Source organism: Netta rufina (genome assembly GCF_964035555.1).
Source record: "Netta rufina genome assembly, chromosome: 5".
Taxonomy (NCBI): domain Eukaryota; kingdom Metazoa; phylum Chordata; class Aves; order Anseriformes; family Anatidae; genus Netta; species Netta rufina.
In genome coordinates, this window is record NC_140128.1 from 19773245 (window position 1) to 19844498 (window position 71254).

A 71254-nucleotide genomic window follows, 5' to 3' on the forward strand; every position below is an offset into this window, starting at 1 on the left:
TGAAACAGCCAGCAGCAAGCACTTCTGTGCCAGCAGGGAGGAGCATGGGGCAAAAGTAGGGCAAGAAGTGGAGTTGGGAGAGATTGATCTGATCGGGGCATGTCAAAAGATTTGTATCATGGATAAGATTGCTGCTTAGCAGTTTTGGTATCATGTTGTACAGAATAACTTCAGGGCCACAGTACTACTGCTGTATTGGCCTATGCTGCTCCTTAGTCTCCAGGCCACCAAAAAAGGACCAAACTGCTTCCAGAGCCACGCTGGAAAGCCATATAGCCATTTATTTATTCATTTTATTTGTACATGCTTTTTATTTTATTTGTACATGCTTTTGAGATGGTCATGCTACTGGGTTCATGCCAGTCAGCTGGACTCCTCAGCAGTCTGAAAAAGGGAGTTCTCTTTTTTATTATTTGTGAAGCCTTTTCAAAGCTCTTTGGCCCTACAATAACATATTAACAATTAAGAAAAGAAATCAACCTAAGGTAATTCAGGTAGTTCTGTCAGTGATCTTAATTTTTCCATGAAATTAAGATTTTGGGTGGAGTGGCAGCACGGCACTGAGCCCAGACTATGCACAGAACAGGATGCTGGTACACGCAGGTATATAACAGAAATGCCACAGGTATACCACAGAAAACAGTTTCCTGCACGGCTTTGTCTTTGCCTCTCCAGCGTGGCAAGATTGTTATTGAAACAGAGGCCACCTCCTCTTTCTCAGTATCCCGTAAAATATTTTTAATTCTCTAGACCTGAGGAGCAAATCAGTACTGTGTAAAATTGCACATGCCTGGATCAGCGCAGAAACTGACTGTGTACATGAAAATTGCTGGAAGAACAGCCTATTAAATTACACAGAAAAAGCGTGTTCAAAGGCCTTTTTTCCACAGCCATGCTAAGGGCAATTTTCAAGACAATTTTTGTTATCGGACTCCCAGGTGTGTTTTGAAGCATGACGGAGCTCAGGAAGCTTTCTCTTCGCCCACCCCGCAGCTGCAGGAAGGGGGTTCTCCACGGTGTCACTTCCTTGTCCGCTTAGGCCCAGCTTCCCCTGGTGCTGCTGCTGGGAGCGGTGGTCCTGACCCATTAGTGCTTGTGTAAACGTCTTTTTGGCTGTGTGGCAGCATTGGCTCAGATGGAAACCAGTTCACTTTCTGTGGGAGTAATCTGCAGCGGGACCAACTCCCTCACCTCCCTGCACACCCCTTGGGGTGCTGATACCCACACCCGCCACCACCTCTCCCCCTCCCCTCGCAGCCCAGCGCCACGGGGCTGCCTCACGCCCCGTCCCCTCAGGCGGGGAGGCTGCGACCCGCCCGCTCCCTCGCGAGAGGCGCCGCCGCCGCCGCCGCCACAGCCCCGCCCCGCCCCGCCCCGCCCTGCGCGCCGCAGCCCCGCCCCGCCGCTGGGCTGCGGGCGGCCTGGCGGGGGGAGAGCGGGCGCGGAGCGGAGCGGCGCGGAGCCGGGCAGCCATGATGGTGGGGGTCCGGGCGGCCCGCGGCCGGGGCGGGGCGGGCGGGCAGGGAGAGGGAGGGGGAGGGCGCGGCCGGTCGCTAACCTGTGCGCTTTGTCTCCCCCCTCCTCTCCCCTCACGCCCGCCCGCCGCGTCCCCCCGGCCGGCCGCCAGCAGGAAGGCTCGGACGACGGCCCGGATTTCCTCTCGGAGGAGGACCGAGGGGTGAGTGGAGCCCGGCGGCGCTCGGGGGGGACAGGGCCGGGCAGGGCCGGGCCGGGGCAAGGCGCTCGGCGCCCCGCTGCGGGGGGCTGCGGGCTGCGGGCGGCCCCCCCCTTGCACGGCTCCGGCCGGCGGCGGGGCGCTGGGTGCCCCCCGGAGCCGTGGGGCCGCCTCCGGCGGGGGGCCGGGGCCTAGGAGGCGGCCCCGGGTGTGCTCGGTAGGCCCCGGAGGTGCCCCGGAGGTAACAATGGGACGGGTGCGCCGCGGGCATGCGCTGCCCGGGGAGCGCCGCGGGGAGAAGTTGGGGGGACGGGGCCGGGGCCGGGGCTGGGGGCTGCCCGGCCTGCACGGCGCTTCAGCGGCTGCATCCATCCGTCTGTCCGGCTGCGCCTTCCCGTCTCACCGAGCAGCAGGTCAGGCAGGGAGCGGAGCTCATCCAGAGCCAAGGCAGCGAGCTGTCGGTGTGGTGTGAGGGGCTCGGCACAGCCGGGCACGGAGGGCACGGCCTGGCCTTGCGGCTGCTGGGAGATGCCATAGCCGCAGCTGTGTCCTGCTACAGATACAGGATCTGCAAAACACGGTGTTGCCATGCTCGGTGTCCAGTGTAACGTGAAGTACAAAGAGATTTTTGGCTGTGTGCATGTGGTAGGATTTTGTGCATTTTCCGTTCCAGTTCCTCGAACCAGGGCTGAAGAACACCAGCGGAGTTGTATTTTGCATGTCCTGTCCCTATTACATAGGAACAGACACTAAAACACACGGTTCAGTGGTTTTTACCTGACCACGTAGGAGGAATACAAGAATGCAGGTCTGATCCTGTGTGAAGCTTTGCTGTTTGCTTTTTAATTTTCTCTCTAAGGCCACAAGTAGTCAGAGCTCACAATGTAATTTTAAAGCCTTCAGAAATCTCTTAACAGTCTTGTTTGTGCTGCTGGACAACTTGCATCATCTCAGTTGGCCAAATGCACTCCTCTATCTTTCTTTTTTTCTTCCCCTTGCTTCCACTTGCATCCAGCACTGAGGAAATAAACACTATCCTTCTCCTTTTCCTAATTTTGCTTTTAGGTTTCTTATTTTCAGTTGTTTTTTGCCACCCTACTGCTGCGTAAATCCCTGGGGTTAAAATACAGTCCATCATCTGCACGATTTTGATTGTGACACAGAAAGCCTAATCAGAAGCAACACTGGCAGCCTCTTCATGAATGGGTTCTCTGTGCTATTATCTTCAAAACCTTAACTTCTTTTTTCTTGGTAGCAGTAGTATAAACAAACAGCTTTACTCAGATTGTTTCCCTTGTTCTGATTTGTCACCTTCTTTCACTTGTGATTAAAAAGTGGATAGGTGAAGCCTTTATTTGAAAGTGCGTATGGCAATTTCTGGTTTAGAGTAATTCACATTTAGTTTTGAAAATCAGTACTCTTTTCTTTGGAGTTTGGAGATCGTTATGACAACCGCAGTCGTAGCTCTTAGAATCGTGTTGGTCAGCTGCAGTTGTGTTAAGTCCCATGTGGGGATGATGGGATGAAAAGAGGGCTGGAAATAATGCTGATGCCACATAAAATGGGAATTCTCCAACAATTGCTTTATACCATATGGAATCTTTTTCGGAGGATTGTAAAGCAGAGGACTGAGAATCATCTTGGAGGAAGTAGCAGTGGGTGGTCTGTAGAAGGAACCTATTATGAGTAGTCTGCATAAAATGAACTTGCAGGAATTGCGTTTCTGAATCTCACTTAGGAAGATACTATTGAGTCCCCTTAGAGTAACTCAGTTCCTGTTTTTGTGTGTGTGTGATCTCTAATGTAAGCAAAGAGTGCTTTAAAAGGTGGTATAGTATTGCCCTGCTAGTACTGTCTTGTATATTTTGTGTCTATATATACTTCAGCTGACTTGGCTAATGGTCCCGTGTGCTCATTTAGGGGAAGTGCGCTATCCCTTAGAACAGGTCTGCTAGAAACTTGATGCTGTGCTGAGGCTTGGTATTCTTTTGTTGCGAAAGTGTTGTTTGTTTTCCTTGCTCTGAGTATTTAAATGCCTGTAAAGAACCTGTTGAAAAAACGGGTCCTTCTTCTCTAACTCTTTTGAAAGAGTTTAGAGTATAGCAGTTACTGCTGTTAAAGGATGACATTGCCTAGGAATGTAAGGTTTGCTTGTTCCCCTTGTCTCTTCCAGCTTCCTTTCATTATCATTTGAAGTATGTTTGGCCCTTGAACAAGGGTCGAGGTGCTAAATCCTCTCCATTTGCATTGTGTTTTCTTTTAGTACTGTAACATCAATTAGTCCTGTTTTGGCTTCTGGCATTTTTTTTTTTAAGATCCTTTGAATAAAAAAGGGCCTCTGCTAGTATAGCTTAGGAAACTATAAAGCAGCTAAATTAACTTAGCTTTTGTTTTGCAAGTTATTCAGCATAAGTGTAGAGCATGTATGTAAGCATAAAGTTACTGTGCAATTTTATGCCTATTAGATTAGGGTGGGTGGTGGAGCCAAGAGGCAGAGGGATTTATCCCATCTCTGTTTTTTCCGGAGTTTAAAGTAGTTTCATTTCAGTTTTTGTCCAAGTCAGACTTTGGAAAGTTTTGTAGTGTGTTATGTTTTCATTTTCTGTTCTTTGTGACTAGAAAACCATGCACTGCTGCCAGTTTCCTTTTGAAGCAGTGAAGAGATCGCTTAAGTTTGTTGTGTGATGATGCTGTTTGTGAATTTAATTCCCAGTAATACAACGTGAGCCATTGTGTCATATGAATAAATTTATGGTCCTTCAACTTTCTGGTTGTCTTTGACACCTTTCATTGAATGCTTCATTACCATTGCAGATGAAGATGTTCCCCGTTGGCAGTCAAGCTATGTAGCATAATTTAACATACGATTAAACTCTTCAGGATTGTTACAAGTGTAACTTGGTATAAATCAAACAAGTAGTCCTTTACAGTTGTGTGTCTTGAGTGAAGTTGTCGGGGTTCGTGTTGCTCTTCCTTTTCTCAGTACAGATAAGCATTTTGCTTCTGAGGTTGTGAAGGGTGTGTATGGCCCCGGAGGGTGTGATGCACTAGATGCTGGGTAAGTACCAGTGACAAATCTGAACAGTGGTTTTTCTGAATCTTAAGGTTTCTAATTGTACGGCTTTTTAAAAAAAAGGAAAACAAAGTATGTTAGTAAAATCGTTAAGATCTGTGAAAGACTACCAAAAAAAAAAAAGTCTGGATAATTCAGATTATTTGCCGAGAGCTTTCTGCTGTGTTCGTTGATGTGTTCTGGGGGACTGGAGAAGAACGGGCAGTACCTCAAACAATGTAACCACTAAAAACTTTTTTCCAGGCTGGAAAAATGTGGTGTCATGACATAAGGCTGACACTGGTATGTCAGATTATATTTTTCTTTCCTAAATTAGATGTTAAGCACGTTGGAAACTCAGTAGGAGCTGGGACATTCTGCTTTGGCAAAGTGATCTGCAGCGGATCGTTGCATGTTATTATCACGTCTTTGTGTGAGGCAGTGACCCACTTGGAGGAAACAAAACACCCCCAAAATACTACTATTCGTGTAGTAGCTGTTGAACGTTATTGTAGCCTAGCATAATGCTCCAGGCCGTCTGATTTGGTTTAGCTTAATACAGTAATTGTAAGCTCGAGCAGCCTGGTCTCTGCCGCATAAGCAGTGGAGTTGCTGGTGTCTTAAGTGTAACAAGAAAAGTAAACAGTGGGTGCTGACCACTAAAATTTAAGATCAGGGTTAAGATAACTAGCGGAAAACAAGATGTGGCAGTTGATGCTTCTCTCCTAGTGCCGTTTCAGTGCTTTTCAGTGTTCCTTTCAGAATCTGCTCATGCGTAGCCTTTGTGCTGTATGTTGCTGATACTCAGTGTGTTTTTGGACTTGAGTGCAGACTTCAGAAATGCATTCCTGAAAAATCTTGCAGGAAAAAGTCAGATCTCTGTATGGCAAAGCACTTTTATAGAGTACAATGTGTTATTTCTAGAAATAAATGCAACATCAAAGACAACAAAATGCTTCAGTAAAAAGTGACTCTCACAAGCATGACAAATGAAACAACTTCTGACAGTGTGACTGTAGAAGATTAGGTAGCCTCAGTACTTGTAAAAGTATTCTGAAGGTAGTTTGATCGTGATTATGAGATGGTCATGGAACAAATTGTTCTAGAACAGCAAGGGTGAGGGGAAGTGAACTTCTCCTTGAGGTCTAGGTGAGGTTAGTTTCACTGGGTAGTGGTGAAGCCTTTGATCCAGCTAATGCCAAACACAGACACATAATTGCAGTGCTCAGATAATCTGATTGTTCTGTATTTGATCATCGTCTCATTTTCTTTTTGATTTGATTTGCATTAGACTGATAGTTAAGACTTCACATGCGATATGGAAGAAAAAATGTATGTTGCTAGCACTGTTGCCATTTCTCATGCTGTTTTTGAAGGGATTGGCATCGTGTTTTTTCAGAAAAAATGTTTCAAAGGAAACTTATCTCTGTAGTTCAGAGAATTATTATTATTATTTTTTTTAGCATTTTCAGTCTATTATAGGAAATCTTAAGAATAGTGTAAGACAATGCAAGTAATCTAGGTCCCTAACAGATCTTGCTTTGAAATACAGGACCACTTTTCTTCTCAAAAACACCTTGACATCTATCAGTCACTTTTAAATTACCTTACATGCTGCAGGTTGTTGGTTGAGTGTAGGTATGTGGAAGAATGGGGATGGAGTAGAGAAGAGAAACCTATAGAACTGGCTGCTATCTGTAAATGTACTTTGTTTGACCATCTCAATTGCTAACAAGTCAACAATACACAGAAATGAGGCTGGTGCACATATAGGGAATGCAATAAGGGATATCATTTGTATGATCATGTGTGCCATAAGGAGTACTAATAGATCCCCTCCCACCCCCCAAAATATTATTTTATTTTATTTTGTAATTTATCTTTAGTCATTTAAGAATGTTCATTGTTGCAGGAAAGATCAGGGTTTTTCTCAAGGGAAGTATAATGCGATTAACTTTTTTTTTTTTTAATTTGAGCTAAATAGATTTTTTCTTTGTTTAGCTTAGAGCAATAAATGTAGATCTCCAGACTGATGCTGCTCTGCAAGTGGATATCTCAGATGCACTCAGTGAGAGGGATAAAGTGAAATTCACTGTCCACACAAAGGTAAAAGACTGCGTTTGTGCACTGACTGTTTTCTTAATTATAGAAAAGAAAGTTTGCTTAGGTTGTATTTTTGAAGCAAGTGTAATATATATATTTCAAAGGAAATGAGAAAATAGCACTGTCTCATGTTTAAGAGACTGTGGAGCTGCAGTGCTCAACAAAATGCATGTATTCAATGACAAAAAATTGAGCTTTAAAAAGAGCCTAGGAAAGTGTTCTTTTTTTGTGCCAATGTGATATCATGTGACTCCTAGTCTTATTAATTAGTCTGTTTGCAGGTAGAATTTTTAATACACCTCAATAATCTTTAGTGTGGTTTTTACTAGGCTAGCCATCGTTTCAGTCTAAAAATACATTTCATAACAAATTATATTCAAGAATCACTTTTAGTTACTGTTTATATCTGGCTTCTTTTTGTAAATTTAATGGTTTATTGATTGCAGAATCACAGAATGGTTGAGGTGAAAGAATTGCTGGAGATCGTTTAGTCCCATGTCCTCCCTCCATTTCTACCATAAAACCGGGGTGAATGTGAGCAGGTTGTTCAGGGTTTTTGCCCAGTTGGGTTTTGAATATCTGCAAGGGTGGAGACTGCACAGCCCCCCTAGGCAACCCATACCAATTTATCGATGCACTAATTGAGATGAGGGTAATTATTGCTTTATAAACTTTTTTTTTGACCAAATCCTAATCTGGATGCTTGGATTTTTTTTTTTTTTAACAGGGTTATACTTTGATATTCCTCCAAGGCTCTTTTCATATACTAATGAAAAACACTGACTTTTGTTTTTGTTTTTCTAAATTGTAGTTCTTCCTTTTCCCTTTCCAGAGTTCCTTACCAAATTTCAAACAAAATGAATTTTCTGTTGTCCGGCAACATGAAGAGTTTATTTGGCTTCATGATTCCTTTGTCGAGAACGAAGACTATGCTGGCTATATCGTAAGTATTACAGTTCTTTGATGTCTGTGGAAAACAGGGCGTGTAAAAAGCACTCCTGGCTTTTAAGTCCAGTGGAAATGGCAGCTGTTCATTCCTTCTAAAGGGAGATCTAATGCTTTACTGTCATTTTACACAGTTATACAAAGTTAATGTTTGAGGAAAGTCACTGTAGTTGTTATACTTCTTGCCTTTTAGTGCTAAGGAGTGAGTGCTTTAATCAGTATCCAGCGTATTTTTAGTCCGCAGTGTTGAAGTGTGGTGGATAGGTGAACTGTATAACTTGGTGGTATTTTTTTGTTCTTTTTTTCTCTCTCAAATTAAGCCAATGTTTAACTTAGTTACAGGTTTCATGCAGCCTTTGTTTTAGCTGGAATGGCAGAGGGTAGTAACTGAGCTCTAGTAATTAGGCTTTTTCAGTTTGGAAGATCAGAATCATAAATCAGTTGGGGGGGGGAAGAAAGCAAATACTATCTGTAACTACAGAAAACCTTAATGCATAACTTAGCATTTTGTGGTTTATTTCAGGCATTCAGGGAAGAGGTGTCCCAAAAATAGTCACCTTATGACTATTAAAAATGGGTGCTACTGTTCATACTTTAATTACAAATAGGAATACTTGTCATTTTGGTATGAAAGCTTTGTGTTTGGGTGAGGGGATCTGCTGATTCAGTAGGTAAATGTGTTAAATTTCTAATTGACTCCATTTGATGGATACATTATGATGAATATTACCTGTGATGTGTCATACCATTCTTGAGCTAGTCTTTTTTAGTAAGAAGAGCTATTTGGAGTGACTAGACCTTTGGAGTGGTAGTAACTAGCTTCAGACACTTGACTGAGTAGATTCTGGCTTTTATTTTTTTTTGTAATGCATTAATGTAATGGGCAAATATCAGTGAACTTAAATTTTATTTGTTCTGTTTGTCTTTGTTCATAGCATTTCAGGATTAGTTTGACAACAGTCTTTTCTCTTTCAGTGTTAATATACTACGTTACAATATTAGCCTAGAGACTTGTTTATTGTGTGCTTTGGTATTTCAGCAGATATATCTGTAATGTCAGCAGTGCTGCAAGAAAGAACTGGTGCCTTCAAACAACATAGAATGTGGGTTTTTTGGTTTAGTATTTTGGGGCATTATAAATGGATGGTTTGAAAGGAATTGTAGAATTCTTTCTTTAAACGAGAAACAATCTATACCAAATAAGTGAAACCACCATTTTATAATCAATTCTGGTTTAAATTTGTAATTCCTTGTACTGGTAAAGCTAGGTAAGGTTTGATTTCTGTTGTAATTAACCTACTGAAGACATTTAGTTAGTTCTTTAGTAATCTTCAAAAACATCTGGCCAAAATTGTCATAGTAATGCTGGATGTCTAACTCATTCAGGACAGAATTTACCCATAAATACCATAATGAATGACAACGTATGAAAAAGCTGCAGGCAAATTTCAGTTTTTTTACTGAATGGATGTTGTTTGACTGAGAAGTTGAGCAATTAAAAATTTTTGATTCAATTCCAGATTCCGCCAGCACCACCCAGGCCTGACTTCGATGCCTCAAGGGAGAAATTGCAGAAACTTGGAGAAGGGGAAGGATCAATGACTAAAGAAGAATTCACCAAGATGAAACAAGAACTGGAGGCGTATGTAGACTTGATTACTACTTTTTTTTTTTTTTTTAAATCAAATTTTAATGCTGTTTTGTTATCCTGTATTTCTGATTTCACTGCAAAAGTTCTCTGAGATAAAGGCTTGAGAATCAAGTTGCTACATAACCAGCATTATCTTAGTGATCATGATCAGAGCCATTAGGAAAATTGTAGAAATAATTGCTTAGAAATTATAAAAAAAAAAAAAAAAATTCATGGACAATCTTAGGAAAAGGAGGAAAATCAGCTTGTTCTTGAGAATTTTTTATAAGGGAAAAAAACCTAGTTAGGTCCTTTTCCTTACAGAACACTTGCCAAGGGAGGAGGTAGCCTCAGTCTCTATATTTTTTTTTTTCCTTGGTGTTCCCAGTTTTATAAGCACAATGAAAATTTAAGGTTTATAAATCTAGTGAATGAACTAGGGATTTTTGCATGTGGTTGGTATTGTAAGCATAGATGCCATCCTTCTGTTCTGCAAGAATATGGAGATTACTAGAAAATACTTTTTTTTTCCTGAGACTTCTGGGTTTTTGCCCAGGGAGAACATATCTCCTGAAAATAGTATCTTTCCATACTACAGATTTAGTATGTGTTGAAACATTCGCAACAAGTCTTTTCCATACCAAGTTACACAGCGAAGTTTCTCCTGGCTCCATCCACTTTCCTTGTCATGTGCTCACTTCTTTGATCTTTTTCCTGTCATTGGTTTCATTTTTTAAGTGTATATTTACACTGCTTCTAGACTGCTTCTGTCAAGAGCTCTGAATTGGCAAGAAAAGTACATAGAACTCTTAGTAATGCTGCTTTCTCTCCAAATTCTGGCTGCTGTGAGCAAATATCTTAAAGCTCTGTATTAGTGTTACATGCAACATAATTTATTGCGGAGTAGATATACACTTCATATGCAGAGAACTGGAAATTAGCAAAACACTATAGATTTTAAAGAATCTGTGGTTTTCCAGCGGCCCTGATCATGATTCTCTTGTGGTCTGGTTAGGGGTTGGATAACACAGAAAACTTTGGGTTTCTTCTACTGCCACCTCCATCCTCTGCATCCTCCTTTTTTGTCTTCACTGAATGACTACTACTCTCACTGAGATCAAACATCTCCCAACACTGGCCCTGCTGGTTTGCTGGTATGTAAATCTTAACCTCTTGGACATAGCGGAAGCAGAAGTGTTGATTATCATTTCAACTTTGACCTCAGAATGGGGAAAAAAGCCTCTTCCTCGTTTCTAGAGAGGTTACAGCTTATTCTTTGAATTTGCAGAGCAAAACGTTCTAGCAAACTTGTATTGATAAGAATGCCTTCCTCTTAATTAAATCACAAATGAATAATTGCGTTAAAGTTGAGTCAGTTCACTTGGGCAACTGTGCAATTTTCATGGTAAAATGTGATTATTTTTTTTGGTTGTACCTACCAAACACAATTTCACTTTTAGAGCCACTATGAAGCATAACATCTGTGTGTAAGCTTCAGCCAAAAAAGGCTCAGTGCTTTAACGTGGAGTAAGAGGCAGCTATTTAAAGAGCTAACAAAACGATATGAGCATTTAAGTAAGGAAGGAGGGTGCAAACAGGCAAGGGGATGGAGATGGGGAGGAAAGAAATTGCACGTCAGTTAGTGTTGTTTGTGTCTCAATTTCCTGACTTTTGTGGATGCAGGGAAAGGACACCTGAATGAGGTTACACTTACAGCAAACCAGTCAGTGTTAGCTAGTCTTAAAAATTTGATTGTATTTGTTAAGTCTTCTTTAAAAGTATCTGTAATATGTTAAGGCTTCAAATCTCCCCCCGCCCCCCAGTATTAACGTTGTGCTATTTGTTCATGTATACATAAAATATCAATGATAACCTTAACTATGTGAGCTTAAAATTTTGTATGCTTACTGAGGATCTCTTTAAGCTTCTCAGTAGGCTTTTCTCAGACTTTATTGCTTCAAGTGAAATTCTTATGTCTGTCTTGTTTCTTGTTTTCAGTGAATATTTGGCAATATTCAAGAAGACAGTTGCGATGCATGAAGTATTTTTGTGTCGTGTGGCAGCACATCCTATTTTGAGGAAGGATTTAAATTTCCATGTCTTCTTGGAATACAATCAGGATGTGAGTATTGAAAACTGAATTGCTGGAAGAGAAATTAAGATGGACTTCTGTGGTAGCACGGAAAATTGATTAAGAGGGCTTTACCTCCTGGAGCAAATTGCATCAGTTACTTCATACCAGACATATTTGTATTTTAAAAGTTAGAAATTAATTTAGGTCTGGCGAGTTCATTCTGCTGCCACCTGGGGAACCAAATGCTCCGTGTACTCTAGCCTCAGCATCAAAAGTATTAATGGAAATCAAATATGTTTTGGATTAAAAAGATTAGCTTTTGATAGAGATTTCATTTGGTGTTGTCCCCTCCTTGGCTGGAACTTGGAGTGTGGAGTGAGGGTGGGGGAGTTGAAGCAACAAAGATAGAACACAGATTTTTCAGGATTTGGAACCGTGGTTTAAATTTTGTTGCTCACAAAACCAGGGTGAATTTGTCATGAAATTTTATGATAAAGTTTGTTTTTTTTTTTTTTTTTAAATGTAGGTGACATTTCAATTGTTTTTTGTTTTCTGCTAGATGCTTAGCTACTGTGGCTATTGAAATACTAAGTGCTCATGTTCTACAAATGCAGTAAAGGCAGAAAAATTGCAGAAATAAGCATTGAATGTTGAAGTAGAAAGCACTGATTCAATTGAGTGCATGCTTATTTTCACAATATATTACAGAGGATCCTTGTTGCTTGATGTAGATATGCCAGCTCTAATTTCCTAAAGCAGGCAGACTCAAATGGACAGGAAGTGTGTGAGCAGACTGAAACCAATGTTATCCTTAGTCTAGTAAGGGATGTAAGGCTTCTGCACTTTCTGAAAGTTAAAGATCTGTGATTCTACACTTAAAAGAGCAAAGCCTAGTAATTATTAAGTTAACTCATAAGCTATACTATGCATGATAAATACTGTATTATTGATAACTCAAAGGTAAACGTCATGTGTTTAATATTATCCATATCTGTTCGATTAATGCTGATTTTTTTTTTTTTTCTGGAAGAGTATTTTACGTATAAGGACAGTCTAGTAAATGAGAGTAGTATGATCTGGGTTGCATGGTCCTCTGTCCCCATTGATGTAGGGTTTGACTAAGCAGACAGCAGGAAAACTGGTTTAGGAGTAGCAGGTTTTGGTATGTCAATCTATATTTACAAGAAGAAAAAGGTTCTGTTGCCTTCAGGAAATGAACTAACATGATATATGAATTTGTTTTTCAGTTGAGTGTTCGTGGGAAAAATAAGAAAGAGAAACTTGAAGACTTCTTTAAAAATATGGTTAAATCAGCAGATGGTGTCATTGTTTCAGGAGTAAAGGTGATTGAAGCTTAACCTATCAAGATTTAAAAAAAAAAAAAAAAAGTATTAATGTTGTTCTTTTTTTCAATTGAGCTGGAATTTTACATAGCTACAATAAGGACTTTTTAGCCACGTCTTTCAAAAATTAGAGGCAGAGCATGGGAAGGGACCTGTGCCTCTGAATGCAAGATCTCTGAGAACTATCTAATTGCTTTTGTGAAAGGGGACTTCCAATATACTTTCCCCTATTTTACAGAATTAAGTGTTGTTTTTTTTTCCACCTATAGGTAATTGATTATCTTTTTGTTTTGGTCTGTCTTTTTTTTATGGCAAGCAGGTGTGATGATAGCTACTCAGAATTGTCCCTGCCTTGTAACATTCTTCTACCTTTTCAAAACTATGCACAGCAGAGGTGATACTATGATTTCCCTCAGAGAAGACTCAAGAAGATAGCTGAAATGATGAAAATTCAATTTTATTTCAACTTTTCCTAAAGTTGAAAGAATGGTTTTATAACAAACAAATTCTGCAGAAGCTGATGATGATCTTTCTTTCTAGTGATTACTTTCCATTTGCAAGCAAGTTAGCGGAGCTAAAATTCCTAGTTGTAAAATCTTGAATTTCAGCTGTGCTGGACAGTGGGTATAAGAAAAAAACATAGGTTAAATGTGACTCAGAGAAAAATACAGAATTCAAAATAACCAGCAGCTACTATTCAAAAAGTTCAAAATTGTTCAAAGCCTGTGCTGTAGCCTGTTATGTGTTTTTGAGCATCTGTTCTGTTTTTGTTTTAATTTAAGTAAATGTAAACCAAATACCTTAAATGGCAATGCAATGACTATTTACACTTACATATATTTACCAACTTGAAAGAAATCCGTCATCAAGATAAGTGTTCCTGAGCTATAAGTTCGTATGGCTGCAACCATACCATTTGCACAACTGGGTATCTTTCTGCCTTTTTCTAGGTTGGTGTCTTATATTAAGCACTTGACATTTATCCTATTTTTCTATCAACAAAGTGATAGTAGAGAACTTATTTTCTTCGTTTCAGGTTTAGTTACTTAGACCTTTAAAATGCTTGCTACAAATTCATAATAAAACTTTAGAACAGGATAAAATAAGTGGAAAATAAGAGGAAATTGATTTACATAAGTGGTGATTTAGACAATAAAAATAGATTTCATTTCCTGTCACAGCAATATGTGCAAATCTTCTCTGTATAAATTACACTACACAGAGTGAGTGAAATCTGAGGATTTTGAGCTTGTCCTTGTTTTTCTGCAGGATGTGGATGATTTCTTTGAACATGAAAGAACATTCCTTGTAGAATACCACAACCGAGTCAAAGATGCCTCTGCCAAATCTGATAAAATGACAAGATCCCACAAAAGTGAGTTCTCCTTCCAGAAGGAAAAGAGTACTAGCTAAAGTGCACAGAAATGACTTGTGAGGAGCAGTAGTTTTTAGTTTTCTTTTTACATGCAAAAAGTGATCAGTTTTCTCCAAGTGTAGTTTTCAGGTAGTGAAACGAAGTTTAATCTCATTTTCAAGGTTTAGCCTTTGCTGTAATAGACTGGATGGAGTACGAACAGTGTGCTGCAACATTGAAGATATCCTCAGTCTTCATGCTGTCCCTTTGAAGAGAAACACAAAACTTTATGTAGGCATATGTATTTTTTGAAGTCTGATTCTTCTTAGTTGTTAATATTATATTCCCCACTTTATATTTTATTTGTGATTTTAATCCTAATGAAGTTAGTCTTTATTAGATGAGCTAGCATTCATCAGGGTGCAAATTCTTCCATACTATGCGTTGCATTGACTTGCTGAGCAGCATACTCATGTTTGGGCTGTTAGTTTTAGACCAGGAGGTCCAGTTTCCATTTTTTTTCAGCCTTCTAGAATGGAGACTGGAGTGTGTATTCAGTAGTGTGGTTTGCAGGACACCTCCTGTTGCTGAGGTGAGATTCTTCACTTAGCTATTGATTCCTCTTCCTGAGATGAATGCAAGCTAATGGTCATTTCTTGAAGCTCTAGGTAGTGCTCTCAATTGCAGAGAAAATCGAAACCTTTGGTTTAGGAATATATATATATATATACACTTAAATCCTATAAGTTTACTGGCAATTTTTATTAAACTGAGAAGTGAGACAAATGGTACCTTTTGAAAATCTGGCTAGAAGATTAGAGCTATAACCTCAGAAGCTCATTTTGAAAATGGGCAATCGGTAGGTTACGAATAACTTGCTTGTGATCTGCAGAGAGCTGCAGTGCTTATGGAGTTACTGACTTCCTATTTCCAGCAGAAAATGTATTTTATGTTTAAATATGAGAAGTAGATGTGGAGGTTAATGACTACCTAATACCATTCTTCACTGTAACCAACTGCACTAATTCCCTTGGGATGTATGGAGTAATGAATTATTGGACTGATGATGACACACTCAATCTGTTAAAACAAGGTTGTCTTACTTAATAATGAGAATTCCTTCTGATGGCACTTTGATACAATATAACTGGTTCTAACTTCCAGTTGAAGCTTGAAGTTGTCATTCATAATATATGTTCTATATGGAATTTCATTTCTGTTTTTGTATCAAAGCATGTTCCTTTTAGAAAAACGCCCACTCTTGAAGAAATAAAGGAACTAACTTTCCAGAAAGGAGAGGTATTCAATGGTAAAAACAAGTGCTTCCTTTTTTTTCTCTAGATGTTGCAGATGACTATAATAGAATTGGTTCTTCATTATATGCATTAGGAACACAGGATTCCACAGATATATGCAAGTAAGATTTTGTTAATAACTTATGGGGGGGGCTTTCCAAGTAGCAGTCTTCATGGTGATCTGCTGAAGTTGGTAGCACACTTGCTATGAGAACAGAATTTATTGTGGTTGTATCCCATTAAGAGATTTTTCCTTAGCATTCAAGGTAATGTCTGTCTTCTCTCAACATGAAATTACTTGATTGTAATTCAGTCTGCTGTTATGCTGAACCCCTTGTTTTGCTTCCTCTGATGCAGATGCGCAACGCTGTTCAGCCTCCTTGCATCTCAAGTAGGGCATGGGGTGTTTACTGTTTGGAGAAAAGCACATTCAGATTTGAGTGAAGGACACTTGATAATAGCATAAGACTGGTAACCAGTGTGGTGGTATTTGGAGTTTAATTTAAAGCATAAAGAATCCTTGAGGAGCAGTTCGGTGATTCTTTAGAAAAATCCGTTATGCTTTGCCTCTTACCTTTTAAGAAGTTGTACAATTCCCAAACGTATGAAGTACTACAATTTAAAAACCTTATTTTCTCTGGTTTCCGTAAATTACAATTATAAGCAGCACCTTTACAGCTTTTATTGCCATACACAAACTATATTTTGAGTTACAGAAAATTGATTAGACTGTTAATTTTGTTATAATACCAACTGTTTCCTTCCTGCAGGTTTTTCCTGAAGGTGTCAGAGTTATTTGACAAAACAAGGGTATGTATTTTGAAATCTTTGCATATATATTCTTTGTGTGTATGTTTGAAGTGCCAGGATGCTTTCTGTCACTTAAACATGAGCATGTGGATGTTTTAGGGATGGTGCTACATGAAATATTTAAGAAACGTGTACTAGGGAGTGAAAAAATGTAAGATTTCAGTCATCTGTTTTGTAAAATGATTGATCCTTATGAGTATTCAGTCTACTAAACTTTTCTTGTCAGTCTTTCTGTCTTCTGTGTAATAAGCTACTAAAGCTGCTGTATATCTTAAATGCTTAGACTACCTTCCATACTTGAAATTGGTTATCACAGAACTTGTTAAGGGAAAAAGAAATTTAATCCTTAATCCAAAAAAATGGAGGACATGTTGCTTTTTTCTGAAGCCAAGGCCTGTTTCTGTAGAGGCATGCCACATACTAGGAAACCTTTTGAGTGGAGCGTGTGCATTTCCTAAACAGTTGTATCCACGTAAATGGGTACTTTAAAGAAAATGAAATTTGTGAAATTACTTGCTTTGACCTCAAATGTTGCCTTTAGAATTTGTTTTAAAATTAAGATACTTAAAGTGCACCTACAGACTCTGTTTCTAAATTCATAGAAATTTATTTTAGATACGAGCAAGTAATCTTATTGGGAAGTAGTATTTTGAACCATTTAATGCAGTGTAGTTACACAGCTATTCTGCAAGGGTACTTTAAATGTTTTCCTTCGATCTCAAAAATTACACCACTTCTTGTGGAACTCTTTATACTACAGAAACTGTTTTTCTGCTGTTTCTCTAGTATATTATATATATGTGTATATATGTATGTATACTAGAAGTTGGAAAGAAAGTTTTGTTTAAAATAGCCAGTTGTCAATTACTGCTCGCACAGTAGGTTATTGCTTATATTTTAATACAAAAGACTAATTCTGATTCTTGTGATGCACATTTAAGTATTCCGTCACAAATGCATGATCTTAGCTTTTGAGAAAGACTTGAAAAATCTATCATGCACTATTGTGTATTTTATATTGTATTTACATCATACGAATGAATGCCTGATGTCTAGATGTTTTTAAATTGATGCTTTTACTTACTGTTTTTCCAGAAAATAGAGGCCCGGGTATCTGCTGATGAAGATCTTAAACTTTCTGATCTTCTGAAATATTACTTAAGGGAATCTCAAGCTGCTAAGGTGAATTTGTTGCGTGTTCAATGAAGTAGTGTTTCTTTTTTTTTTTTTTTTAAAAAAAAAAAAAAGGGAAACAAAATTGCCTTGAGAAATACACAGTATGTTTTGTTTTTTTTTAAAGTGGGTATGTTATAAATACTACCACCTCCAACCTTCTATTTCTACCTCAACTGTAAAAATTGGATTTTAACTGCATTGCTGTTCCATATATACAGTAATTTGGGATTGTGATCCACTTATCAAAGCTAAATTGTACAGTATAATTAAAAACAGTGGAGGAGCATTTGATGAATTTTTCAAGTTGCTTGTAGACTGCAAGCAGTCCTACTCTTTTTTTTTTTGTAATATTAAAAAATGGATATTCTGGATGCTCTGCAAGTGCTGATGCAAAAACATGTGGGCCAGATTTGATATTCTGTACCTACTGAGACTCATTCTTAGTGTTGCTTGATACAAGATGATTAAGTAATATGACAGACTAAGGAAATGCCTGTATTTAAATCACAGCGATAACTGTTGCACAAAAAAAAAGAATACTGCTGCCTCTTAGGCCCTGTGTGTATTTCTAATCCATAATCTAAATATAGTTTGTTTCTAATCTCAGAAGCTGTGAAATTTCCAATGATTGCCTCTTCTTAGACTTTTTGCAGTATCATCTAAGCCATCTGGTGCTAGCTTCTGTCAGATAAGATGCAGACCAAACAATATTAAATTGCACGTCTGATCCAGTATGGACGTTTTTGTGATTTGCAAAATGAAGTGAATGAAAATTATCTAGTTATAACTGAAATGCAGGAAGACTAAAATTTATCTGACCTTTTTTTTTTCCTTGGTATATGCTAATAAAATCCTAGGGTAGATTCTTGTAAACTTTATACATCCTTCATTTATACATCCTCCTTTTTTTTTTTTTTTTTTTTTTTTATTATTATAGGATCTCCTATATAGAAGATCTAGGTCACTAGTGGATTATGAAAATGCTAACAAGGCATTGGATAAAGCAAGAGCAAAAAATAAAGATGTGTTGCAAGCTGAAACTACTCAACAGATATGCTGTCAGAAATTTGAGAAAATATCTGAATCTGCAAAACAAGGTATTTGGGTGGTGTTTGATCCTATGTTACTACTTGAAAATTAACAGATTTTAAGATGCTGTTACTGCGAAGAATTTTTTGTTCTGTGTTCCCTAAGCAAAGTATTATCTCTTAATCAGTACTTATTTTGGAAAGTTCAAATGGTATTTTCATTTGGCTCTGATAGTTACGTTAGTCAATAATATCAGTGTCATAATTGCTTGGCAGAGCAAAGTTTAGGTACAGATTATTTTTTACCTATCTCTTATATGCATAGAATAGTACATGAAAGGATAATTGCTAGCAGTAATGGCAAACCTGACTTTTTTTTTTTTTTTTTTCAAGTACTGTTGAAATTGCCATTTTGGTTTTATGCATTCTTCTGTGAAGGCAGCAGTTGGTGGCAGCAATGATACTAGAAAAGGGAGTGATCGTGGAGAACAGAGTTACAGTAACTTTAGAGAAAATCAATATTATTTACATGTTGCCTCTTTCCTGGAAACTTACTTTATTTTTGTCTAAGACTGTTGTGAGTAAGTAGTCGTCTGACTCATTTGGGGCAGATTTGTACAATGTTTAAACACCATGCTCTTCCGACTTTATAAGTTAAGAATTGTTTGTTCATGTAAATTTGGCTAATGATTCCTTTAGATAAGACAGTGGAGGATGTGTGAACCCATCAGCCACAAAGTTATATGCATAAAGCATACTTGTTTCTTTTGTTCTTCATGCTAGTTTTTGTCAGGCATCTTCTGTAGAGACTTTAACATATCAGCTTTCAAAGAATAGTGCACATAGAACACAAGAATGAAATGTTTAAAACCATCCACATTGCAGTCTTTTCAAAACAAGCTTGGTGTCAACAAAAAGTTCGCTAGACATGGAGAACTGCAATGATGGTTTGCTTCCTTATTATAAGGATGTAGCAGTATCTTTGAGTCTGGGATTTGCTGAGATTAAACTTGATTTTTTTTTTCCTGTTGCGCTCTCTCTTACTCTTTCCCTATTCCATTTTGAAGGAAAATCAGTTAACAGTTAAGGGCACTAGCATTAATACTGTTAATGAATCCATTTTTATTTTATACAGAACTGATAGACTTTAAGACAAGAAGAGTTGCAGCATTCAGAAAAAATTTAGTGGAACTAGCAGAACTGGAATTAAAGCATGCTAAGGTAACTGTGATCCCTTTTGGCCTTTATTTCAAATGGTTTTATATAATATTTGCTTGAATAACCAAAACAGCTGCGTGAGTTTTGTGTGATGCATGTTCTGCATCCAAGAAAGGGGAGTTTGGTAAGCATTCTCCAGGAAGGTGAACTTTCTACAACTTTCTTTAATATTTAAAGAATGAGTATAGGTGAAATAGCTCTAGGGGACTGGTGTGCTTTGAGGTGCCTTTGGAAAATTCATCTTCTGGAAGACAGTTTTGGCTGCAGTTTTATGGTTCTCTGGGTCTTTGATATTTATTGCTGCAGTTTGAATACCTGCCTCTTTTTAAAACCTCATTTCATCATTTACAGTGAGATAGGAAGTGGTTTCTCCTGTTGTCCAGATGCTGAAGGCTTGATGTATACAGACAGATATTAAGAATGAGATCACACAGAAGGCCTGACAGAAGTTAGGGATTAAAGGCAGATCAGTTCTGTATGTGTGCTTTTTGAGTGTACTTTTTTGAATTTAAACAACGCTAGCAAAAGGGAAATGATGTAGATAGCCTTTATAGAAATAAGGGGTGTGTACTGTCCTTAAATTTCACAGTGTATTTGATTCTTTTAATCAATATGAAATTATTTTTTAATTAAATCGGACTAGCTGCTCTGATTTGCTAGACAAGTATAACTGCTTTACTTTAGTCCAATAGCAGAAAACATCTTTCTTTAAAAAGTCAACTCTTTGTTCATTTTCATTTTTCATTTACCTGAAAATGTCCTAAACACCAAGATTTGAATCACCTCAGAATATAGGTGTTAAATGGAGTAGTTAAGAGATTTGTAATATTGGTGAGTTAACTTGTTCCCATCTTTTGGGCAGCTTTACGCTCTTTTCAGTAGTATTGATGGTGTCATTCTTCATTTTGCCAAACCCATTGATTGTAATACTAACATACTGTGAAAAGCTTTTTGGGACTCGGTGGGATTTTTTTCCCCTAATCTGTGTAGGTTCAGTTTGATGGGATATTTTCCTGGCAAATTAATCAGTAAAGTTGGAGTGCTCAATTCCTTTTTCAGATGAGCAGTGCTTGCTTTAATCAGAAATTTGGCAATTTTTCCCCTCATTCTTAGAACTTCTTGTAAAAACTTTATTGACTCTTCCAGATCTGTTGTATCTGACTTCTTGCTGAATTTCTTGCTTGCCTTGGAGTAAAATGCTTGCAGAATGTCTGTTTTCTAAATTACTGTCAAAGAATCATTTGTATTAGCTCTTTGCAAATCAAAATCTTGTAGTGATGTTCTCTTGAATTTTACTAACTAATAACTGGAAAGGGTGGGGGAATGTCATTTATTTCTGTAGCTTTCAACTTACTTGATACGTGCTTCTTGAGGTCCTCAATTTACCTGGAAGGGCTTGAAACTTTTGAGCAAGTTCTTCATTTGTCACCAGTCTGTGTTTAGGACATGTACCTTCAGATAGTATGTCTCACCTTGTCTTAATAAATTTACTAACAAGATGAGGCTGTAAGAAGCTTTGAACTCTAGCCCTCTTTTTAAAATTTTCTTGTTTGTTGAACCTCTTTTACCTATTTTATCATGGAGCACTGAGATTTGCTAAACAGTCTTGAATATTTAAATATTTTCAGTTGAAGGGGACATTTTGACAAATGATGACTGTTCTTGGAATGTTAATAAACATTATGACTTGTTTGAGCAAAAGGATATTTTGTTTCTCATTAGGTTTGAAAGTTCTGTTTTTTTCAAAGCCTATGTCTTGTGTTTATTCAACACGTGCAACCACTGATGGATTAGTTTGGTTGCTATGCTTTTATTTTTATAGATTCTCAGTTGTATTACTACAGAATTTACAAGTACAATAGATCTTTTTCCTGTCTTGTATAATGGGAGATTGTCTTACGCATTTGAGGATAGCCTTATGGATAGTTTTCTAATTAGTCTGTACAGGGTATTGAAGAACTGAATTGTTTGGCTGAGACTGTCTTTCTGAGGTACCTCCATAAAATGAAGAAAGAAGATATGAAAAGACCTGGATTTTTTTTTCTGATAGCATAGTCCCCTGATGTATGAAGAACAAAGTCAGGGGAATATGGGAATATAAAGGTTTTTCCTTGTGCTGGAGAAGATTTTTTTTTTTGTACTTGTTACAATGCAAAATAAATAGTCCTGGTTTTGAGTGGGCTAAGCTGGGATATTAATAGACACCTAATTCTTCTTGCAGTGGAGCCAAAAGAGGGCTGGTAGAAACAAAAAGAAAGCTACTTTTTCCTGCAGGCAGTAAGTTCATCAGGTCAGACCAGAAGATCCCCTTTAAGTTTCTGGACAGAGTAGAGTGCTTTGCCTCATGCTGCAGCAGTCCTTGTCTTCATGCTTTTGTGGCTTTTGAAGGCAGGTGAAGGGTTAGGTGCTCCAAGCTTGGCAAGGGGATCTGGAGCACAGCACTTCCAGGCTTGGCAATGTGTGCTGTTGTTCAAGTCTGTGTGCTCTTTCCAGCAAAAAGCTAATGCTGGGGAAGAAAAGAGGGTGGAGAGGGCTGGGAGCAACAGATAGCAAAAGCGAGCAGCAGTGTATAGTTCTTTTAATGTTGTTGGTTTTTTTTTTTTTTTTTTTTCTGGAATGAGTATCTCTGGACTAGATGTCATGCAAATGCTTCTGGCTCTGAATCATTCTAGCTGTATAGCTTCTAGACCTGGAGTTGCCTGGCATAGAAAGCACAGAGGTGAAACCTGCTCACCTGAGAGGTTGTCTGCTGAGACAAAAGGTGAAACCTGCTCAACCTGAGATGTTGTCTTCTGCGAGGAATTCAGCCACACTGAACACAGCTGCATAACTTACTGTTACAAGTTTTGCTCAAAGTTGAAATAAAACACAAATCCTAAAACACAGCTGTGCTAAAAGAAGAGTGATCCAAGTATTAAGAGAAGGCTTTGAAAATTGGTTCCCATTTCCTGAGCTATATTGGGCTGTGTGGCTATATAAACCTGGAGGGTGAAGAAGTCAGACCTCTAGCAGATCAAGGGCACTGTATGCACCAATATGAAGTATACCAGCTGTGCCCAGTTTTTACTACTACTGAAATACTTGTTATAATCTGCTACTATGCTCTTAGGCTCTCCTGGTTGCAGTTTAGTCCTTTCGGGAAAGCTAAAAATCAGACTGTTGAGGATTGCTTTAAGTTGATGCAAGTGCACAGGCTACTGTCAAGATGGATGATGACAACTCTGGTCCTCTAGCTCATCTTGGCACTAATATGTGTGCAGCTGTGTAGTAAGATGGAGCTAAAATATGCTTTTTTAAAGCTTTATTCTGTCTTGTTTTCACAGCGTTCCTTTTGTCAAAACACACAGTTTTAGCTGGGAGGGTCTAGGAATAAAGGGGAGTTTCCTTCTTTTCAGCAGAATGGACTCTAGATTCACTTAAAATAGCTGTCAAATTGAAACTTTAGATTGGGTTGGTCTCTGGCGTATGGTAAGTGGACTACTGTTTCTTTATCTGCAGCCAGTCTTTGTGATTGTCTCTCTAGGTAGGGTCTGTTTTCTAGTTTGCTGGTTATGTTACAGCATGAATTATAGTTGTATTTTGTTTGCAGATCAGAATTTTTAGTATTGGAATAAGGAAATGTTGAATGCAAAAATAACTTGTGTTAATTTTTTTATGATTAGTAATTGATATGTACTGTGATTTTAGGCTAGCTCTGTTTATGACTTAAGGCATCAGTAGCTTACATGAAGCCTTATGCATTCAAGCATGTTGTGCAAAAGCTGCGTTTAAACGTATTCTCTATTTTAACCATTGAATTTTGAGGTGTTCTTGAGTTGGGCTTCATGTTTAAGAAGGAAGGATTGACAGTCTGAAACTTGGTGGAACTGTGGAAGTTATAGTCATACACTCACAGCATTTAGAGCCTTGGCTACGCTTCGTGTTATGACGCATGAGTTTTAACTAAGCCACCTCCCTAAGAGAAAAAAAAAAAAGACATCTTTTTCCACAAATACTGGTATATACAGTCTTGCCTCTGGACTCTGGTGAGAAAAGAATTTGTTGCCATACTAACAACAGATGTCTGTTTGGAATCGACAGAAGGGAATAATCTAAACACAAAGCTAAGGGATTTGGTTAAATGCTTGCGAAGTAGTTTTTTCTTCCTGATTCTGTCACTACAGCCTACCAGTAACAGTAATTCCTAGAGCTCAGGAGTCTGAGTTGGCAATAAATGCTTTCCCAAGTTTGAAATTACAGGACTTGCTTGAGCTGTGCTGGTGCAAGTCAAGTCTGTCAAATGTTGCAGCCAGAAGGAGGAATAGCTCACAGCCTCTACTGGCCTTGATTTATTATAATTTAAATAAGCTTCTTCTGAACTTTGCAAAATTAATGAAAATGAATGATGTGTCTATTTGTAAAATGTCAGTAGACTGGCTGACTGAAACAGTGCTACAGAATGGCCTGCAAACTGCAGATATTTCCTGCTGCTACTGAACTGTAAAGGGATGGGCGAAAGATGACTAGTCAGACCTTCATTGTAGGCAGCAGGCGTGCAGTCCACAGACATTCTTCAGGCTGAAGAAATACTTCATTCCTATCATGACTTCATTACTAGCTAATAATCAATGGTTACAATAATAGAGACCTTGGATTTATGAGTTCTTCTATACACAACGACGGGCCATCAAGTCCCTGTGCATCTCCTGTATATTGAGCTTGTTCATATCCCAGAACTGCAGGCCTAGTAAGGTAGCTTGTGACTGTCCTCTGCCAGTGTAGACATAAAAGGATAAAAAACTGTTGAAGCCTTAACTGAAATAGTTGTCTTCTGAATAAGACTTAAAATGGGTCAATAGACATAAACGGGAATCTTCTGTTTTAATGTAGTTAATTATTTAATCTGGATTGTAGAAACCTTAACAGGGGATAGAGCTCTGATTTCTGACCTTTTTAGGGTGAGGGACAAGCGTCCTTTTGCATATCTACTACAGGTCACTTGGAATGCTTTCAACTGAAAAAGTAGGAGTGACAAATCGTTCAGTAGCTGTGTGGACATAAGTCAGTCTGTGGAAAGGCTGCTTTCCACAAACACGGCCTATCCTTGAATAGAGCTTGGAGCTTAAATGGCTGCTCTAGTGAGAAGATGCTGCGTGCTGAGCACTGGTTAACACTTCTTGATGCATTTGAAGAATGCTGAATTCATGAGAGCTTCTGTTTTGGGAATAATAATGCAGTGACAGAATAATAGCGATAGTATTTTTCTAAAAAAAAAAAAAAAAAAGCACAACGTTTAGATCTTTTTGCAAGAAATTTGTGAAGTTTCTTTTGTAAGAAACTTGTGAAGTACGTGGAAAGGGTAGCAAATGCTTATTTTTGAGTCTCAAGTTCTATGTAACAATGTTCTTATAATCAAAATGTGATCTGACGTGAATGTCTCTACATACACTTAATACCTATCTGCTCTCCATTAATGATGAGTGTCATTGCTGTTTAAAAAAACATATGTTTGCCATAAGCTTAAAAAGAAAATAAAGAAATGTATTTTTTTCTTATTTTTGCAGGGTAACTTACAGCTGCTGCAGAGCTGCCTGGCAGTGTTAAATGGTGACACATAAGCTACGCTCCGTCCTCCCACTAACAAGGGCTGCCCTTCTCTGGATTTTGTTTTCATGACTTTAAATAGGCATTTACAGTTCCCTGGAGAAATCATTTGACCAAGTGCACATAAGCAAGCTCCTCCTTTCAAAAGAGTTAAAACAGACACCTGAAAGTAGCTCCAGACTATATGAAGCAACAGCATACTTGTTATTCATACATACTCATGTTTATTTAATCATTATATGCTTTCATTGTTCAGAAACCAAATGCTCTGTTTTTGTGAAGCTAGCCAATATGTTCATGTTATGAATACTATGATACAGCTGCCAATCTTATTTACCTTTGTAAGTAATTTCTGAAGTTCACCATTTGAAGTACATTGTTCAAATGGCTTAAATATTACCATTAGATATTTGAATATTGTTACTATAATGCATTGTATACACTGTCTTAGTTTTTTTTCCATGTACTGATATCAAGAAATTTAATCATTTTTTTTTCAATTGTGAACATTTCTTAGAAGTTTTGGAGAACTTTGTGTAACCTTTATAACTATGATTTAAAAGGAAAAGCAAATACATTAGTATGTTTGCCTTAACTTGTAGACTAATCCAATTATTGTAAAATAAACCATGAAATCAATGATTTTTCTAAAATTATGCAGACACTGTATCATCTATAAGCTTAATATTTTCTAGTAAATCAGATTAGACTTCTCTCTATTCATCCTGTAAAACCATTGAGTAAGTACAAGATTGGTCTGACACTTAAGTACTCACCTGGTGCAATTTTTCACTTGCATTCTCAGGTTTATCTGTTTGCCTGTTTGTCTGTGACTTTCCTATCCATTGTACTTATGTCTTTTTTTTTTTTTTTTTTGAGTTTGTTGGCTAACTGCATTTTCTTTGGCAGAAGTGCTTTTTAAGGGAACTTGCTGTTTTCTTTCCAGAAGGGGGACATAAAGTAGCAGGAGCACATTCAGCAAGTGCATAAATTATTAAGGAAAGGTAACACAGCCCCACTTTGATACAGATAAGAAGCTTCACTTCAGAAAATACAAAGTGGAGGTATAGCCAATGGAGGAATGTCTGAAAAGGATCTCAATCTGTTAACTGGACTTAGAGCTCTGAACACTTTATGTTGCTTGAATCCTTGGTCTCTCATTTGTTGTATTGCTTTCTCTCACTTGAACCATGAGTCTCTTCCACGAGCTGCTGTTCTTCTGTATAATTCCAGGATGTCATGAAATTAGGCTTTACTTGATGAGTTGTTCTTTGCAGGGGGATTGCTGCTTTATAAGAGTTTGCAGACCTTCAGTGGAGCAGCAGAGTTCTGGTGAACAGGATTTCATGTTTGGAGATGCAGATCAATGTAAGCTGATGTCTCTGTAATTACAGCCTCTCCTGTACTGCAGCACAGAGGTTTGTTAGCTTTGTGGGGCGTCTTTTTGTTTTTGTGTTTCTTTTCCAAGTAGGGTGAATTGCACAGTGTAGTATACTTCTCCTACAGCCTTGCACATGGAACATTTCTAAGGCAGAGAAGTTTTTGGCTTCACATGCTGCTTGCATTGTGCATTGGGTTGCGTACGCATAGCCTCAGACTTTGAGTTACCAGTGCCCAGTGGCTATTAGCAACTCATGTCGTGTATATAATGTTTTCTATCAATGGCTACTACGATACTACTGTGCTGTTCATCTTCCAACTATTAAAGGTATAATTCCTAAGGAACTCATCTATAAATAACAGACTACAAGGGACAGAGACTAAAATGTACATACCGTTAACAACCCTGTAAATATTTTAAGGAGGATCGTGGGAACGGTTTTTAGATTAGTCCTCGTTGTTCCGTGTTACTAGCTCATTAAACCTTTTTCAAGCCTCTTGGTATCGGCTGTGTCTCTCCCACTGGGGCGGGCCCCGAAGCTCCCGGGGGCCCTCGGCTGAGGCGGCGCCGCCTCCCCGGGCCCAGCGAGGGGCGGAGGCGGGCGGCGGGGCGGGCCCGGAGCCGCCGGCAGCGGGCGGAAGAGGCGGCGGCCGCCATGAGCCGGCTGCGGGAGGAGGACGACCCCTACGTGGTGGAGGAGCCCAGCGACGAGGAGCGGGCGCTCAGCAGGTGCCTCACGGAGGGCAGGAGGGCGGCCGGGGGCTGCCGCTGCCCTCCGCTAACCGCGGGGGCGCGGAGGGGGGTGGCCGCCGTGGAAAACCGGGGGGGTGCCTCCCGGTGTGTCCCCACAGTCTGTGTGTTCGTTGCCCGAATTAGCCGTTTCGTTAAGCTGGTGGTGGTGGTGAGGTAACGCTTCCATCCCCGCAGCTCGGAGGATGAGGTGGACGTGCTGCTGCACGGCACTCCCGACCAGAAGCGGAAGCTGCTGCGCGAGTGCCTGACCGGGGAGAGCGAGTCCTCCAGCGACGATGAGTTCCAGAAGGAGATGGAGGCCGAGCTCAACACCACCCTGAGAACCATAGAAGGCAGATGGAAGTCACCAGAAACGGGTAAATCGCGCCTAACGCCTGCCTGTGCGTGAAACCGGGTGAGGGGGTGTCTGGTTAAGGAGCTGATGCCCTCTCACAGCGGGAGAGGGGCTTTGTTGGTGCCAGCAGAGCGCTGTTTGGAGCCTGGGGAAAAATCTTAAAATGGCTGATGGCTGCAGAAACGGTCACTAGGTGCCACTTGCACGAATGCATTTGTTTTCATCCTTTTCTAAGACTTTTGTTGTTTCTGAACTTGTGATTTCCCGTTTTACTGTGAATTCTCTTTGTTTGATCTGTTCCATCATCCCCTGGTGTCTCTTTAACTTTGCACATGTATTTGGAAGTCTCAGGAGCAGGTTGCAGCCTCTAGTGGCTCCAGATGCTATCAAGATTTGGTGTCCTTTCTTGCACAAAAGAAAAGCATATGTTGGATTGAGATCCCAAATCAGATGGGGAAAAGAATCAAGAAAAATACTCATCTCTTCCTCCCTTCAGTGCTTAAAATTACAAGTTACTTCAAATAGTAAAAGTGTGTTAAAGAGTTAACTGTTCTGGAGTTTGTGTACTATTTTGGGTGCAATAGATTGATTACTTTGGTATTGGAAGAATGCATGTTCTAGTTTTGTACCTAGTACAAATGGCTAGTGAGGTGTTTTAATTTCTGTGGGAATACATGTAGTATTTATTTTAATGTAGGAACTTTATTCTGCATCCAGCAGGTTTAATAGTTTTTCTGTTTTAGTAGGCAAATCTGATCCTTAGGTTTTGGTTTTGCAATTAAGAGATGTAGAAATGTTTATACTGTTACATGCAGTATAAACATAGGGTTTTTGGTGTGGACCAACATGTGATAGCCAATCAATCTAGGTCTTTTATGAACTTCTGTGGTCCTGAAATGTAGCAAATTGTTTTGTTTTGTTTTTTTGTGAATTTTACTTGTATCAAAGTTTATGACAATGTGCCACATCTGTATTCCTTCTGCATGACTGAATAGAAGAAACCTTCATTTGAACTGTACCAGGGGTTCGTCTCAGAGAAAGCGAGCAGTTTACTCTGAGAGAGCACCTATAAATGAAATAGCACAAGTAGTGTGGATGATTGGGATATGAGAGTAAATTGGGAGAGCTGTTACTTAACACACCCAGAATGCTTCTGAGTAAACTAACTTGGAAATGGAGGTTTGTTCTGGTCTATATATTAGTTATCCTTTTGGTGAGATGTACTTACCACTTGTCTCTCCCATCACGCATATAGGTACTTCCTCAAGTACTGGGCAGACTGGACATGCCTCCACTTCGAAATACTACGATGACATTTACTTTGATTCTGATTCAGAAGAGGAAGATAAAATGGGTAAGTGACTGAGGAGAGGAGAAAGGAGGGTGTTTTAAGAGGACTACTATCTCAGGTCTAGTAGAATCCTCACAGAGGGGTCAGGGACTCTGAAGAGAGCTCTTTGGGGACAATTACCAGCCTATATTATCTCAACAAAGTTCCTGCAAATTTATGATGTGTGTCAATCTATGTAAGATGTCTTCGTCCTTTGGGGGTGGTGCATTTGGAGTAGAGATGAGCTAAATCTTTGATTTAATTTAGAGTTATTGCAGATGTTTTAAAGGAAAATGAAAAAAATTACATTTTGATTTAAGTAGAGAATCATCTCATGTCCAACTGATGTAACGTGTACTTGCACAAATCTTTACAGTTACACAGGATGTCCAGAAAAAGAGAAAACATCAACAACGTCGGATTCTTTCCAATGATGAGCTGTTATATGACCCAGAAGAAGACAATCGAGACCAAGCGTGGGTTGACTTACAGAGGAGGAGGTATGAGATTGTAAATAATTGAATTGTCGGAGGCTTACCTGTAGTGGTTTAGCCCTGCAGGCAACTCAGCACCACATAGCCATTTGCTCACTTCCCTATCCGCAGTGGGACGTAGGAGTGAACTGGGGGGGAACAATAAAAAAAAAACAAACAAACACTTGTGGACTGAGTTAAAGACAGTTTAATAGAACAGAAAAGGAAGGGAAAATAGTGGTGATGATGATGATAAAAGAATATAGAAAGTAAGTGATACACAATGCAATTGCTCATCACCTGCCAAACAATGCCCAGCCGCTCCCCAAGCAGCAGCAACCTCCCCACTCTGCGCACCTCCCCGGCCAACTCCCCCAGTTCTATTGCTCATTGTGAAGCTGTAAGGTATGGGACATCCCTGCAGCCGCTCTTTGTCAGCTGTCCTGGCTCTGTCCCCTCCCAGCTCCTGGTGCACCTGATGCTGGCAGGGTGGTACTGGTGAGAGGCTGGAAAGTCCTTGGCTCTGTGTGAGCACTGCTCTGCAACAACTAAACTATCCGTGTGTTATCAGCATTATTCTCATCCCAAACACAAAACACAGCACCATACTAGCTACTAGGAGGAAAATTATCGCAGCCAAAAGAGGGCATTACCATAAACTGAAAAATTTCATTGAACGTGGTGACTATACAGAAAAACGCTGTGAAGTCCACACCGTGAGAATATTTTTGCCTTAAAATTTACAGTGTATGAAATCTAAAGGCTGTAAAACTTCCATGTGTATATAATGAAAATTGACTCAAAATGACACAATTCTGAAACTTCAAGTTTTTCAAAAATCATCCTAGTTGAGTAAGCCAGTTTTGTGTATAGATCTTATCGAAATAACCACAATGTTAATGAAAAACTTGTAATACAAACAGAACAAAGCTGCTTTACTTGAGGGTTTTTTTGAAAGGATGAATTAGAAAAATGCTTGTTGAAGCAGAAGGGAAAAGTAAATCTTGAAAAACACAACATTTAATGTATGTTACCTGCAGAGATTTTACTTAAGATACCTGCACTCTCAAGGCAGATCATTATTGGGCAGAAGTCCCCATTAGATGTACGTATGTCACCAAATGAGAATCCTCTGAACAAAATAAATGAAAAGATACTGCTGTGTGTTTTTTCAATGCAGTGCTTATGTTTATGTGCTTTGAGTTAATGAAAAAGGTCTTGAGAAAGAGCCAGGTACATACTGATGTATCTTAATACAAAAAGGTTTTTAAGGTTGAATTGATGTGTGTGACAGCAAGGACACATAATTTCACTTTTTCTTTCTTTCCTCCCTTCTCCAATTTGTAGTTATCGTAATCAAAGAAAAGGGCTGCGGCAACAACAGACAAAACCTTCAGCTGTTCCAAATAGCGATGCTGTTTTGAATTGCCCTGCCTGCATGACAACGTTATGCCTGGACTGTCAGAGGTAACTATTGAACAATAAGGGGTGTTCTTGCAATGCCTCTCTTCTGGTCCAGTTGCATTTTTAGTGTATTCAATGGTTTGATAAATTGAGCCTTGCAAGGTGGAGCTAACAACAAGATGAATCAGATGTAGGGGTGAATTCTAGTTTAAAAGAATGATAACGATCAGTTTAACATGCAGCATGGAGATGAGGAAGAACAGGGAAGAACTTTAGTATAGTGGAGAAGGTAAACTGTTAAAAAAAAAAATAAAAATCATGGAGACTAAACAGGAAGTTCATGCTGATTTTTGCTTTTTAGAAAAATGTTAGTTTGATGTTTAAAGGTATCAAATTATTCCAGGTTAACTATTACTTTCATGTTTAAGTGTAATTTTTAGTGTAGGATTAGGCAAAATCAGCATATAATAAATAAATAAAAAGCATATTTTTACTTGCTTTGAGTGTTAGCAGTTGCAGTTTTGAGTACAGGTAAGTAGTACCTGGAAAGCACGTTTTGCAGCTCTCCAGTGTTTGCACTGCAAACCTAATTACTATTGTTAACTTGTGTGAAGGAGAAGACTTTTGCACTGAGAGTAATGGAGAAAGAGATGCTGTGAAATGAGGAATAAGCTATCACAAATTTACTCAGTACTTTTGGTAGCTGAAGGTGAAATTCCACAGCAGCCTAAAATCATCTGTATGCTGGGTGCTATTTCCCAGTCTCTTCCGTTTGCTGGTTCTGGCATTCCTTGACTGTTATGTAGTTAAGCATTTCAGTTTGCAAAGGTGACGGAAAACTGTTTTTACTGTCAGAGTGGTCTTTTGTGAGTTTGATGAACTAAGATAGCTCAGCACAGCATTGCACAAGCAGTAAAGCCCCAGAAGTCAAGATAGGACTTCTGCAGCCACCTGTTATATTGGTTTAGGCTGCTCTAAAACTGCAGCCTGAGAGACTGTGTTGATGCAGCCCCGAATTTGCTATGTGCTCCAGATACACAGTTGTTATGTAGATGACAGCTGAAAATCCATTTTATTATAGACAGGCTTTTTCAAGGGTGATGTGTCTATGTTTGTTATTTATAGATAGAGAATTTCAGGCTTGCAACTCTAGTTTTGTGATTCTGGTAGTTGTGACTTCTCTTTATAAACTTCATATTTATTTGGCTTTCAGCCCCTTGACATGGTACTTGCTATGTTTAATCCTGTTTCTAGTGATGATAACCAATTTCTTGGAAGCAGAGTTTTATCAGTGGTATGACTTGCATTTTCTCCCCTTCTCCGTAGACATGAATCTTACAAAACGCAATACAGAGCAATGTTTGTAATGAACTGCTTTGTTAACAAAGAGGAAATCCTAAAATACAGAAAGAAGCTAAATAAAAGAAGCAAGAAAATGAAGCACAGCAAAGAAACTACCTCTGTACAGTCCAATCAAGAAGAGGAGGAAGTGTATCATCCAGTGTTATGCACTGAATGTTCAACTGAGGTGGCAGTGATGGATAAAGACGAAGTTTTTCACTTCTTCAATGTTCTAGCCAGCCACAGCTAATATGTAAAAGCAGCAAAAAAATCCTGCACTGTTTAAGACAGTGTGAAGTACCAGAAATGCAGGCATGTTAGCATTTTTAAAATACGTTCTTTTAAATGTACATTTTAATTAGAGAACTTTATAGCGGTTGGGTTTTTGATACTGTTGTTGTATTCCTTTTTATGAAAGGAATATGGTTAACTGCTTGCATTTGAAAACAATATTCTTTCACACTGTCAGGTGGTTGCATCACTGCGGATGTAAAGTTTTGTAAATAAAATGTAAGATCTATGTATTATGATCATTCCCTGTGTATATACTGTCCATTATCTCAATATGTATTAGAACTGTTGCTTAGAATAAAGACAGTATAAACTGGTCCTGTGTAGCTGCATTCATCATTTCTACGGCGCTGATAAACTGTAATTCTCAGTCAGGATGTTGGGCTCCCTTAGGCTGACATTCTTGGATGATATGCATAGAGGTAGGTAAGATAAGGTATTGTCATTATATTTGGATTATTGGCTCATTAATTGAATTATTTATTTGTATAGATGGGAAAATTAGGTTATATCAAATTTGGCATGGATGATACTGGCATGGATCATTTAAATCGACATATTAATGCTTAGTAACACAATTAGGAACTTTTACTGTAAAGATGTATTTGGAAAAAAATCCCCATTTTTTCTATTGTAGTTTTTCTTCATGGTGACACGTTTTAAGAATAAATTTATGGTCAGCTCTATTGCCATTAAGCTAGTTTGTATGCTCTTTCTTCAGTACAATTATGGCTTCTTTATGGAAGCATAAGTAGCTTCTGCTGTAAGATATTGAGGCTTCTGGCTTGGTCAGTGAAGTCACTGTAATGTTAACGTTGGATCCTTCTCTGCTTTTCCAGGCATATTCCCAGGAGGTGAACTCATTTTTTGTTAGTAAGTAATTTCTCTATAGTCTCATGTTTTTTAATGTTTCAACTTGAACAGTGGCCTGTTTAAAAAAACAATTTCATCTTTAAGCTTTTTTTCTTTTGATAGTACTGCGAAAAATTTGCTACGTGCTTTGAGAAATTGACAGAAATAGAGGTAGGAACCTGATAAACATACCTATTTTATGATTTAGATTACAATAAAATCATAGGACTCTTTGGTTACCTTCTGTAGTCCTTGGTGCTGTATTCTACTGATCTACACATACTGATTTTATACAGCGTTACGTGAGCCCATGAGCCTACGAGGAAAACACCAAAACTTCTGTTCTAGTGTCAGTATTGCATGAGGCGAACACTATGGACAATAGAAGTGATGATATTGAGCTGGCTGGTGTATTGGTGGCCAGGTCATTTCAATTTTGCATTATTGCACGAGTAATTGTAGTAGGAAAGATATAAGAGCTGGCAGAGGTGAAGTTGGCCCTTGTTTAAAATTTTAAAAAATACAATCTAAGTTTGATTAATGTTTTGGCCCTTCAAAAACCGAGTGCTGTGAGCCACAGTCTGCTGCTAGTTTGCCCCCAGAGACCTTGAGGAATTACATTGTAAGGGAAGATAAATGACCACCAGGTTCCTGTATTAGATGTATCTGGGATTAATGTAAAAGAAGTTGTGATAAAAGAACACCTGGAAAATGACAGTGAGCGGAGGTGGAGGTTCAGCAGGATGTAAAAAGGAAAATGGTCGGTGCAGCTGTTTCAGAGTAGTGTCACTGCCAGAGTAACCATTGTGTGGAGGCCAAAACTCAGAAGGACCTACTGGAAGTAAATCCTTTTAATACTTGAACATCACACAGGGTAGTGGACAACAGCTCCTGCAGTGCAGACTGGCATGATCTGTGCCTCTTCTGGCCTATTTTCAGAGCTCCCTGAACATCCCATGGGTTGGAACCAATGCAGTTAATTGCTTAATTGGTTATTTGTTAATTGCTTTCATGGACATTTGTTTTTTAGCAAATTTAATATTAGTTAGTTTCTTGAAGGATTTTAGTACAAATATTAGTGTTCACATTTTTCTTTACAACTTTTCAAGGAAATCCCTCACTGGTGATGATGGAGGGAAACAAATCTTCAGAATTTTCGTCTTACTGGAATAAACAGCATGCAATTCTTGTAAAATTTGGGTAAAATACAGACATTGTACTTTCCAGTAAAAAAAATCAATCGCACTGCTCTTTGCAAGCTGTAAAAGTATAGTTTTAGTACATAGCAACATTGATTTATATTTTTTTAATTATTCCAGAAGTTTAGCTGTATAAAGCTCAGGGCAGTTTGAGCTTGGCAGAAGAGTAAATGTTGTAAATGGTTTTTATTATATTCAGAAGAATGATGGCTTCCATCTTGTTAGGGTGACCATGGAAATGCTGAAATTACTGCTTGTTTCTCAGGAAGCAGCTCAGAATACACATGTATTTTTAACCGTGATGCCTGACTTCCTATTTCCAAATCAGCAGAAACTTAACTACAGCTTGATGAAAGAAGCAGTGAACTGTTGAGGTAGCTGCTGAGCACTTTGTTGGCCAGTGTGATTTACCCTTCTCTGCATGTGCAACCTACAACTAACATTGAGCACTGCTTGTTTTGAAGCTTAAGATCTGCTTGAGATAAGATCTCCAACCCATTTTTCCTACCTCCAGACAGACTGATTAGTGGAGTGCCTGACTTGTAGGTTGACAGCAATGATCCCATCTGAAGTGGGATAAGTTGTTACTATATGTTATGAATCTGGAGGCATATATGGACAATTTTTAACATAAGACCTGTTCCTTCTTAAAACTGTGGAGGAGCAGATGTGATAGAAGATGTACTCCGTGCTGTAGGGCACACTGGCCATGATGTAGCTGTCTTTACAGTCCAGGGGCAGCATGAAAGTTCTGTGGAGCACCAGGCTAAGGGTCTTTGCCCTGGACTGCTGGAAATGTGAGTATGTGGGAAAGTAGTTCGAGGGCTCAAGTGTCAGTGCCAGTGGTAGCAGGAGGAACAATAGATGATGATGGCAGTCCCGAAGCAGGGCTAGAATAGAGCTGGGAAAGAAGGGGAAACTCTTCAGAGGAGTTTTTTTTTTTTTTTTTTTTTTTTTTTAAGGAGCTAAGTAAATATTAATAATTGCCTCCTGAGTGCCTACTGTTGTGAAAAAGTGTAAGAGACCTGGACAACAGCTGGTGGATGTAGCAGGAAATCATGCAGCTGGTGTGCCTCTCGACATTACCTTTCTTCTCATATCGGGTACTTGCTGCTGCTTCTTGCTTGCCCTATCACTCAAATTGCAGTCCCACGCTTGCAAAGCGTGGGAGCAGGCAGAACTGGGACACATTTGCCCCATATCGCTACAGCTCACAGCTGTGAATGGGAGTAGTGCATTAGTTGTGCTGAAAACACCACTTGTCCTTGAACTTTGTATGCCTTTATATAGAAAGGAGGCTTTCATAACTACCACTACTTTTTCAGGCAGTGGCACCAGCACAAGACTCCTCCAGTAACAATTGCAACAACCAACATCTGTCTTGGAAAGGGACAACAGTTCTTGTGGCCAGTTGTGTGGGGGTATTAATTGTGTCAATGCTCTCGTTTCTTCTTGTGCTGAAATAAATCTGCACAGAAAGTGTGTCTAAATGTATTCTGGACAGATTGAAACCCTTTTCAAATCCTGCCACGTAAATAGATATGATGTTCAGTTGTCTGCCAACTGGTTTTCTTTTGCACAGTTAGCTCCTAGTACTGTAGCTGCAATTCCAGCTATGTAAATAATTAATACATACACCCTCCTGTGACTGTATGTCCTTGCTTTCCATTGTAGGAACAGCACAGGTGAAGTTGGGGTGGGGTGCCTGCGAGAACAGAATTACGACACTCAGTGACATAATCTAAAATGGATTTAAGCAGGATGGTTGTACTGGGTTGGTATCAGCTTCCCATATCTGGTGCACGCGCTTGGCCTGTGAGGGAGGTCTTGGCTGGTGGCCTGGCCCCGGTGCCTAGAGGTTGCACCTTGTGCTCAGCTTAGTCACAGTGCCCGATTTCCGTGTGTGTCCCTTTTTACCAGGTTTTTCATTTAAACTAGATGGGGGCCTTCTAAACTAGGTTGTCAATGGCTTTTCAAATCATGCAGTCCCAGGCCAATCTCCGAGTTTTTCTGTATCTGAAGCCAAATAGCAGTCGGGGTTGGTTGTAACACCCTCTGGTGTGTGGCCACATTAGCCTTACAGAAGTGCAAAGTTAGCAACAGTTGCGGTACAAAGTTGATCCCTAGCAGCTTTTATTTTTCCCATTCCTGTGGGATTAGCCTGGACACCCAGCGCTGTCGGATTTGGAGGTCTCGTTGATCTGGGCGCTCCACGGCCCCCGGGGTTGCTCTGCCGGGGACGGCGCCCCCGCTGCGCCGCCACCTCACGGCCGGGGCCGTGCCCGGCGCCTCCATTTCGGGCCGCCCGGCCCCGGAGGGCAGCGGGCGCCCGGGCGGGGCGCGGGGCCGGGCCTCGGCGGGGCCGGGCCCTTCGGCGGCGCCGGCGGCGGGAGGGCGGGTCCCGGGCAGCCACCGCCCCCCGTCACCGCTCGGCCTGGGCCCGGCGCGGAGCCAGCGGCGGGCGGGGAGAGCGCGGTGCGCGCCATGGCGCTGGGCTCGGCCTGGAAGCAGATGTCGTGGCTGTACTACCAGTACCTGCTGGTCACCGCGCTCTACATGCTGGAGCCCTGGGAGCGCACCGTCTTCAGTATCCTTCTAACGGCGGCGGCGCCGGGCCTGCCGGGCGGCTGTGGGGAGCGGGGAGCCGGGAGCCGGGAGCCGGGCTCGGGGAGCGGGCAGCGGGCAGCGGGCAGCGGGCGGGGGCTGGCGCCGCCGGAGCCGGGCGGTCCCCGTCGTGCCGCTGCCCTGCCTGCTGCCCGGGGCCGTGTCTGTCGGGAGTTGGGTCTCCTTTGTGTGTTTTTATTATTCTGGTATTATTTTTTTCCTGGCTTGTAAGCCGGAACGCCGAGGGTTCTGGTTAGCACGAGCCTTCCGCGACTCCATCCGTGCGCGTGTTTTCGCCGAGTGGGTGTGCGCGCCGCCGAGCTGCCTCGCGTCCTGGTCGCGCTTCGTCACACGGCGATTTCGTGGAAGAGTGCTCGATCCTCGAGCTGCCGAATTTGTCTTGCTTGGAGTGGAAGAGGCTGACAGACGCTAACGTGAAGGCACCTGTGTAAAAACTACTCCAAGGTTAGCTTCTTCAGCCAGCTCTCCCACGCAGGCAGTGCATCCCCTCAAGTGTTGTTGTGGCATCGCAAGTGCTTCTCTTCAGTGTGTCCGTTTTGGTCCTGGGTTAAAAGGATGTCTGGCGTGAATGACCCCGAGCCGCCTCCGGTTAATGTCAAGAGGCAAAGAGACAAATTAACCAAAACATTAACGTTGCTTACACCCAACATCTCGTGTTAGTTGTAGCGCAAGGCTGCTTTTTCTGGTCAGTTGTAAAGGAACTGGCTCTCCTTACATAAAAGTGGTTTCCCAGGTTACGGCTGTGTGATGAGATTAGTTTTTCCTGTGTACAGTTTGTAAAAGTGGAGATAACCTACTATTTATTTGTTCTTGTATTTATAGACTTGCTGCACACGATTGTTTAGGTAGCAGCTCTTAATTATAAAAAAAACCCAAAACGTTCCTGACTAAAGTACCTTCCTCTGTTTATGCTATGTCTGGATCAGTGAAAAATCCTCCATTATTGCTTCCCTTGCAAGTAGATCAGTCATTAATATGTATTTTTTTTTCCTTTTGCATTAACTATACATCTTTTTAACTTGGGCAAGATATTTAAGCAAATGGAAGGTGTGTATGCGTGTTCACATATTTTTATCAAATGCTCATGTTGCAGGGAAGCAATTGCTGCTTAATTTAAAAATGTCCTACGTGCCCCAAGTATCGTTTGCGATCTTAGTTCAGCAGAACTGTTTTTGCCCCCAAACTGGGTGGTTTCGGTGTGGCTGGGCCAGGCCTGCCAGGTGCCGTGGGGACGCCGCACCGATGCAGTGGCCTTGGGAGCTGAGGGTGCGCCGACCTCCCGTGTGTGTCGCCAGCTCCTTGTGCTCTGGAGTCACTGCGAGCGCTGGTGCTGAAGCGTGGATTTATGGGCTGACCTTCATTTTAGTGTCTCGCGTTGTGCAATCTTCTGGGACTAAAAATACACCCAGAAGCTAGTACGCTCTAATAAGCACAATGAATATCTCCACTCTGTCATGGGGAAGTCAGTGACAAAGCCTTTGTAACACACGTGCTGAGGTAACTTGATTTCTCAAAGTTAGGGAGCATGCGCAGCTCCTCTGATTTCACCTGTGGAAACTGAGTACTGTTATCCAGTGTTATCTTGTTTGTTAATCTTCAGAGCCCTTCGTAGTGTTTCTGTCTAAGCTTACTGAATCTCTGCTGGTAGGTGGTTGAAATCAAGAGGCTGTTATTAATTGAGTGTGCTACTTTTGAATTTCTGAAGTCTTAAACTTTGAATGATGCGATCCTTCAATAGTCTGGTGCCATGATTTCTGTAGATAAAGCTTTGAGAATCCCAGAGACGGTCTAGTGGTACATGTATATTATAAGCTATACTCCTGCCATCTGACTTTCTACAAAAGGTCCTGATTTGGACTTCAACTAACAAAGTGGGCATCTTGAGATTGTTTAGCAGGTGTCTTCATGTGAGGCTTGTTTTGCAGATCTGCTATAGTAAAGTACTAATGAGTATCTCTTTATTTAAATGCACAACTTTACTCCAACGCTGATCCTCTGAGGCTTTGTGGCTAAAATAACTAGGAAGGTGCTTGTCACAACGTTACTCGTATTTTTCATTACCCCAGCAGATTTTTTGTTCTAAGTACTGTCAGGCAACACACAAGTTGAGCTTTTTGCCCATTCTCAGTTCCCTGAGGCTTCCTACCACAGTGCAGCTCGTCACTTGCTCCTACCAAGTGTTCTTGTTGTCAGTTTTCTGTTGCTTCTTTTACAGATGTATTTGTTGAATGCAGTTGACACACTGTATTTTAAAAATACAACTTTGTAAGATAGTTAACAGGAAAGATACAATGCTATGCTTATGTGACTTGTAAGGCACTTTGTTTCAAATGCTTTCTTCCTTAACTGTGACTCAGATTCGATGCTGGTTTCCATCGTTGGAATGGCACTGTACACGGGCTATGTGTTCATGCCTCAGCACATCATGGCAATATTGCACTACTTTGAAATTGTGCAGTGATGAAGAACGTACTTTCAAGAAGTAATCATGCTCTGAAATCTGGTCTACAAAGAAGAATGAATCTCTTAGTTTTAACGAGACTTCTGCCGATGTCAAAAAAAAAAGAAAGACACAATGAGGATTCTGCAGACTAGGAAATGAGCTATGTAGAGCAGGGACGTGAGGTGTCCCCTATGTTGTGTTCATTCCTTTTGATTTTACAAGATTTGCCCTTGTATAGTAGTTTTGTCTACCTTAACATTGTGATTGTACTTTGATATCAGTATTTTCTTAACTTTGTGACAGTTTCAACATTGCACTGTGAAAGCTTTTCTTAATTGTAATTTTGAGTAAATCTTAATTGCCTTCTATTTTTAATCAGAAAGTCATCTTATTAAATGGGGCTTAAAGCTTTTGCTATTGTATGGTATGCATTTGCCTGGATATTTCTATCAATGCGTTTTGTAAGAAAATACATCTAGATTCATATTAGAGACATGGATATATTCGTCTAACACTATTTACAAAAAATTAGTTTGTATGACTGAACTCAGGTGTACTGTTTTCTTGTCCAAACTTTGTTCAACAGTGTGTTTGTGCATATCACCTGAATTTGGAATTAGCAATTATTTTGTTTCTGTATTTCACCTGCTGGAGGAGGGTGGGAGGGAGAAAGCATTGAGGCAGAGCGGAGGCTGCATTCATTATGTTTGAGAAGCGCTGGGGTTGTGGTCTTTTCATAGTGGGAACAAAAGAAATTTTCTTCACTCACATAGGCCCACGTAAAGCTTTGGGACAGTACTTTAAATCAACACCTTTTCTAGCTACCAATTAAATTGTACTTTTACATAATTCTTTGTTATGTTCCAATGGCGATGGTTTCTGCTGATTTTCACTCAACAGTGTACCTGTCTGTGTTTTAAGGGGGTTTTCTATTGCTGCTAGTGTTCCAAATGTGTTCTCGCTACAGATGACCAAAACATAGGGTTTTAAATGGACTCGAGTTACAACTACAGCAATAAGTAGCTGAATACTTGGCTGAAGTCCTGCCTTTTTTCTTTTTTTAATAGGGATTTTTTTCAGTTTTGTATTCTGATATGTATGGTGGTAACAACCTAACTTTCTTAAGTGGAGGACTTTTTTTTGTTGTTGTTTAAAAAATAAAACTTTAAAAGCAGAGCTTGGATGCCAAACTTTTCATTGAGAAGTTAATGTGTTTCTGAATACTGCTTACTTTTCTTCAAACTTAAAAAACAAACAAACAAACAAAAACAAAACACAAACTGGTACTTGACCAAAAAATTGTGATTTTAATGCCCAGTAATAATAAGCATTTATATCTTTTATGCAACTTGTTTGGAAATCAAGAATTATACCCAAGTTGTACAACTAAACTGTTCTAGAAAGATACCATGCTCTAGGTTTATATAGTTTTCTGGAAAGTACACCGATAGGAAAACAAATCTTTTCCATTTAAGTGCTTTGTGTATCTCTGAAAACCCCATCGTCATCCTGAAGCTGTAAGCAGTGGGCCTTCAACTCCTTAGGTGCACCGAAGCTTTACTGCAGTCGGTAGAGGTCTCCCACTAAATTAGTGCCTTGCTTAAGGGTGGAATTTCTTACGAAAAGTACCTAAACAGCTAAACGCAAGCCTTGGTTGTGTCTTGGAGACAAAAATGCCATCTGCCACTTAGCCTGTGTCTGCCGAGAGGGATGCCCAAGCATCCCTGCCCAAGCGATGGTGTTATTGATTGGGTAAGGCCGAATCAGAGACCGCAGGCACGTGATCCTGCCTTTGCTCATTAAAAACTGGCTATGCAAGCGTGGGCAGTTCAGTGTTTCCTTAAAAGTGTATCCAGACATGTACATAGTATTTTAAATATATGTATATGGAGCTAATGAATAGTTAATGTATTCGTTTTGAAGTAGAGTAGCGCAACTTGCTGCTGTCTGTGGGTTAAATCGGTACTGGGATGTTTCTTTGTGAGCTGCCATTGTGGCTGAGACAAATCTACTGCTGAGCGAGGGCTGTAGTTGTGTGTGGGGGTAGGGGACAGCCCTCCCCTGCTGCAGCATTGTGAACCTTAAATGTGATTTTTAATTGCAAAGGGTTTTATAAAAGGGCTTTTGTATACTGACTTTTATTAGCTGTCTGCTTTTCGTTGTGGGGAAAAAAAGAGTAACCAGAGTCTAAACACTTGCATTGTGTTGGAGTGGGCCCGATCGATACTGTACTTGGATTCAATTTGCTAATTTGAGGAGTCATTTTCAGCAGTTCTCTTTTTACTTATAAATCAAGAATCTCCTAGAAGCCTTGGACTGTTTTAGATTTCAAATACTTTGTTAAAGATGAAATAATTTCATTAATAAAATACTTTATGTTGTATCTCTGGAAGGAGGTATCTGCAATGTGATTTTCCTAAAGTTGACGTAGTGATGGTTCAAGGTGGGATAATTATGAAGCTGAGTAAGGTGTTTGTTAAGTAAGGATGGTGGTAGGGGGTTAATTCATGGTTAAATTTGAATAATAAATGAATCATAAGGCTACCAAGTTGTTTTCCTACTGCAGACTGCTTTATTGCCATGTTAGCTGAGGGATCAAATCCTTCATGTTATGTACTTGTAAGATTTTTCTGTGCAAGGTGGATCTTGAAGACACCTTAAATACCTTTTGGAGGCAGCTGGTCAATTATGCTTTTGTTTTCAAGGGATAGTAACCCAGACATTGGTGTTTTAGATAAACTTGGGAAAGTTTAGACTAGTAACAGCTCTTGGGGTCTAGCTTGAGTCACCTAGAACATGTTTAAGAATGTACCAGCTGTGTCACAGCACCTCTGATAACACCGGCTCCATCAGACACCAGCTGCTGACAGCCAGCTGGGTGCCCCCTGCCCACCTGCTCCTGTGGTCAGCTCTGCTGGGGGGCCTGCCAGGTACAGGCTGGATCCCACAGAGACATCATCAAGAGCCTTTGGAGTGGGGGCTGCTGTAGCCACAGGAGGAAACTGCGGCAAAAAATCAAGCCAGGAGCAGGTCTGGGACATGTGTGCACATGCATGTGGGTTTGTATGTATGTCCTGGGTCAATCGTTATACATACATAGATATCTATCTATCTATCTATAGATATAGATATAGATATAAATGCATAATTTCCATAACCATCATGGTCTTTAAAATGATGTTTTTTTTTTTTTTCCCCTTAAATAGAGCAATGAATTGGATTCCCTACTGGTAGACAATATCTTCTTTTAACTTCTTCCTCAAAGATACTTTTCTAAGTTCATGGGGTCTAGTCTGATCCCATGATCATATTCACTTTTAATGTCTTTGGTGGTTGTGTGATTATTGTGTAGCACTTAATTTGGATATAAAGGCTGTTGTTTTCTGGATCTTAAGTAACTTGTGAAGGAAAACACTTGAGAATCCTAAAGCAAGACTTTCTCGCTAAAATTTAGCAAGAAACACTAGTGGGGTTTTTTGTTTATTTGTTCTAAAGACAAAAGCGTACAGCTTTCTGTGTCATTTCCATTGTTTCTCTGTTGGATCTGCTATGGTCAGCCTTAAGCAGAGTCATCGCTGAGCACAATAGCTGCTGTAGCTGCTGTCTTTTGTGGGCATGTGTGTATGTAATGGTGGTTTAAAGGAGAAAATCTGGCATTACAGTCCAGAACTTGATCAAGCTTTTTCTCCATGTATTGGGGACAAATAAATTCTAGATCTGAAATATCCCAGAGTGGGATCACAGCAGACACACCTCTGCTTTTCTTACCAAATTCAGTATATCAAAATCAGTACATCAGCACAAGATCCTCCATCTGTCTAAACTGTCACAGCGTGATCGAAGTCTGAGAAACGATGACCAGCTACTCTCCCTGAGATATTCAAACCCTGATCCAATTTCTAAAGTATCAGTAATATCAAGTTATCTCTTCACAATACTTTTGCAATGGCAGCGTGTGTATTTCTCAAATGCCCCAAGTGCTTCCAGCGAAGCAGAACGGGGAATTACCTTATGCAACATCTTATCACTGAATGCTTAACACAATGTAAAATGCTGGGAGGCGGTCTTGGCTGGAAGTCAGGCTGTCCTGAGGTGGTTTTCCTGGTGAATCACTTTGTGGTGCTTTGTGGATTCCTTGAGCCAGTCTAGAGCACATGCTTTACAGTTTGGCTTGTTTGTGAGTGGGGTTCTTGTAATAAAAAACACCACCACCACCCCCCAAGAAAAAAAAAAAGCAAAACAAAAACAACAACAAAAAATAAACCACCATCAAAAAAGCAATCAAACAAACAAAAAAACAGCTTTAAGGTGTAAAAAGCATTGGCTAGGCTTTCATTTTGTTGGTGGTAGTGCTTATTTTAATAGCAACTAAGATGATACACGTGTACAATTGATGAGCTGCATCTGTTTATGGATCTGGTATTTAGACCTTAAATAAGAGTGCATAGAAGCACACTTTATTTTGCAAAGAGGCCTTTAAAATATCAGGGGCTCTGTTTTACACCCACAACAGTACTTCATGTTTTGCTGTTGCCCAGATCGTAGTGCTGTGTGGCTCCAGATGCAAGTAGCTCCATGGTGCTTTTCAGTCTGTTAATGACTTTTTATTTAAAGACTTATTCCACTTTCCTATGCAGAGAGGGCCCTCCGCTAATTGCCTTCTTCATTCTGGAGGAATTTTTAAATGAGTTACTGTGATTCTAATCTAAACTTGGCTCGTTATGTGAAATCATAGGGACATATGATGGAATAACATCAAACGAGAGGCTGAAAATGAAAATTTTGTTTGTCTTTGGACAAATGTCAGGGTGAACTGGGGAATGAAAATTATTTTACAAGGCTTTTGGTTTCTGGGGAGCTTCAGCTCTCGCAGAATGGATGTTTCTAGTGTTTGGAAAAAATGTGGGGGTTATTTCCCTCAACAGAAAGCATAATCTTGTTTTCAGGTGGCTGTGTTGAAATTTGACACAATCTGAAGCTGATACTGGTGTTGAACCCCCAAATTTACCAGATGAAAAAGTAAATTACTCATGTAAATATAGCAGTTACCAAGGTAAGAACTTTTAGTTGCAGAAGAGTTGTTTTAAGAGGTGATAATAGCACCCTGGTTCTTGAGCTGCATGGTTGGACTGTGGACGTGTAGCCACGTGTGGGTTGGAGATCCTTCATGCCATAAAGGTACCTGCTAGCACTAGAAGGATGCCCCAAACTCCCTGCTCTAAGTTATCTTTGAAAATTGGACCTAACATAATCAACACATCACCAATATTTGTATAGTTACAATATCAAGTATGATGCTTTTTTGTTTGTTTGTTTGTTTGCACACTCATCTGCAGGTGAAATTGTCTCGGCACATCCTGCATTTTGTGCTCCCAGCAATGTGAGATAGGCACTATATTTGAGGCCCATATTTCAAGATGAGGAAATGGCATACTACATCACCCTCAGAAGAAGTCTTTGGGGGAAAGGAGTCGTCTTGGTGATGATTGATCTTATTTGGTGTGAAATTTGTTTGCTTTTTTTTAGGGTCTATTTAGGGGAAAAAAAACTAACTATTCATGATCACGTAGGAATTTAAACCAAAAATCCTCTGGGCAATGCTTGTGTTCCTCTTCTGCTTCTGTATAGTTAGCTGTTGTTCTCTTTTTCATTTGGATTGTTTTTCATTCAAGTTGTTTTTGATTCATATATTTCAAAAAGCAAGAAATGGATGCTTCAGAATATGGTTTTGAATGTTGCTGCTTAATACACACCAGTAACACTATGAAATTCTGGAAGGTGGCTTTGCATAATATTCTTTCTGCCATTATGGGATTGTGATGTCTGCTCATCTGAGGATCAGGATCTAGTCAAATTCAGACCAAGTGTGGCTTTGGATGTCTAGTTACCGATACCAGATCTATAACAGCTTGTTCCTCTGCTTATGTCATATTACTGACTCAAAATTATCATTTTGGAGAAAAAGCCCAGAGTATTGCATGCCAGGACTAGAAAAAATTATATGCTTTGGTAGTACTTGCTGAATTTCAGTCAGAATTACCAGATAGTTTCCAAACTCAGGGTTAGCTTAGTGGATGAGTATGAAAATCTTTCTTGTTCATTAATATTGTTCAAAATAAATAATAAAAAAAAAGCCTTCAACACATATCCTGTGTAGTACAGTATTCCAGTAGGCTAGACAAAAATGTAGTGCTCAAATCAGATTGACAGAGTATAACATGCATGATTTATCTGTTGTAGACCGTAGGATTAGGGTCCATAGGATCCGCTGAATTCCTGGTGTCTAACCAAATGGGAAAGTGGTCTCCACTGGAAAATGAAGAAACTATAAATCCTCAGGGAATAGGAGGCAGTTTCTGTGGAAGTGAGGCTTTCCAGGCTGGGTGCAGCTGCAGGTTACGCCTGCAATGTGATGGCACCTGATGCTGAGATCCGAAAGTGCACTGCAGAAGGATTTGTGCGACGCTCTGCATTTCCTTGGAAATAGTTATATGAAGTCATCTTAATGCTGAAGAGAGTAAAAGGGTGTGTGAGGAATCCTGAACAAGCTGAAGCACACAGAGATGCCGGCTTTCATCTCCACACAGTGCAGCATTGCATGAGGTGGACAGCCTGTATGCATCTGCATGACATCTCGGTTTTCAGTACTGCTCCTGCTAAATGTGATGTGCATATGTGCTCACAAATGCTCTGTCTTGTATCTTTGGAAAGTCATGAGGCTTAGATGAGTGGCTGGCATAGTCCAAGAGTTTCAGTCTTTGGCTGGTGACTGCAATCTGGGGAGCAAATGGTGTGCTGGTTGGTGGTAAATTGATTGATGATGGTAATAATCCTTTTAAAGCCAGAATATACGCATCCTGTGCTATACTGGTTCAATGAATGTCTACCTGCTGCACGAAGGAGTCCCATTTGGAAAACTTCTTTTGCCTGATGTTGCAGCAACGTCAGACCTCTTCATTCAGCTACTGGTAAACCCTCTGCACTGTGCATTACTGTGGTTTGTTCTGCTGTATGCTTTCTCGGATTATTTGAGGCCTGGGTTATAAGGACAGCAGACACCAGAGGAAACACAGATAGGGGACCCAGCAATTGATTTGTGGCCATTTTGTTTCACCTGCTGAGTTAATGTGTGTGTTTTGACAGTTGGAGACTGAGGTTACCAAAGGTAAAGCACCGACGTTGCGATAATGGAGGAAAACAAGATATTGAAATGCTCACCATGCTGTGGCAGGGGTCTGTGGCAGACCACCTGGCAATGAGGGTGAAGAGGGTCAAGTTTCTACCAATACCTAACATGTCACAAGCCTGAAGATCATGGGCCTACTTCGTCTGTTTGAACCAACTTTTCTGTCATTCTTTACAGACAATGGAAAAGGTCAGCTTTGATGGGGTGGTTAGAAAGGAAGGGATATAAGAAGGAGCAGTTTCCAGGTGAAGGAACCATCCCAAAAATTCACATGGAATATAACAGCAACTCAAGCTGCAGGCCTGAGGAGGAATGTTCAGAGCCCCAACAGTTAACTGATAGGATGACAGAGTGAAAATACAGTGAGAGTACTGAGACAGCAGTGGTGACACGGTCCCAAGATGATCTTTACAACATTGTATTTCCATCAATGCTGCTATAAGTCAATAAAAATTATAGTTAATAAGACCAAACCCAACAGAATAGAAAGCACTATCTTCTGAGCTGGAACTGAGGAAAAAAAGGTCAGGAAAGGCATGCACTGCAATAAATTAAAGTCTGTTTCCTGTAAAACAGAACAGCTTGTGAGTTGGGCAGATTTCTTTTCCTTCTTATTAGCTCGGTTTTCAGAATAGCTGTCTTATGGACTTGTACTTTATTTTATTATTGTTGGTACAACATCTCAGTGACTTTTTTTTCCTCAAAATACATGTGATGTGGCTCCTGTGTTAGCCACCAGGGTCAAAGGTTAATTCATCCTTATCCACAGTCATGGACTTTTGTACCAGAGGCAGTGTCATTGTCATGAACGACTTCGTTATTAAGAAATCGTAATGTCTCTGTTTTCTGTGAAGTATTGGTTCTGGGAGAGAGCAGAAAGAAGAATCTGATTTCCACTAATTCAGTTTGAAGCTGTTCCCTGTGGAACTTGAAAATTGCTTATTTATGAGAGCTGATTGTTCTCATGAAAGGCCTGAAACTGTAAACCAGAGAAAGCAAGACTGCTTTTGCAGTTATTTTCTTTCCTTTTATTTATTGCAGGATTTCTGTAGATATTCTTTTCTGAATTCCTGAATGATGTGTGGTTAAGACAAATTATTAAAATGGAATACTTTGTCTCACTGTCCTGGATTTTCATCAACAAGAAAAAAAACTCCATAAAGAACTTAAAGAGCTTTTTGTAGGTGTCAGAATACTTAAAAATGCTACTTAGGAGCCTTCATTCGGGGATGAGACCTTCATTTTGTGTCCTTTTGCAGTAGGTGAAAGGAGCGGGCGGGAGCTGCTCTTGCTGGAGGCAAATTTTTAGCATCTTTGGGCTTTAAGGGCTCTGAGATCTCAGCAAAACCAAGGATCAGTGTAACTTGCATTTCTGTTGTCACCATGTCCAGTCTCAGGAGTAAGCAACATGGTTAGCCTTGCTAGCTGAAGCTGGCACCAGCTTTGGCTGTGTTGCTAAAATGAATATGGACACTCACTTGGGGAGACCCAGCTTCCAGCCCCTGTTTTCACATCTGAATGAATTTAGAAGATTATCAGGGAGGCTATACCTTCCTTTTTAGCACATTTCAGGCTAGGCATCCCACAATCCACACTGTGTGTTTGGTCCCATGTGTGCTACTTCTCAGATTTGCTTTACACCTGATTGAAAATTTCACTGTGGGAATGAGACAGGTTTCCTGGTGGCAACTCAACTGGTATGTCAAGGTAACCACGTCTGAACCCCGCAACCCCTGGCAACAACTCTAAACACGGTGACTTATGTCTTGAGTGGCAGCACTCAAGGAATTAGAGCTCACCCCTACGTTGTGGGTGAAGTTTGCGAAAGTAGTTACTGCTCTCTGTTTAATTAGCCTGTTTGTCAGACCAGCTTGATGTACTGGTATAACAAGCCAGAATGTCAAGTGGATTACAAATGTCAAGCTGCTACATTTTTAAGTGAGCTGCAAGTTTAAGGCTTCTAGCTCAGATCAGCCTTCTCCCTCCTCATGAAGCCATCAACCAAAGACACCCCAAGCAGTGCCCCTTAATGAGGACGTTTCCTGCTAACATGTGGTCAGCAAGAGTGGGAATCAGCTCTGGTGGAAAGGAAACAGCTGATTCCCCCAGATGTTCCCAGCTGTGTGGTTTTGCAGAGCTCTGCTCCAATTAGAGATTCATTTTCAGGACTGTTAGTACTACAAAAAGGAATGCAGTTCTGAAGGGAAGATAATCAGTTTTCATGATCATCAGTGGGTCAGCAGTTTCGAGAGCCAAAGGGTCTTCCAATTATTCTTGTCCTTGTGTATCTGTCTTTCAAGATGCTTTTCATATTCATCATATGCATACACAAATAAATGAACAAAGCAGGTAAGCTGCTCTGGGGTGGGGCTGTATGATTTTGTCATCTCTAACCACAATCCTGCTTCCATTTAAGCTTTTTCCTACCTGTCCTGTACATTATGTGTGAAGATGACTGATTGTTCCTTTTATTTTATTTTATTTTATTTTATTTTATTTTATTTTATTTTATTTTATTTTATTTTATTTTATTTTATTTTATTTTATTTTATTTTATTTTATTTTATTTTATATTTTCAACATGTTTTTACATCCTCAAAGGCTGGAAGGATGAGGTGGGGATTTAACAATCTTCTATAAGCTAAACTGCCTCAAATAATTTCTCAAATCTTTTCTGAAACTGGACGCTATCTCAGCTGAGGCCTTATCAGCATCAACTGAAACTGAAAGATTTTATTCTGAAAGACACATGAAATAATCCTTTTCATACAGCTTTGGCTGATATTTGCCTTTTCCACAGTGGCATTATGTTGACTTGCCTTCTGATTGATATCTATTGTATTCCCATCCTATAAGAGCTGTTCCCTAGCCAGTTAGTTGCTGTCCCAAATTCATTCAGTTGGTTATCACTATGAAAATTCAATGCTCTACATTAAGTTACTATTCAATTTGACTCTTTTTCCAGATTGCTTCCCCAGTTTGTTTATTTTGAATTTTGTTTTCCAGTGTACTTGCAGTTCTCCCAGCTTTGTAATATGCAAATTTAATAAGCAGAGTTTTTATTCAATTGCCCAAATTATTAGTGAAAGCACTGAGTGAAGTTGGAAGTGGTACTGTTATCCATGAAATATCCAGTTCAATGCATCTTTCCTTTTAGACAGGAAACTGTGGATTGCTACCCTTTAGGACTAGAGTCTGGTGATGTTTGCAGCCATTCTGTAGCAGTTTGATCTAATCTTTGCTTCTTCAGCTCACTTACGAGAATGCCATGTTGGGTAGCATCAAAGGCCATTGCTGAAATCAAGTTTTGACATCTATTGCTTCTTCCCTGTCCACAAGGCCAATTGGTCTGTTGTGGAAGGAAATTAGATTGGTTTGGTATGACTTGTTCTCTACTGTTCATCTGCTCTAGTAGAGGGCAGTGGGTTTATAGATGGTATAGATTTATTGTACTAGTTTTCTGGTAAATGAGCTTGACAGGTTTACAGGTTTTTAATTTCCATTTTTTTTTTTTTTTTTTTTTTTTTTTTCCCCTCTCATTGTTAAGGATGCAGTAGATTTTCTGTCTGTCAGAAGTTACCTATATTCTCTGATTTCTCCAGGATGACCACTAACACTTCTGAGGTTAATTTATGTTTTAAAAATTATTCTGGAACAAACATTATACCCTACAGGTATGATGGCTAAGTTATCATAACTTATTCTTCTGCTTGGGGCTTGGTTAAAAAATTCAACTCACCTGTGAATTGTTGCTTTAGTTTCATTAATTTTATTTACTTTTCACATATTTTTCTTAGAAAAACTTGAGTAACTGTGCCATATGTAATTTTTTTTCCTGTTGTTTTTGGCATAGTATTAACCATCTGCATTCTGCTGATATTTCTAGCGTGACCTCCTATATAATGGTATTAAATATTTTGGACTTTTGGCATTTTCTGATTAGTTTTCTTCTTTTCTTTAAATTCCTATTCTAAATTTCCGATTCCTGAAGCAATGAAGTATTCCTGTTAATGTCCCTTTCTAGTTACATCGGACTTTGTCTTGCTATTTCGGATTTTGTCCCTAGATGCTCCTGCTATTATTTTGTACTCATCTTTAGTAGCACGACCCAGATTGTTTTCTATACACTTTCCCCTTTTAATAATATACAGCTTGCAACTTACCTAAATTACATTTTTTGCTATGCATCTTCTTTTCTGCTTTAGGACCACTTGTGCTTAGGTTTTCAGTATAATTTATTTGAGTTACTGGCACCCTAAACTTTCCCTAAACTCAAAGTAAGAATTCAAAACAGCCAAGTTTTTATGAATTTACAGAAATTACATGCAAGACAAGGTAACTTTTTACTCAGCCTTCCTAGGGATCACTCAGTCTGTCATTTCTTGGTTGCTGTCACCTTTAATTTCTCATCTGATTCCTCCTTCTATGTTAACACAAATCTGCCAGTCCTTCCTCGTGTTCCTTTTCCATCCTCCTGTATCAGAAAGAATTTTTATTATTGCTATTCACAGGCCTATGTCCCGCTGTATTCCCCTCCCAAAAGCAGTATGGGCAGTTATATCCCTGCAATTACTGCTTTCAGTGCTCTGCATGACCTTGCCATTGAGGTGTGTGTGCATTTTCACAGGAAGCCTCATCCACACAACTTCAGTAAATCCTCAGCATGATATCTTTGTCTTTCTTTTCTTCTTCAGTCATTGCTGTTACCACAGAGCAGGTTTAACTCTGGATCTGGTCCAGACATCACAGCATTCTCAAAACAAGACAGCAATTTTTCTTCTTTTTAATGTGCCTGTTCCTCCAGAAGAAACCCTGCCATTCACTTGTTAGTGATGTGGCAAACCATATGGCCCTTGGGTCAGTACATCTCCCTAGATGCCATGCACTCCACTTTGTGCTCCTGTGACGCCACGGACAGCCCTTGAATTCACTGCTGATCCATACCAAGTTATGGGAGGAGCAGAAGATGGGAAGGGAAGAGATTCACATTAGTTATTGAAGAGGGGATGGAATGTGTCATAAAGCCACTGAATAAGTAGTGAATGGATCATGTAGCCTAAGCTTTATCATTTCTTGCTCTCAGCCACTGAGGTATGAAATATTGTTTGACACTCTTCTTCCTCTGTGGGATGCTACTTAGGCATCCTAGCGAACACCTCATATACAATGTCTGAGGTAAAATGAAGCAACTTAGAATGTCTTAGAATATTAGTAATGAAGCTAAAGGGAGGTGATCCGCACATTATATCAATATGGCTGTTCTCTCAAGCTGAGAATGGAGCTTTGCAGATTGAGGTAGGGAAAAGTGTCAGATAGTTATCAAAATTTGCAAAGTCTACAATTTCTGGAGAAGTTCTGGGTGGTTTTCTGACATTTGCTGATAGAAGGCCCTTTTCCCAGTAACTGAAGAGAAATTGAGTAGGGAGAGAAACAGTGGTGTAAAATCTATGGATTAGAGCAGCAGATGATACTTTTGTGACACCTTATCTTTTTATTTAGAAGATTTTATTCTGATTCTCAATGGGGCCACTGGAAGAAAATGTGTTGTAGGTTGTTTTGAAACTGCTGAATCTGGCAGGGGTAAAGCCTGTTATTTTGGATGATTTTAAGAAATGGAGAAGCCCATGATGGGAGGAGCCATAAAGATGACTTGCCTATAATATAGGAAAAAGTGCAACAGAAAATGTCTGCTAAACCATTGACAGAAGAAAACACCTGCCAGCCTGAGAACTGCCAGCCTAGCAAGCCTGCCCATGAGCCAGAAGCATCCTTGGGAAGGTGCAGCTGACCTCTTTGAAGGGCATCTGGGTACCTGAGAACCAGAGACATTCCGAGATATCATTGATAAGGGCAAAAACAAGGAGCTGTATCATCTGGAAAAGAGGAAAACATTGAGAAGGTAGGAATCAGCAACAGTTATTGGCTGTTTTAGCTGAAAGACCAGAATAGTAGTCTGGGAAAATTAAAATTTCCTCTAAGAAAATAAGAAACATCATCTATCGGCTGTTTCAGGTGAAAAAGAGAAATTAGCAGTATGACTGCCATAAGTGGTAGTGTCCTACACCCTCTTATGTCTCTGTGATATAAAAATAACTTTTTAAAAAAATCAAAATGGAGCCTCTCTCTGTGACATCTTCCCATGCTGCAGGAATTTTTCCTTTTCCTGCATGACTTCCTAAAAAAAAAAAAAAAAGGAACCTTTGCTGAGGATGCCTTGCAGACTCCAAGCTCTGTTACACAGATCATCTTCAAAATGAGTCTTTGTCTGTTGTTTTATTGGCCTCACTTCTGGGACTGGTTTGATGAGGTAACATCTTGAACTATATATATACATACATATATATATATCAAATCTACAAATATGCATATAAGTAGTCAATCATAAGTATATTTGCAACTTTACATTGTAGTAACTGTAACATTTATATGTGTATTTATATAATTCATATATGTATATATATGTACATACACACTCACTATCTGATATACTATTGACTGGTGCTATGCTATCGACTATATATACTTTCTTTCCTGGTAATTTGTAATAGCTTGATATATACTTGCTTTATTGATCATAGATATACCTTCTAGTGGTTACTTCTAGTAATCTGTTATAATGTAAAGAAACTTAGAAAGTTAAGTCTTCATGTCCTTGCATGTTACAGAAACCTGCAAACCTACTGTCACGATTCTTTTCTTTCTAAATTTTCTATCTGTCTTTGAATAATGCAGGCATTAGGTAACTCTTCTATTAGTAGTAATATCTATTTTGGTCAAAATGTTGAGAAATCCCAGCCCTGTTCAAGTCAGTGGGATTTGTGTCATGGATGCACAGTGTCAGGATTTCACCTTGGTGCATCTGAATTGTTTAGAGACGCTGTGCTACCTCGCTTCCTGTTGTGCTGAGTGCAGCCTACTTACCGCTTATTCATTCTCCTTAAAATTCAAATCTTAAACCAACTAAGTCCACTGAAGTGGAGCTGAGTATTTGTGAAAGACAAGTGAAAGTCTCTTCTCAGTGCATAAGCATTTGTATTTTTCTTGCACTCATTGTAAATGGCTCTGTAAAGTGAATTTAGCACTGATGAAGTGTGCATATTTGAAGGCTCTGATACTGGAGATCTCTAGTCCATCCATCCATATCACCTTCTGTTCACAGAGTACAGATAGCCTGAGTTATGAGTACTGTATGAGACTGTTCAGTCTGTGGTTGAACAGCACAGCTCCATGTGATGGTGTTTTTTTTTTAGCTTCTTATTGAGGACCATTAGATATGTTGAATGTAGATGAAGAATAGAATTAAAATATATATATATATTTCTGATTAAAGTCCATTTGCTGCACTTCTTACTGAGTATATCTCTGGCAAGCTGCCAGAAAGCTGCTCACAGCTTAGATTGCACTTTAGGTTGCACTCAGGTAGTTGGGTGGAAAAAGCTCTTTTCATTCCCTTGAGAGACATTTGAGTGGGACTTGCTTTCATTAGCTTTGTGATATTGTTTCAGACCTCTCAAAGCCATATGAAGCTCCACCCTGTACTTACTCAGCTTAGGCTTTCATTTTATCACCTGCTTGGTGCTCCACTGGTGATGATGATGATAGTACTTTCTGCAGACTCTCTGCTCTTGTGGTTAGCCATTTGGCACCATGGCATGCAAACAAAAAGTGAAGGGTTCAGCTGGAGCATGCCCTGGAAATGTAGGGACAAAGGTTACCACTGCTTACCATCTATTGCAGATCAATTCCTAACTTACTGGGGAGCCTGGCAACAGCTGAGGAACTGTGAGGTAACCAGGAATAACTGAGAAGGAAAAACATCAGAGGTAACAACAATCAGAGGTTTTTAATTCATGCAGATCTGTACTGGTGGTAAACATAGTCTCTTTGGGCATAACGAAAATTTCTCCTAGTGTTGGATAATCTGATCAAATTATTTCCACGCACTCTTTTCTTGTGCTGATATTAACTGTTCCAGGTTTGGTTGAAACAAGATGTTAAGTTGAGCATTATTCAAAACTTTACTCCAAGGAACAGAGGCATTTCTAAGGGATAGAATAACTTTTGATACTTTATGTCTTTCCTATGGGCTTCTTGGCTTTCATTGGCATGTAGAAATCAAAGTATTTCTTAAAATAATGTGTTTTCCTAATGTTATTTTTAAAGTTTAGTTTCTACCTTGAACAGATAAGACCTTTTACCATAGTCAGTAAATGATTGCCAGTGACAAGCATCCATACATCTTAATTTTCCCTGCTTTTGATAGGATGATTCGATCCTGACTTGAAGTGCAGGCTGTCTTATTTTATACAATATTGGAAAACTATTATAACCTGAAAGATGGGATTGTCTGGTATTGAATCTTCATGTCTCACTTGATGGAACTTCAAGGAATTATGTTGGTAGTACTGTGTCTCAAAACCTTAATGATTAGTTATTTGTTTTCATTATGAACCATTCAGTAAGTAATTGAAACGATCATCTGGGGATGATGAAAACAGGAAACTGAATTAAATAAACTTCCTGTTTACAAAGCATTTCTGAATGGAGATGGAGCCTTGCATGGAGCCTTGCTAACTTCTGTTTGGAAGAATCCACTTCTGAAAGTTGTGACCTGGCTGGAAAATGAGCACTTCAGGAAGCTGGCTGACTGGAAGTGCTGGGTTAGAGCCAAGCCTGTTACAGGCAACTTTGGCTAGGTGGTTCATAGATGTCAATGCTACAGCATTATGCTTATGCTTTGGCTTATTACTTTGTATTGTCTTGACTTACTTCAGTGTGTATGTGTATTTGTGGTCACTGAATAATTAATTTTTGCACTTTGTGAGCATACTGGTTCTATGATATATCACATCATATGCACCTGTGGATCAAAAGCACACTTTTGATACAGTCTGGGTGTCTTATGTGTTTTCTAATGCATGGGAAGCTAAAAAATATATATATCTTTTTTTCTATAGCACCTTCTTTGTTAGCTGAACTCATTGCCACCATCACCTCACTGTCCCTAATCAGCTACAGCTCCTGTTGCTTTCTACAACTGGCTCCCACTGCAGGTCTGTCCCAGTCACTGCATCTCCAAACCAGTGGCCTGAGAGCCAGACCTGTTGTGATGTTTTGCTGACGCGTAGAAAGTATGTTGCATAACAGTGTGGTGAGTTAGATGCTTTTTTATTCTAGATCTAAGCACTTATGGCCAAGCCTGGGCAAGCAGACACTAATAAGAGCCTAGGTAAAACTAAACAGCCCAGAAGCATGTAGCATTGTCTGGTAAGGAAGAACAAATATCCTGGCTTGACTGGAAGTTCAGGCATATGGAATTTATAGACTATCTTTAAGTGTGCTTTTATCTCAGGATATTAATCCTTGACAGGGGAATATGGAATGAAGGAAAAATTCTGGGCTCTGAGGACAGTGGAGCAAAGATGGGGGGACAGTTTGTGCAAACAAATTTAGCTTTCCAGTAGCCACCATGAGCTCCCAGTGTTTTCTTCTTGTGATGCACGTAGAACAGAAAGGTTATAATTATTTTCTGGCTTGTGAGTTTAATGAAAGTTTGGGAAACCTGGTCTTGTTTTTCCCCACTCAGATCTGGCTTTCAGATGCTTTTACTCTTTGGTTTGAAAAGCCTATCTACATTGAAAAACTGTCTGTGTCAGAGTGGCATGAACCCATACTTTGTGGTTTATGTTTCAAGTCAAACCCAGGCATAGTTGCAGTGCTCAAAGTGTAGACCTGAAGGTAAATTAAATACAGTACTCCTCCACATCTCTCCTTTTCTTGACCTGCCATATTTATTGCCACTGAAAAAGGTGACACAAGAATGACTGTGCCTGTGCACATTGCAGACAAAAAGTCTGATCTCATCACCATATCCATTTTGCAAATATACCCAGAGCTCCACAGTGACAAACTCTTATTTATTCAGTTCCTAATTCCCATTAGAAATATGTTCTGTACTAAAGTTTATCTGGAGTCTCCAAAGCCTCATTTTAGGTCCAAACAGACATTAATTAGAGATGTTATGCTCTCCTCTGCTCCTGGGCTTTTCATGCATCACAGCTGGAGTTTGTTTATATTGCAACTCAGTGCCAAGCAAGGCACACCCAAGCTCAGGCTCTGCACACAGTCAAAATCTTTAATAAACAAAATGAGGTTAAACCCATTCTTTACTTAAGGAGGAAAAAAAAAATACCAACCTTTCAGCCTCTTGAAAGCCTACAGGTTTTGTTTTCTTTGTTTTCTTTTAATTATTTCATGCATTTTAGAGGCAGAATCCTGGTTTTTAGAAAGATGAAAATTGACAAGACTGCTCTTTTCTGTTGTCTTCCTGCTTACTGTTATTGTCCCTCTTTGCTTGCTCTTTTTCTTTTCAGTTTCTGTACTGTTTTAAATTTATGCCTTTCCTAGTGGAAAGTCTGTTTTGTGGTACAGCACATTTTCTAAGCTTTTGCTTGGTTACTCTTTTCTTTGTTTTAAAGCTTTTGATGCAAAGACATCGGTATTTTAGTTTATGGATAATATCCTTTCCATGTTCCAGTTTCATTTGGTTTGATTTTAACATACTATACTGAATAACATTTTTCTCCCTTTTCTGTCTTTGCTTAACCAGCTCCCTTTGATCTTTCTCAACATCTGAGGATGTTCAGGAATGATGATCTCAATGCACTTGTATTTATTTGCTGATTTTTTTCTGTACTACAGCTGTAGATATTTCAGTTCGGAAAGAAACGTGGGGTGCTAGTTACAGACTACCTGGGAGCTCAGCTGGTAAGCAAAGCAGATGCCAGTACGATGGTGTGTCTTGGTCTGCCATGACATTACTCCTGGTTATTACTGGCTGCCTACACCAGTCCACAGCTTTTGGGTGCTGAGGGAGGTTTCCCCTCAATGCCTGGGAAGGCCTGGGCAACCAGGTCGCTGAATCTTGTTGCTGAAAATGTTTGGTATGAGGAGGGAGTAAATGCCTTGTTTTGTAACTTTGTACAAGCCCATATAAATCAGCTGAACAGAGACTGTGGCTCCTCTGGGCCTGGTCTTTGAAGCTGAGCTGTGCGTGCTGAGCACTCCCGACCCTTTGGGGTTGCTGTGAGGTGCAGACCAGATGGGCGCTGTGAGGCGTGTGGTGCTGCACAGAGCGTTTGGGCAGGGGGATGAGGGATTGGGGGTGCCTGGGGGCACAGCCTCTGCTTCCCAGTCCCCACAGCTCCTCTTCTGCCTCTGTGAGGTCCCAGGAGGCAGTGGAGCCAAAGGAAGGCCCTGCCTGGGGGCAGTTTGGTCCTCTCTAAAAACTGAGGTTGCTCTGGTTGGAAACCGAGAGGAAGATGCTGCTGAGATTGGTCTTTAACAGGGAAGCTGAACAACAAGGGGGAAAAAGATTATGAAGGAGTATCCCCCAGATTTTTGTCAGGTTATGTACCCTGATGTTGACAAACCAGTAGTTTGGACTAAACTATGCTTTGGTGTCACTGTGGAGATGCAGGTTTGTTGGCTGTGCACCCGGCCCACAGCGAGCCTGTACAGTCACTGCCTTGTTGTACCCCAGCTGGCTCTGCCAAAACCAGCACAGGTCATGTTCAAGTGTAGTTACCACACCTCTAATTAAACAGTGGTTTTATGCCTAATGTGGAAGGTGTTTTACCTCACTGCTTCATCTTCAGTGTTCCAGTTTCTCGGAGACAATGCACACACTTAGCTGCATGGAGGGCACAGGCATGTGATACCAGCTTTGCGGAGGGGCAGGATCTGCTGTGTTTGGGGTAGACTGACATCCATCTAACCTGAGAGATGTCTTACTGTTATAGCTCTTCTCCTAATGAGTAAATAATAGACAAACATAGTATTCCCTGCTGCAGTTTAAAGTATATAAAGGGGGGAGGAGATTCAGAGAGTTAAATATTAGTTACAATGATCTGAAACCTGCAAATTCCAAGAATCATTTAAGCCTTCTCAGCAAAGGTAGTATCTTGTGCTGGTTCAAAGGATGAAATGGATTTGCTTATTTCTAAACCAAGATGGGTTTAATCTTCTGTTGCCAGTGAAGTAGATCCATCATTCTTGTGTAATTACGTCTTCAGGTGAGGATTACTGTAAGAGATCCTGCCAATAATGGTGATGGGAATGTGCATATGTTAATGAATAGATAAATACACCTTATTGATTCCACTATTGTCTCCTCTTGGATTTTTGCTCACAGTGATGGCCGTGGAAAAGGGAAATGAGACAGACAATACTGTGCCCAGGCAGTGCCTACCCCTTGTAGGGCCATCCTGCAGTGCTCACAATGCACACTATAGGGAGTTAGATCTCAGCACTGCGAAGAGTAGTTTGAATCTGCACTAGCCAGGTTTCACAACTTATGCTTACCAGTTTCTGAATTTGACATTGGGAGATGGTTAGCACAGTAACGGTGAACTTAGTCTGTCATAAAGCTGATGTTTTCTGGAGCCAGGTAGACAACATGTGTGAACTCATGCCTACTCAGCATAATGATAGGTTACAGTGTCTGCAATGTTAATTGAAATTACTGCAAAGCCAGGTGTATAATATACAATTTCATTATCTACAGCCAATTAAGCTTCATTGTGAAGTGGCAATGAACATACCATTGCAAATATTTGCAAAACTGTAAACTGTGTGACCATGAGATTAATTTGTTTGTATTGGTATATCGGTGTTTTTATCAGGCTGGCATGAACGGATAAGTTTTGTCTGAAAAAAGAAGACAACGCTTACCTAAACTGGGCTTTGGTTGTTGGTTTGTGCCTCTTCAATGAGACCCATCATTTCTTTTCAGATGGTGGAAAAATAAGTTCAACAAATTCTCACAGAGTGCACACTACCTAATTTTTACTTTGATAAGATTTTTTATATTCATAATATCCCTATCCCTAGATCATACTAGAAATACAGGAAATCAAAAAGGAGATAGTAACCCACAATCTGTAAATGAGATTTATTTAATATAACTCTTGAAATTAAAAAACGTACTGCTTACGGTGGGATGCAGACTTTCTAGAGCTTCTGAGTGTTCTCGCTTTTACCTATATATAGAAAACACCTGCTTTCTGGTCCAGGTGCTAATTCAGTCTCCTGAAATAATGGTACAGAACAGATAAGTCTAAATGACGGTATATGACTAAAAACGTGGTGATTGCTGGGGTCTCATGCAGGAAAGGGAGGCTTAATTCCAGTGTTTCAAGGTTAGCATCATCATGCTTCTATCTACATCCCACTGACAGCTCATAAGAATTGAAATCTTATAAAATGGAGAACAACAGTTGTGACTCATGGCCACTGTATCTTGGCATTTACTCTGATGAGGAGGTTTTTGTCACTAATTTGAGAACAGGCTGAATTTCCTAACTTGCAGTCTCTGCACCTCTTCCTTCTCAAAATAGGTTCCTACACGAATTGTTCCTGTACAAAATCAGTCAATGTTTGGGTGACTCAAACAATGAAAATAGCAGTGGGATCCTGAGCCAGCTGAAGAGTAAATGCAATAAAGACTGAACTCTTGTGAGTGTTCTGCCTCACATGGTGTTGTTAGAAAAGATCTCCCCTGATAAAATTCCAGGAGACACCAAAACTATTAAGTCTGAAATATACATGAGAGGCAGCTTGCTACCTGCTCATCTAGGGTAGATTACCCTAGACCACAGCGCTTGTCATTTCTCTAGAACATTGACACGTTGCAGCGAGGAAATGAGAACGAGCTCATCTTTCCCAAGATATACTGGGAACAAAAGAGCAAGTGCTCAAGTGAGTGCCTTGTAGATGGTAGATCAGCCTCATGTGCTTAGTCACATGAGAGGTGAAAAAAAGCTCTTTGACATTTTGATACAGGCCATGTTTTTTCATTACAGCAAAACTGCATGTGTTAAGGGTATCAGAACTGGTGCTAAGGCAGTTGCTCACGCTGAGTGGTTATTACTGCTGGCTAATGCTTATTTGAGCCTTTGCTCAAATCCTGCAGTTCATTATTATTTTCCCCCTTCTCCCTGTAAAGTAAAAGCACTTGATCTGACCTTAAGTTTGTGTTCATTACAGCCTTCAGAGCTGCTGTCCCTTTACTTACAAATCAAACTCCATCACAAATATCTGCAGTTTTAATGCTATGGCCGTAGCACTCCTGATGTTGTTATAGCAACAGTGCATACTGTATATCTCAGAATATCCCACATTATATCCATGAAATACAATATTTTGTGTCCTAGCAGGTATACAGTATTTGTGTTGTTTTAAAGGTTGTAAGGAAGCTTCTACCTTCTTTCTCAGGTAAGAGTCCTGTTTCACTGCACTTGCTATATACTTCCTGGGTTTCTAATCATCCGTGACATTTGTCCCAGCAATGCTCCAGACACTGATACATCCCTTTTGTAGTGGAGCAAGCAGAACTGCACGTACTGCACCAGCAGAGAGTGAGCAATTGATTTATACAGCAGCAGCAAAGAGTGGCCACTCTCTCTTGGGATAAATGTCAGTAGCAAAAGTATTAATGTTCATAATTAAAACTCAGCGAGACCAAAAGAGAGGTAAGCTTGTCTGGGAGGAATATGGGATGCATAGCCAAATGTTCACATTTTACTGTAAGCTACTGAGATGGAGCAGAAGTGATGGAAGGACCTCCTGTGCTCTGAGAAAGGAAAACTAGGAGGTCGTCCTCATCCTCCTTAACTCCCATCCTACAGTGACACTGGTATTACTTTCTCTCAGGGCCTCTGCTTTTTCTGCAGTTCTGAAGAAGCCTCCTCACTGTCACTTCTAGCTCTGCTAAGCACAACACAGCCCTCTGCTGTGTGTGAACGGGAAGTCTTATAACTCGGCCTCCATTGATTTGCACGAGCTGATTTTTCAGGCACAGCTCATATTGATGTTGCCCACCTACTCTCCTTTTTACTTCAGACTGGAATAGTGTTTGCCTGTCAGTTTAATGCTACCAAATGTTTTGCTTGGCTTGCTTGAGGTGAAAGTCAAAACTCGGTAGTTTCTCTCCAAAATTTCACAGATGAGAGCTCTTCACCCCCATCAAGCTTCTCTGCAAAGGAGAGCCTCAGCCCACACCGGTGTGAGCACACAAGTGTCTGCACATTTGTTTTTGCCCCAGGTGTGTAGGACAGTGCATGTGCTGCAGTGCTTGGTCAGATGCTCTGGTTGTGACTTCTTTTCAGCATGGGCTTTGTCTTATATGTACAGAACATCTCTTACATAGGGGACTTTATTTTATTTTTTATTTTTTATTTTTTATTTTTATTTTTATTTTTATTTTTATTTTTATTTTTATTTTTATTTTTATTTTTATTTTTATTTTTTTTCCAGGCTGTGTCAAATAATCTCAGGAGAAGGAATTGGAGCTGCAAATTCTGTGAATTTCTGTGTACAGAAGCTGCCTCAAATGTAGTATTTTCTGGGAGAAGACATCCAGTGTAAGTATGACCTTCTCTGCATTTTTACCATTAGCAATACATTGTGTTAATAGTTACCTGAATTTACAAAGGCTTCGTTTATGTCTGCTTCATTTGTGGAGCCAAAGTAATTCTCAAAGCCACTGCATGTTTGCCATGAAAGGCTTCTCCTGACCATGTGTTTCTGGCCATTCTCTGTAATGGACCTTTTCCCGTTCCTCATATGGCTGTATGGCGTTTCACCATACCTTTTCTGTGTGGTGAAAAAACAGAACAAAGCATATGGAAAATTTAATAGGACAGAAAGACTCTCGTGTCCTTTGAAAAGTGCAGTAGCTGAACGCCTCCTGCCTGTGTTCTGCTTTTACGTGCTTATAATACAGAGGTTAGAAACCTGCAGGAAAGCAGGGGGTCGACTAGATGACCTGCAAAGGGTCCCCGTCAACCTCAGCATCTCTTTGATTAAGGGACATGATGCTAAAATCAATTAAAGCAATAGGAGAAAAAAAAATCTCTCTCGCTCACACATGGTGGGGGAATGGTGAAAACAAAGGAGTGAAAGTTCCTTAGGTTTTTGTTATTGCTTATGCTGATGTTATCAAACAAACCAATGCATACTCCTTGCAGAACGGACATCGGATAGGAGAGCCTGTTGTTAGAGAGAAATGAAGGGCTGGTTTCCAGCAAAGCAGATATATAATGGCACTTTTTTCTTTCCTGAACAACTCACGCAACTGTGCTTTCTTCCTAGTGCATGTTTGAGGCATACTGAACTCTTCTGTAATTCGCTTCAACTGTAACATCTTTGAAAGGTCACATCAACAGCAGGCAGTTGTATGGAACTGGCAGCTTTTGCGTAGGATCAGCAGGGGTATTTCAGGCTGGGATGAAGGCTGCTTAGAAGTTTATGTGGAGCTTTCTTATGTCACTCCAGGGCTAGTATTTTTACTTTCACAAGCATTACAATTCATAAGTTGAACATGTAAAAAAGACTGACATGAAACAAAACAAACAAAAAAACCATTCCCAAAATAGGAGAAATCAAAACCTCAAGTTATTTACTACCTGGGTAGTGAGTCTGAGTATCTATTTATTTGTCCTTTCCACACCATGTGCTTTGTTACATAAAAGGCTTTAATAGCATGCAGTGTCTTCTCTCTGAATTATGCATGACAGTGTGGTCTGAGTGGCAACCTACAGACTGCATGTGGTCCACACATGCTCCTGTCTATTCAATTGCTCAAACACTGCCCAGAAATGCAGACTCCTCTTCTGGCACACATCCATGCTAGAGCTTGATCTGACATCTCTCCCAGTATGGATGGACAGGAGGTAGGTGCTTCCAGGTCATCTGCAAACCTGCTGTTGCTGCTTTTCCTGATGGCAGGGTGAACAGCAGAGCATATCAGCAGGCACCATGCAAGCTGTGTCCGAGGGAGGGAGATGATGAACTGTTTAGGCAGTGCTTGTGGCTGTAGGTGTGTGTGAGGCATGAAGGTGTCACTGTACATGTGTGAAGGGGGAGGGATGGTTACAAGACCTTAGCAGCAGGAGCCTGGAGCCTCTGCAGTGAGATGAATCCCAGCAAAGGTCAGCTCCTGAGTACTACAGCAGCATAGCAGAGCTCTGGCTGGAAAGCCATAATGAAAGGGCCACAAAGATAGTGAAAGGTAAGCCATCAAAGTCAAGCCTCCCTGTGATCAACTGATCAGCTCTCAAATATAACTGGTGTAACCTCTGACTTTACATTGTGGGCTGATGCTGGACTCAAGTCCTTACATGCACTCAAGTCCGTTTTCAGCCTGACCTCTACTTGTGCCTCATTTTGTTTGCAAGGTTTAGAAGGGCTCCATAACGTCTTCAGGCCTGCTTACTGATTTCGGTGATATATATGGGTGGTGGTGTACAGTTGTAATCTAGAAGCCATCAGGATGAATCGTAAACGGACCTTGCCGTCCCTTGAGATCATAATTTAATCCAGTCAAAAATGGACCGAAATTGGAATGCTGGTTCTCAGTCCCTCCAAATTTGGGGAAAATTTGAATTTGGACCTGGATCCTGGTGGCGCAGTCTCATTTCCAATCCTGTAACTAAGTAGACTGAGAATCCAACTTCTGTATCTCTCAAAACATTAATTTTCTTCTGTGTACCTGGAACACTGCAGTCAGACTGTCACCAGGTCCATTTGTTTCACAATCATCTGAGGTGGCCAGTAACAGATGTGTTGGGAGAGATGCAAGAAACTGCGCTGAAACGACTGGCTGAGGTTCTTTTTGATCTTTATTTTAAAACTTTGGATGTGGAGACCACATGGCCTCCCTGCAGGATTTTTACCACAGAGCCCTTGTTTCTCAGCCTGTTCTTCATTGGATTCAGTAGGACCTCGCAGGGACTGTAGCTCTGCTCAGTAAGCAATCCATCCCCATGACGTGCTTTCTTGTTCTATGCCTAGATATGATTTCTGCAGCCTGCTGTTAAACATCCAGCATCAGTTTGCTTCAGCAATGATACAGAAAATATGTCTGAAAGGAAGCTAGAGAGAATGAATCTCAGGCGTCACTGCTTTTATAGCACATCTCTGCTATGCTTCTGACTTTCAGCATGTTTATTGGCTTATGTGGAGTGAATCACTGTACATAACCCCTGGGGCTGTTGTCCAAATAATTGGACAGTCTTCTTCTGCATAACACGAAAACTAAAGGGAGCAATGATTTATCAGTTGTCCTGCCACAAATTCATTTTAGTATAATGATGATAGGAAGTGCCCTGATTCTCTAAAATTAAATGAAACTGAGAGCAGTTTTAGAATGAATTAGATTGCAGCCAACAGATAGATTTAATTGCTACTGTTTCCCTAAAAATAAAAGTGCAATTCAGCCTCATGCACATTGTAACGGGACAACTCACATAAAAAGAATAGGTTAACAGCTGAACAATCTCTGAAAAGATGAAACAAGTAAGATAAACAGAAACCACTGATATTACCTCGCTGAGTAACCTTATCCTAAAATCTGAATTACTTATGTTGTTGCTATATTATTTTGTTTAGCTAAGACTCACTTTTAAAGCTTTGGTTATAGAGTATCTTGTCAGAAATTCTGCTTAGTTAATAAATACACACAAAGAAATAGGTTTCAAAAACAACAACAACAAAAAAATAGATTAAGCCAAATTTCATGGGAAATGCTATTAACTCCTGTCAACAACTGCTAGCTGTTCATGCAAGATAATAGATACCCTTCCTGGATTGTTTTTAACTTGCTTTGGATGTACGTTTTGTAAAATAAAATAGAATTTCAGCTTGTGGCTGTAGGACATTATCTTGGTCTTCTTCAGCTTCTGTTTGCATCAGTTATAGTAATTTCTGTTACCTGTATTAGGAAAAGGATCAGACCCCTGGTTAAAACTAGACACGTGTTCCTGAATACCCGCTCACAGCTTGAAGGGAATCTAGCAGTGGTTTTGACAAGAAAAACCATTATTCATCATGCCTCATTTAGCAGGCATCAAATTTTACATTTTCCCTCTGCCAGCTATTCACTCTCCCGCCCCTTCTCATCAGTCAAATACAATTAATATCACCTTAGCTGACTGTTCACTTTGATTATCCAGTCTAGTAGTATTACTAGTTTCTTTTCTTGACATGAGAAAACCATGAGAAATGATTTATAACCAAGTTAAAACAATATTGCTGGCATGTCCATATACCTGAGCTTCTATTCTCTTTCTTACTCCACATACCTTCCAGACTAATTAAATGCTCTCCTTTTGTTTCCTTATCCTTTGACTCCCTATCAGCCTTAGTATTCCTCACCATCTTTCACTGTGAATTCCTTTCTGCCATCAACTGTTGTGTACAACCCCTTATTGACCACTGCTCAGAGGAGATTTTTTTTTTTTTTTTTTCCAGTTTCTTTGTCCTTGCATCTGGTGTACCTTCCTTATAAGTTTGTGAAGTGGTCTGTGACCTCTAAGATAACATTTTCTGTGACATTTAGTCAACACCTTGTACTATGTTAGCTCAACAGAGTCTTTCAGCTGATGTCCCCCCACCTCTCAGAAACAGCAACAAAAGAGTATTCAGTCTGGAGGAGTCAGTTGCTGAGATTAAATTAACCAATTTCCTAGGCCACCTGCTGGTAGTCATTATGCTGCTTTTTCAGATACACATTTTACTTGCATGTAGTCAGAACAGTACAGATATTTCTTAAATATTTGGATAGCCATTGGGCATCAATCAGCTCTGGGAGATCATTGCTGGGATCAAAGAAATCAGAGGTGGGAAAGCCCTGAGGGAGTCTGGGTGGGTTTATGTCCCTCAGCCCACAGCATGAGGTGGGTTAGGGCGGTGTGCTGCCTTGGTGCTCTGGCCTGTTGTGTTTTCAATGACCTGTGACACACTCTTTTCTGTGAGTTATGTGGGTTTTAGAAGCAGTGATTCTTGCTTTAAAATATCAACAGTCAGAATAAGGACCCAAACCTTTGACTGAACATTTAGGAACAATCTTACACCATGTCTATTTGAATTAGGATGTTAGCACAAAAGCCTCGCCTGAATGAATTAGTCATGCTGCCCTCCTGGAAAAAGCATTGTGCAATTGTCATGGAGGACTGTCAGCACTGGAATCATTCCTTTGGCTGATGCCTTCTATATCTGGAGTTGTCTTCTGGCAGCTGGCTTGCTGTAGGCTTGCTGGGTTTCATTTTGTACCATAGCACTGATGCACTGATGAGAGTGCAGCAGGTATGAGCCTCCATAGGTGGTGGAGGACTTGTGTGCGTCTGTCTTCCAGAGTTTTTATTGCAGAAGTCACTGTGCTCCACTGTGTTGCTTTCTTTCTTTTTTTTTTTTTTTAATTATTATTATTGTTTTTAATTCAGTTAATTTGCTCTTGTAACCATATATGGGTGAAAAAGGCAAATTTCAGTTGTTGCAAGAAAATGGTATGTTTTATAGCTGAATACACTGGTGCACTCATAAATCACAGGAGGTGCAACATCTTGCCCTGAGATAAAGGCACTATATTATAGAAATTTAGAAAGCAAGCTATGCTCCTCTGTCTGGTTTGAATGTAGTTTAAACTCTTTCTACAATGTGTGGTGAGAAATATAAACTATTTCATGATTATCTAATCAAAGTTTCTCAAACTTTCTTAGACTAATTTAAACTGTTTTAGAAGACAAATTATTTTGTGGATGTCTTTTATTTATATTTCCATAGTTCTTGTATCTTTTCATTTGCTACCAGAAGTCTTTTGACAGTAGTCTATTACTTATGTGGGAAAGTAATGTTTAAAAAGCTTTAGTGATTATTTAGATGGCTTTAAGTGTAACAGTTCATATTAATGAATACTTAGAATACAAACATTAATTGGAAGAGGAACTTGTTCCTCTTTCTCAAGTACAGTCTTTAAGGACATAGCTGCAGTTTCTTTTTCTTTTTGGCTCAAGGAATATTTAAGTATTCCTTGAGAAACTGACCAGCTTCAATAAGGTGGTTTTGGTAGCATCCCAACCCTAAATACTGCATACCTATGGCGTGAGACGTGTGAGTCTGAACTTTTGAGAGAAGTGTGGAGGGCTTGGTTAGCTGCTGCTTTCTGGAGGAAGCTGAAGGTTGTGAATCCAGATTAGAGAGGGGCGCTCCTCTCCATACAGCAAATTGTCATCATCATAGATCTCTGGTTTCATCGTCAAGTCTCTGGTTTGCATTTGCTGTTGCTGTTTCCATCTTGTGAAGACCACCTTGAAACACCTACTTGCAGGTCTGTGTATGCTCTGAGGAAGGCAGAAGCCGTTGGGCTGTGGAACAGCACTGCTCATAGCAGCGTTGTTTAGACCTGATTTGACATTAAGTGACAGTACTGATTGAGCCAACATAAAACACAAGGTAAATCTGTGACTGCCTGGAAAGTATAGGTGCTTTGGGGTAACATGCATGCTCATGCTTCTTTTGAGTTTATAAATGGGCACCTAAAGTAGCTGCAAATGTACAGGGAGGTGAGGAGATCCATAGGGTCCCATTAACGCTTCCCAACAAGTGCATGCCTTGTAGTGTAGCACGGGTCTATTATCCACACTGTGATTGCTTTTGCCCAGGCAAACGTCACCCGGTGTGTTATTAGGGAAGCTGGGCACTTGATTTTTGGGCTCTGAATTCTGCAAGCTGCAAAGGACCTGGGGTGCTGAGAAATTGAGTACTGTGTTGCCCAAAGTCTTTGGTGAGTCTATCTTAGAGATCCCTATCGTTTGATTATTTTAATTTCATGTGTTCCTGGAGGCCAGAGGGAGGATCAGGGTCTCACTGTGTTAGATGCTACACAGACATGTAGAAAGAAACTTGCCTTGCAGGTCTTTCAATCTGCATGCAAGAAGATTAAAGATTAGAGAAAAGGAAATACCATGCAAATATAATAATCATATGATAAGTAGCAAATGTTGCATTAGTTCCACATTAGACTTTTCCCCTTGTTTTCTTGTCATATTCCTTTACTTTTACCACCAAAGATAAGAGGTAAAGAAAGAGCTGATGTTTTCCACTCCTGTTAATGTATCTCACCTATGGCAAACGAGCAGCTGACATCTTGTTGGTCTCTAGTTATTGCCGTTCATTTATTTTTCCTTAAAATCTATTATTGTTAGAAGTATTAACATCAGTAATCTTATTTCTTACTGTTATGGTGCCTGAGGACTGACAGAACCATACTGGAAAGATGCTCTATAAACAGAGGAATAAGCACATTTCTCAGTTCAGCAGCCCTTTTTTCAGCTACACTGAAGAAAATTGATATACTTAAAAAAAAAAAAAAGTTCAATAATTAAAATAAGTATTATCTTCTTAAGCCCCAACCCTCTTAAAGGACAGCAGATTTCTTTGGTCTGGAGAAGCCTACGTTTTCCAGCTTATAGCTATATGTAACAATTTACATACACAGTCTAGTCTATGTCCTTTCCTGAAGATCTTGCTTCACTTAATTGAAGTACACCAGTCAGCTGGCAATACTTGAGCCATGTATGAAACACCATAAGTTTTCTTCATATATTCTTATTTCTAATGCTGCCTGTAGCTCCAATAGATTTCATTATTTGGTATGCCTGTGAATTTAGTAAAGCACAGCACACAAGACTTACCCAAAGCCTCCTGTCATATCAGCATCTGGCACTTGCCATAATACAAAGTAGGAAGAAAGAAAGAAATCATAGTCCTACTGAAATCAAAGAGAAATCTCACCTCACTCTGGTGAGGACAGGATTTCATGCTATACGTATTGTCAAGTGTGCGCCACTAGCTTCTCTTGGATGGTTTCATCTGTAGAAATTTTCTCTTATGTCCTGTGTGAAGAGAATCTAAAATGTAGTTTTTGTTTATTACTGCTCAGTGACATTTTGGTCTGCTAAAGAGCAAAGCTAACAACAGGATCTTAAACCCTGATGGTGGTCAGAGAAATGTCTGAAGAATTGAAGGAAAGAATTTTTTTCCTCAAAAGCTGAGTGTCTAAGACATTCAGCGACAAGACCTTTTCCTAAGGTATGTTTCATACAGCTTCATCAGCATCAGAACCACAATTGTTGCCCTTCACTTTTTTGAAGAGATGTAAATAGTCTCATGTTGACTTCTATTTCTTGTTGCAGCCCCATTCTGGAATTCCACAGCTGAAATCTCCCTTGACAAATATTGCTATCACTAAGTTTCAGGTTTAAAATGACCTAAAGACTCAGTCTTCAGCAGGGTCTGATGTAAGGAAGCACAGATCTGTTAGGGTAGTTTCAGGAATTTCAACCATTTCCCCATTTCTCCTCTCAGCTTTTCACAGCAGGCACTAGATGGTGCTATGTTACTGAGTTTTTCTTTAGAAAACACTATTCAATTTTACCCTGCTTTTTCACACATGGAAAAGAATAGGGTTTCTCTACCCACCTTTGAAATGTGCATATAATAAAAAGACCCTAACACTAAACTTGAGCTTTTATCAGTGCAGGGCCAGCTCCAAATCTGAACTGCATTGCAGCCCAGTCTGCTTCTTTGCTTTTCTATTAAAAACAGAGCTGCTGTTGCTGTATTTCCTTGGTCCTTGTGGAGTATGTGACTCTCATCGGAGACCCAAGGTTGGTAATAATCACAATATTCCATATATTTCTTTAATCTCTTCCTGTAATTCTTCAACTCTCTATCTCCTCTCTCCGCTTCTGTTAACTTACTTCTTCAAATGTTGTTTAAGAACATGAAGAAAAAAACGAACAGCTCTGTTTAATACAATTTGCTGTATTTTTTCAACAATAACAACATAAATTAAAAGGTGGAGTGAATAGGTTCAAAAGAAAAAAAAATCCATATTGTCTACTGCACAAGAGAGTACAGGAAGGCTTCTCAGCACAATGCATCGAGTATTGTACAAGGACAGTGCAGGCAGGCTTTTCAGGCATCTCCCATTTTGCTGCTTAAGTAATTGAGCTTTGTCTTGAAATGTGTCTGCATTTCTCCTCCTGAACTTGCCTGGAGCCAGTTCTGCTGATCATATCAGTGAGAATAGAGGGCTGTAATTGACACAGTCGCTACCCAGCCTCCCCCCCATACAGTTTTTGCTAGTTTGAAACGCCAGGTTTGCTGTTGCACTGAGATGTCGTTGTAGGAGAGGTGCTGGTTCATGAGCTGTCCTTATGTGGGTGGGATGGGGGCACGGGGCAGCCCGGGGAGTCCATCCTCCCCCAGGATACATCTGGGAATCACACAGGTGGGAACTCATGGAGGGCGTGCAGAGGCAGGTGTGGAGCAGGGCTTACCAGCTGGGTGGAAAGGGTCAGTGGAATCTGTCAAGCCTGTTTCTCAGTAGGCTTTCTGCAGCATCGTCCTTTACCTCGTCCAAACCCTCAGAACAGAAACAGGGAAGTCAATTCTCTGATCCCATTCTATCTGAGGATGAGATTGAGCTTTGAAGAAGGGTCTTTTCACCAAAA

The 71254-nt window shown here is 40.0% G+C and overlaps 3 protein-coding genes across 4 annotated transcripts; all 3 read left to right on the forward strand.

Moving 5' to 3' along the window:
- Nucleotides 1–1393: 1393 nt before the first annotated feature.
- SNX6 (sorting nexin 6) lies at nt 1394–27154 on the forward strand. 2 transcript variants are annotated; one of them, XM_084287605.1, is made up of 14 exons: nt 1394–1478; nt 1631–1678; nt 6729–6833; nt 7663–7773; nt 9296–9417; nt 11404–11527; nt 12727–12822; nt 14092–14197; nt 15518–15593; nt 16242–16281; nt 17377–17463; nt 18395–18554; nt 19621–19706; nt 25247–27154. In XM_084287605.1, the coding sequence occupies exons 1-14, from the start codon at nt 1473–1475 to the stop codon at nt 25298–25300; spliced, it is 1221 nt and encodes a 406-aa protein (XP_084143731.1). In that variant the 5' UTR covers nt 1394–1472; the 3' UTR covers nt 25301–27154. The 2 variants fall into 2 exon arrangements, with proteins under 2 accessions (XP_084143731.1, XP_084143730.1); XM_084287604.1 differs by having other exon boundaries at nt 1407–1478; nt 1628–1678.
- Nucleotides 27155–27303: 149 nt separating this feature from the next.
- EAPP (E2F associated phosphoprotein) lies at nt 27304–32910 on the forward strand. The gene is made up of 6 exons (XM_084286936.1): nt 27304–27396; nt 27595–27776; nt 29010–29108; nt 29461–29584; nt 30905–31024; nt 32288–32910. The coding sequence occupies exons 1-6, from the start codon at nt 27323–27325 to the stop codon at nt 32550–32552; spliced, it is 864 nt and encodes a 287-aa protein (XP_084143062.1). The 5' UTR covers nt 27304–27322; the 3' UTR covers nt 32553–32910.
- A 4140-nt stretch (nt 32911–37050) lies between these two features.
- Nucleotides 37051–40134, forward strand: SPTSSA (serine palmitoyltransferase small subunit A). The gene is made up of 2 exons (XM_084288374.1): nt 37051–37231; nt 39627–40134. The coding sequence occupies exons 1-2, from the start codon at nt 37129–37131 to the stop codon at nt 39728–39730; spliced, it is 207 nt and encodes a 68-aa protein (XP_084144500.1). The 5' UTR covers nt 37051–37128; the 3' UTR covers nt 39731–40134.
- Nucleotides 40135–71254: the final 31120 nt, after the last annotated feature.

Coding starts and splice junctions, on each gene's coding strand:
- SNX6 (XM_084287604.1), top strand. Junction 12,823..14,091: donor TCATTGTTTCAGGAGTAAAG/GTGATTGAAGCT, acceptor GTTTTTCTGCAG/GATGTGGATGATTTCTTTGA. Junction 19,707..25,246: donor TGGAATTAAAGCATGCTAAG/GTAACTGTGATC, acceptor TTATTTTTGCAG/GGTAACTTACAGCTGCTGCA.
- EAPP (XM_084286936.1), top strand. CDS start 27,323: ATGAGCCGGCTGCGGGAGGAGGACGACCCCTACGTGGTGGAGGAGCCC. Junction 29,585..30,904: donor GTTGACTTACAGAGGAGGAG/GTATGAGATTGT, acceptor TCCAATTTGTAG/TTATCGTAATCAAAGAAAAG. Junction 31,025..32,287: donor TTATGCCTGGACTGTCAGAG/GTAACTATTGAA, acceptor CCTTCTCCGTAG/ACATGAATCTTACAAAACGC.
- SPTSSA (XM_084288374.1), top strand. CDS start 37,129: ATGGCGCTGGGCTCGGCCTGGAAGCAGATGTCGTGGCTGTACTACCAG. Junction 37,232..39,626: donor CTGGGAGCGCACCGTCTTCA/GTATCCTTCTAA, acceptor ACTGTGACTCAG/ATTCGATGCTGGTTTCCATC.